Genomic DNA, 72089 nt, shown 5'->3' with positions numbered 1-72089 from the left:
GACTGGAGGTCACTGTTGGACTTTCGATCGTGGGGGTAGAGTCAGCCCCAAAGCCTCTCATCCCGCGGGTGATGGCCGGAACTGGCGCGGTGTTTTGGGGTGTTTTGGGGGGACTCATTCAGCTGTGTCCTCAGAGATGACAGATTTAGTAGCTCCGCCCCAAACTAGTGGCTCTGAGAGACGGGTTGCTGCGTTAGGCCAGTTTTAGCCGGGGGACTGGTGGTTTTGCGCGGAATTGTATGCAGCGTGAATCGTGTTTTGTTTCTGAACAGACCACCGGCCTTGTGGGATTGGCTGTATGTGAGAGTCCACACGAGGTACGTGCTGCTTCATTCCTGACATCGCAAGGACGACTAGACCGCTGTGACCTTGTTGGAAAGCCCGAGGGGATGTGGTATTTCAAGCCTGAAATTAAAACTCAGCCTGAGAGCTGTCTTGAGACAGAGCAGTATCCACTTCGTTGATCGGTGCCGTGTGTTTGTGTCGTGCGTGCCCCCCGACCTCGTCCTTCAGCCACTTTCCTTGCCGGTTTCTCCGTAGCCTTCTCGTGGCTTCACCTGTTACTTGTATGAGTGCTCTCCCGTACCTGGATCTCCATTTTCCACCTTTAACCCCTCCTCACATTTTCTGCCTCGGTGCCTCAGATTCCAGTACACTCTGGCTTACGGAATATATCGCTCTAGCAACTAGCCCCCTGTGTCATCAGTTTTCCCTTCTAGTGGGAATGCTTCCATCTAAAAAACTTCAAAAACCTCCTCCCGCGATCCCTTTCCTGCCTTCAGTAATCACACCATTTCTCTCCTCTCCTTTATAGATGATTGGAAAGAGTTATCTGTACTTAACTGTCTCCATTTTCTCTTACTCCCCTTTGAATCACTTCACTCAGATTTGGCTAGAACTGCCCTTTTCAGGATCACCGTGATTTCCGTGCTGCTAAGTCCAATGGTCACCTCACGTTTCTCATCTTAATTGACCCATTAATAGCACTTGCCACATTTGGCGCTGTCTCCATCAAGCATCTGGGGGCTTGGGGACACCTCAGTCTCCTGCTTTTTTGATTATTCACCCCCCCCCCCTTGCTTTCTTCTCCTTCTCCTATTGTGGTTATTTCTCATACCCCCACTTACAAATTTTGGAGTGCTAAAACTTAGTTCTTGGAACTTCTCTCTGCTTATATTTGTCTCCTTGTCTGGACCCAATCTAGTGGTTTTAAATACCATTTGTACACTGATAACTGTTAGATTTCTGTACCAAGCAGGGACCTCTCCTTATGAGAGTCTTCTCTATTTAATTGCTTAGTGGATATCTCCACTTGAATGTCAGGCAACCCAAATTAGTGTCCAAAATTGGGTTCCTGTTCTTCTGTGTAAAATCTGCTCTTCTCTCAGGCTTGCTTACCTCAATGAATGGCATTTCCATTCTTGTACTCACTCAGGTCAAAAACCTTGAAATCATGTTTAATTTCTCTCTCTTACTCACACCCCACATTTAGTACTTAATTACATCTTCTAGGTTTCTACTTTAACATATATCCAGATTTTGAGTATTTCTCACCATCTCCTCTGCTGCTACAATGTTTTCAGCTACCATCATCAAGCTGAAGCATTTGCTTCCTAACTGCCTCTCCTTTGTCACTGCTTCACTTTAGTCTTTTTTCAACCAAGCTAGAGTCAGCTTGACACATATGAGTCTGGTCATGTCTCTCAGCAGAACCCTCCACTGGCTTTTGACTTCACTCTTAATAGAAAAGTCCTATTAAAGGCCCTCCAGACCGCTATTTAGCATTCTGAATTCTAGTAATTTATCTTGCTCATTGACTTTATTAGAAGGTAGGTTTTCATGAAGGCAGGGATTTTTTATTATTTTATTCACGGCTAGAACTATGATGAACACATGGTATGTGCTCAGTAAATGTAAGGTTTGTTAAACGAATGTTGTGTCGTTCTTATGAGTTCATAATGACTCCTATTGCCTAAAACGGAACTCATGGTTTTCCCTTTCTAAGTCTGTATCTTTTACTGTGGACTCTATTTTTCCTGATGGTATCAGAGTCTTTTTACTCCCCAGATTGGCAGCTAAATATGACAGTTGATATTTCTTTTTCCCTTATATCTTCATGTTAATTCCAGTGACAAGTTCTGTTGATCCTTTTCTATAACAGCTCTCCAGTCTGACCTCTTTCCTTTCCTTCCTATTACATTTTTATCCCCTATTCTTGTTTAGAGAATTGCAGCAACTTTGTTACTGGCCTTTCTGCCTTTTTCACTTCCATCCAGTACTTTAAGTCACTACTACCTGGTTAATTTTCCTGAAATACAAATGTAATCATGCAATTTTCCTAAATCTTTTAATTGCCCATAAAATAATCCCAAATGCTCTACCTTGGCACATAAAACCACTAACAGTCTCACTCCCTTTTTCTCTAACCTTATCTCCCAAACATTTCCTGTGTATTCTATATTCTAGCCACATGCTATCCAATAAAAATATAATGTGGGTTATAAATATAAACTCTGTTCGTAATTTTAAATTTTCTAGGACTCACTTTTTTTAATACAGAAAAAGGTAAAAGCTAATAATTTTATTTAGTATATTTAAAACATGTTAATGTTTTATTTATTTGAAAAAATGTTACCATTCCACTATATAATCAATATAAAAATTAATATATTATACCCTTTTTTTATACTAGATCTTCAAAATCCACTGTGTATTTACATTTATAGAACTTTTTAGTTCAGACTAACCACTTTTCAAGTGTTTGATAGCCATATTTGGCCAGTGACTATTGGGCAGCAAAGTCAAAGGAAACTAGAACTATATACTGATTACTTTATATTCCTTTTTTTTTTGCCATTCTGTCCTATGTGTGTATTCCATGTGTAAGATTGTCTTTTCCTACATCTTTAAGTGTCCAAGTCCTATCATTCCTCCAGGTCTATCTCAGATACTTCTTTTTCTTGAACCTTTCTCTGATACCTGCTGAAGTGACTCCCTCCAATAGAACAGTAATGCTAACATTTATTGAAAGTTAATGTGTGCCAGATACTGTTCTAAGTTATACAACAACCTGTGAAGCAGATATTACTAACATCTCCATTTTAAAACCCAAGTCTGTTAACTTGACCTTTCAATTGCCATATCCTTTGCTAAAATTAAGAAGAAATGAGGCTGAAAAACCCATGTATAATTCAGATTATATGTTATCTGATAATTTCTACATTAGTATAGTTAAAAAATACCCTCTTATGGACCATCATATCAAATGTCTAAATAATGTCTAATTATGCAAGGTACTTTTTAAGAAAAGCAATTCTTAGAGGCACTGAAGGTTTGTTTATTCATAATATATATTGTGAATATATATGAATGAAACTAGGTATTAGCACCGTGGATTTTGTACAATTAAACTAAAACATTTCAAATTAAATACAAAGAAATAATAAAAAATTATTTATCATGTATGTATATTTATGATTATACTTACTACTTGTGAACATTTATGAGTTAGGATCTGCTATCACAGCTTCTTACATGTGACTTTATCCAGACTGCTGTATGTGAACTTGAAGTTCAGTGTGCTTCTATACAGGCTGTACAGTGATTCAGTTCTCTTGTTCCTGTTAACAGCCTGTTAAGCCTGTGGTGAAACCTTCATTCACATCATACCAACTCAGTTATCATAAGCTGAAGTGTAAGGACTACATTTAGTTAAATTTGATCATCCTGATAATCATTGTTTGTATGTTTTACTTCTACAGAAATTCAGAAAAGAAAAATTGAAAAAAAAAATCTGAATTTGTAGTGCTTAGGATCTCAATTTGAGAAATAATGATTTAGTAAATGAGTTGATTTTCAGATTAGATCATTAGTAATAAGTTAGAATGCAGTTTTATTTTTACTTATTATCATACCTTTGTCTTATATACAACTTTTGTTGTTCATGCAACGTGAAAAGTATCCGTATTTCTACATTTAACCCTTGAATAGCACAGGTTTGAATTGCTTGGGTCCACTTATATGCACATTTTTTTTTTCAGTAAGTACAGTACAGTTCTGTACGTGTATTTTCCTTAAGACTTTCTTTTTCTTTTTCTTTTTCTTTTTTTAAAGATTTTATTTCTTTCTTTGACAGAGAGAGAGATCACAAGTAGGCAGAGGAGGGAGTGGTGGGGTCAGGGGGTGGGAAGCAGGCTCCCTGCTGAGCAGAGAACCTGACTCAGGGCTCCATCCCAGGACCCTGAAATCATGACCTGAGCCCAAGGCAGAGGCCCAACCCACTGAGCCACTCAGGTGCCCCTCCTTAAGACTTTCTTAATAACATTTTCTTTTCCCTAACTTACTTTATTGTAAGAATATAATATGTGATGCATACAACATATAAAATATGTGTTAACCAACTGTTTGTGTTACTGGTGAGGCTTCTGGTCAATAGTAGGCTATTAGTAGTTAAGTTTTGGGAGAGTTGTTAAGTTATACGTGGATTTTCAACCATGCCAGGGACTGGCCCTCAACCCCAGTGTTGTCCACGAATCAACTGTACTCACATATTTCCTCAGTTACAAAGGTGATAGATAGGGCATAGACATGAAGAAATTGCAACAAGGAAGAGTTAAATGCTTTTTAAAAAAATAGATGTGAGGGGGTTTTGTTTTGTTTTGTTTTGCCTTTTTGTAATTTGTGAGACTTTCTGAAGTGTTCTGTTGAATCTTAAGATGATATTTTAAACTGAAAATGTATATGATTTATCTTTTCAGAGGCTAAGAATATTGTACACAAAGATTCTTGATGTTCTTGAGCAAATTCCTAAAAACGCAGCATATAGGAAGTACACAGAACAGATTACAAATGAGAAGCTGAGTATGGTTAAAGCGGTAAGTAGCTGACTTGATTTTGTTTTCTTGGATATATGGTTTCAATGCAACATTAACAAAAAAGTTCAGTTGTTTATTTTTTGCATATTCCACATATGGAACATACTTTGCTCTTTTCTGTTCTTTCTTCTCTGCTTTCCTTCCATCCTTTTTCCCTTCATTCAGCAAATTCCTTTTTACTAAATGCGTTCCATGTGCAAGCCCCTGTTAAATACCAGAGTGAAATAATAACATTAGGTCTCTTCTCTAAGTTCACATTGTTCTTTTTTTACCTCTCTTCCTGATCAAGTCCTTTGTTGATTATTGACTTATCTATAGATATAACAATCCTTACCTCTTTTCTCTAGTTTCAGAGTAGAGAAGAATGAAAGCAAAACAAAAAATGTCTGTTGTGTTTAAAAAAAAATTCTCAGAAATAACTATTTTAAAAAGTGCTTTGTTGCAGAGAGGACCAAGTCAGTATCTTAATTACCAAAAATTATATCAAACATTGTTATGGACTGACTCTGTCCCCTCCCTCCCCATTCATATGTTGAAGCCCTAACCCCTCTCCAGTGTGGGTGGAACATCTGTAGAAGTAATTAAGGTTAATGAGGTCCTAAGATTGGAGCCCTGATTCAGTAGAATCAGTGTCCTTATAAGAAGAGACAGCCATGTGAGGAGGACTCAATGAAAAAGTAACTATCTGCAAGCCAGAAAGAAAGCTCTCATCAGAAACTGACCTTATTGCACCTTGATCTTGGACTAACAGTCTCCAGAACTGTGAGAAGATAAATTTCTGTTGTTGAAGCCACAGACTCTGTGGTATTTTGTTGGCAGCCCTAGCAGACTAATAGAAGCATTTTATAGGTTTTAAATCAAAGGCCCTAGCCAGACACACTATAGACTGCTGCTAGTTCTTTTATACCAAACTATATTGCACTATTGTACAATTAAGTTTTTCAATTATTAAATTTTCACACTAGCAATTATTTCACGGACTTTTGTAATTTTCCAGAAGTGTTCATAAACTCTAAGAGTAATTTACATATAAATAATAAGTGGTCCTGATACATTTTTCTTATTATTATGTTACCATGCTCTGTAGTCCAAAGAGAATAATTATTTTTCCCTAGGTATGCAGCAAAACAATTTGATTTAGAACTTTTATTCTTAGCTTGGCAATTCTGAAAGTGGCTTATAGATTAAAGTCTATAAGGGGAAGTTCAACATTTCTTTTGATTTCATGTTTTCCTTAAGGTTAAACGGGCTTATGCATTTTTTTTTCCCATCACAGAGTAAGAAATTTCCCTTTCTCTTTTCATGAGGTAAAGCTCTTTGAGTCTTTCTCTGCTTTCCTTCTCTGTAACCTTATCCCACTTTAATCGTTTTTCTCTATTTCCCTTTTATCCACGTATTTAATTAACTTTCAGATAACCTCAAAATGTATTTTCTTAAAAAGAAAATTCTTACCTTTATATCTTCCTTTATTTTTGCCCTATTTTTCTTTTCTCTCTTATCCAGTGTCAACCAAAGAAGAGTTTACTGTCATTACTTTCACTTATTAGTTAAAATAGTTTTCTCTGACTTGGGCTCTTTTAATTGCCGTGGAACTTACTGGTCCATGTGTAGTTCCATCATACTTCATCATATGCCCCACACTGCCAATAGAGTGATTTTTTTTTTTTTTTCCAGTATATAAATCTGATCCAGGTTCTTCCTGTGGTTTCTTGGTTAGTGTTTCTCAGATGCGGAATTTAAGAATTTTTGCTGAGTTAGTTGTATGAAACTCTTCTAACTGCTTTTATCTGCAAGCCTTTCTTTGATGTACAGCCAGGTTTGAGAACCACTGACTTACATGTTAAAGTCCTTAGAGTGGTATGGAAGGTGCTCCAATGTCTGACTCTGGGTTATCTTCTGAATCTTACCTTGTCATTTCCAATTTTATACCCTAAACTTCAGCAATACCAAACAGCTAATTTCATGATTTACATGTAATTTTATTATTGTGTTTCTTTGTATTTTCTCTTCCCTCTTCCTGGAATACTCTTACCTTGTCTTTCTGGCTTATTCAAGGCCTCAAGATCCGCTACTTCCTCTGTGAAGCCTTTTCTTATCTCCCTAAGTAGAGATTAACAACTTCCTTGCTTTTCTTACATTGTACCTGTCACACTGTATTTTATTTATGTCTTCTCTACTAGTCCATAAGCTACTTATGATTGATGCTTGCATTCATCTTTGTGTCCCAAGAATTGAGCATAGTGCCTGGTGCTTATATAAAATCCTGTAGAAATTTTTGTCTATCCAAAGGCTGCATACAAATAGTTTTAATAATCCCAAGCACTGTATAATAGTTGTATCATCGATTCCTGTTTTTGGTAAAATTATTACAGATTTTTAACCCTCAATAGAGTCCTTTATGAAGTCTTCAGTAAATATTGTTATGATTATAAAATATCTATTTACTAAGCCTGAAATGGAAGTAAAAGTAAATATTTTTTCAGATTATACTAGGGAGATAGAATATTGGTGAAAAGTATTGGTTTGTGGTCTGTCCAAAATTTTCATCTCAGCTCTAATACTTATTTGCTGAGTGACTGTTGGCATATTGTCCATTTCTTTGTCTCAGTTTCCTCATCTAAAATTCGGGTATAATACCTACTTGAATACTTATTGTTAGGACTGAATGAGGTAATTTATGTGCAATGTTTAACACAGTTGCAAGCACATGGTGATCAATACATGGTAGCTTATTAAGCTTAAGGACGTTCTGTCACTCTTAAATAGAAGTCATATTATTAACTTACCTTCAATAAGACAAATTTTGAATTGTTTCCCTAACACAGGATTCTCTTGAGTTGGAAATATTGAACCTTCTTTGCCTTCTTTTCTTCACTCTCCTGGGTCTCTTAACAGTGACCACCTTCCCTGTTTTGCTTTTGGAGTTTGGCTTTAAAGCTCAGTTAATTCTGAGTTAAACAGTCTTTCTCAAACATGTTCATCTGCTTTCCTCCCCCTTCTTTTCTATTTTCATTTATTCAAGAAACATTGAATACCTTTTATATGCCATGTATGTTTGTAGGGATGGAAGCCAGGGCCTATATGACAATAAACAAAATAGATAAAAATCCCTGCCTTCTTGGAGATTACACATTAATGGTGGGAGGCAAAGAAGTAAGTAAGTTAATAAAGAAGTGCATTAAATAGCATGTTAGAAAGTAGTTAAATGCGGTGAAGGAAAATGAAAAGAGAATGATGTGTATATGGGTGATGAGGGATGTTACAATATATATTTGTTTCCTCTGCCTGTCCTAATAAACTTGGTGGCTTAAAACAATAGAAATTTAATCTTTTACATTTCTAGAAGCCAAAAATCCTAAAATTAGTACCAAGGGCCCAAATCAGGGTATTGACAAGACTGCATTCCTTTTAGAGGTTCTAGGGTAGAACCTGTTCCTTGACTCTTCCAACTCTGGTGGCTTTCAGCATCTTTTGGTTTATCATTCTAATCTCTGCCTTTGTGGTCACATTAGTTTCTCTTCTTCTGTGCATAATTTCACTCCGCCTCTGTCTTTAAAGGATTCCTGTCATTGTATTTAGGGCCTACTTGGATAATTTAGGATAATCTCTGTCTCAAGATTCTTAATTACATTTGCAAAGTATTTGCCCCACAAGGTAACATTCATAGGTTTTAGGGATTAGGTCATATACATTTTGTGGGGCATTATTTAACCTACCACAATATAAGTTATTATCAAGAGTGGTCCTCACTAAGAAGGTGATATATGAGCAAAAACTTGGATGGAAGTGAAGGAACAAGCCATGCAGATTAGCCAGCAGATGACCTGAAGCAGGAATGTGCCAATTCCTGTAGAAAATATCTTTTTTTTTCTCCTTCTTTTCTTTGCTTTTGTGTGTCAAAAAACCATCCTATTTACACCTTACATATGTGTGAGTATGTGTAGAACATGGTTTCTGGATCTCACAAAGCTCAGTTTACTAGCAATAAATACATGTCATTGTATTTTCTAGGTAACGTATTAGCATTTCTTTTCTAAAAGAACTTTTATTGAAGAATAATGTACATAAAGAAATACGCAGAAATCATGAGTGTAGAGCTTGATGAATTTTCACAAAGTAATCACACCCATGTTAACACCAAATCAGAGGACATTTTCAGAATGCCCAAACCCTCTCTTTTTACCCTCCAAGTTAGTACCCTCCTAAAGATAACTACTCTTCTGACCCCTACCACCATAGGTTCATGTCACCGGGTTTTTAACTTTTTATAAATGGAATCTAAGTCTGTGCTCTTCTGTGTGTGATTTCTTTCATTTAGTATTATGTTTGAGAGAATCATCCATGTTCTTGCATCTAGTTGCAGTTCATGTATTCTCTTTGCTAGGTAGTATTCTGTTATATCCGAATACTATATTAATTAATTCTGTATATGATTATTTGAATTATTTCTAGTTTGGGGTTATAATTTGTGCTGCTGTGAACATTCTTGAACATGCCATTTGGTTAATGTATTATACTTTTCTGTTTGGTATATACCTAGGAGTGGAATTCTGGGTTGTGGAGTAGCATTTATTTTGAATACTAATGCTCTCAGAGGAAATACAGGAAATACTAAGAAAATAAAGTGGTATTTTAAAATCTGTATTTTATTTATGTATTTTTTAAAAGATTTTATTTATTTATTTGACAGAGAGACAAAGTGAGAGAGAGAACACAAGCAGGAGATGTGGGAGAGGGAGAAGCAGGCTTCTTGCTGAGCAGGGGGCCCGATGTGGGGCTCAGTCCCAGGACCCTGGGATCATGACCTGAGCCAAAGGCAGACGCTTAACAACTGAGTCACCCAGGTGCCCTAAAATCTATATTTTAGAAAGACTGAGGTGGACATCATATTTCTTACTCTTGATGAGCAAGTTAATATTAAGACAGAAAAACAATAAAATAATAGATGAAATGGGTTTCCACCAGATATTTGGCAAACATTAGTAAGGGCTTAATGAAATAAAAATTAATTATGTTTGCTATAATAAGTGCTACTTTATATTTGGGTCTTTTTAATTAGGATATTGAAACATTTAGATATTGTACTTCTTTGTTTAAATCTTTTTTTCTTTTTTTCCCTTAAATTGTAGGAACCAGATGTTAAGAAATTAGAAGACAAACTTCAGTGTGGCCAACTAGAAGAGGTTATTCTTCAGGTAAATAAAAAGTTAAATATTTAGCTGTTTGGCTTTAAATGGTCAGAGGCACAATACTTAGAGACACGAAACTGACATTCTAGGAAAAAAAAACCCTAAATTTCTTTATTTAATCAACTCTCAAATATAAGAATAATTGCATATAGGAAATACTTCTGTCATGTATATATCAATTAAATATTTATCAGTAATTATAGTTTGAATTTATGAGGCTTCTTTTGGAGATTGGGAGTTGGATACACCTTAAATTTAATGTTAGCCTTTAGTTCAAACTAGTAACACAATATTACTATTATTTGAATAATTTTATCTTTTTAGATACATACTTTGTGTTTTAAAGGCTTAGTATATTTTTAATATGGAGAAATACAGATTTTTTGAATCACAAAATCATAAAATGTATTTTTATTTTTTACTTTGATTAACACATCTGTGCCTTTTTTTAAGTTGTGCATTTTTCCCCCCAATTATTTATAAGGTTAAACTTAAAATATGTTCTTGTATTTTGTGTTTTATATATTACATCATTCATGTTTTTACTCTATCATTTTTTTTAAGATTTTATTTATTTATTAGCGTTTATCTTCTATATTTCTTTGAATGTTTTTTAAAATAAAAGAGATACTAACCTTAAACTTTTGCTATATTACCTGCACATTTTTTTAGTCTCTTCTTTGCCTTTTGGACTTCAACTGAATATTTTCTCTCACATGTAAAGATGTTTTAAATTTTTATTCAGTCAAATCACATTCCCCGCTTTGCCCCACCACTTCGCCACCCACCTCCCTGCCGCAGTGTTAGAGGTTTAGACGTCTACCCTTAGAAGCCATCTGACACTCAATTCTGTTTCATTTAATTTTTTTTTTAATTTAAAGAAAATAAAACCATTTCTTCAGTTTTATTAAAGGACAAATAAAAGGATATATTGGGTGGTATTGGTGATTAGGGAGGTATATCACCAATAGACATGATATACAAATTCAAAAGAATTGTTAGATGGCTCTGTTAAAAAAGGAATAGGGCATTCATACAGCCTTTTATGAATGTAGACTATTTCAGTCATTCAGAGGCCTATTTCCTTGGCCTTCTATTCATTCACCAGCTGTTGCACAATATGGCAACTTGCTGCCTAACTTACTATTGTCCTTTTCCTGTTCCTCTTTCTTTTTTGTCAGATCTCACTTTGTTAGTTTAACTTATACATTAATTTATTATGCAGTTATAGTCTCAGGGTGCAATAGCTATTTTTAAGTCAGCTGTGCTATCTCCACACTTTCATAGGCAGTATTAAGGTTGAATTTTAGTAATGTTTTACTTAACCTAATATATTTAAAACATTAATTGAAACCTATAACCAATATAAAAGTATTGTTGTATTTTATATCCTCTTTTATACTAAGTCTTTAAAATCTTTTGTGTATTTTATACTTGCAGCATGTCTGAATTTGAACTAGCTGCATTTCAGATGCCTACTCAGTAGTCACATGTAGGTAGTAGCTACCATTTTTGACAGCCCATTTTTAGAGGGATGATAGAAGAAGCAGGAAAAGGTACTGTGTTAGAGGTAAGGGAGAGAGCAGGAATGGGCAACACGGCTCTCATGCAGCTGAGTCCAGCTGCCTGAAATGGGGTTGACCTCATGATGGTTTAGGGTTAGGCACCCTCCCCACACTACACGATGCCTTTGGGGCTTAAAGAAAGCATGAATGGTCAACAGACCCAGGCCAAAGGGCTGTCAGGGAAACAGCCATCGTTAGGGATATTTTTAATTAGTATTTGTGCTATTTTCTCATTTTAGCATTAGTAAATCCCTCTATCTTCAGACTTCTATTAATCTGCTTTTTAACTCACTGTTTGTATACATTGTAGACTTGATGCTAAACATAGATTGGCTGTTTTGCCCCACTGGCATAAATGAGGCATTACCTTTCTTAAAGAATTACAGTCTGTGATGGAATCTGGCACTTATTCTGTATTTGAATTCCTTTTCTGACATCCTGACAAGTGTTTAACAGTGTTCTTCTAAGTTAGCAGGAGTTGTCATAGGTCTTTTTGTTGTATAAAAATGTGAAATAAAAAGAACCTAAAATATTTGTTAAATAGTTATAAATTTGTTTGAAGGGAAAAAGTTAAATGTAACATAATCTGACTAAGGAAATTAATTCAATCAGTAAATTTTGTGCACCTGTGATATTCTACACTCCATAGATCATTGTTTTACAAACTGTGGGTCTCAAGTGATTATGGGTCAGGAAATCAGTTTGATGGGTTATGACTAGCATTTTAAAAAATAATAGAAAATAATGTATCATAGCTAGTAAAGGTAATGATATTTTTAGTTTTGTTTTATGTGCATATTATGGATCCTTTAGTAGAATTTGTTGTGTTTTACTCTGGGCCATCATAAAATAAAGCTTGAAAGCCATTGACATAAATAAGAGATATTCTTCTCATTCTCAAAGAATTTATAGTCTAATGGTGAAACAGACAATTAAGATTGAAAATATACCAAGTAAATTTTTGAACACTCTAATAGCAAATTTTAATCAAATAGAAAATATCAAAAGCCATTCTATCTTGCTCATGATTATGTAGCTATGAGAATTAAGATAATTTTATTAATAGTGTTCAACATTTGATGGTAGAATAGCTTATTAGGTATTAACATGAAAATGGTTTTAATAACTGTATTTCAGTCATTAGCTATGATAAATATCTATTAGTGTAATCAAATGATTTTTTAAAAATTTTTATTAACAGGCTGAAAATGAATTAAGTCTGGCAAGAAAAATGTTACAGTGGAAGCCATGGGAGCCTTTAGTGGAAGAGCCTCCTGCCAACCAATGGAAATGGCCAATATAATCATCATTAAATGATTAGTGTGTTGATGGGAAATGGATGTAATTAAATGTTCTGTTATATTAAAAATGTTTCTATATTATTGACATCTTATAATCAAGAAAACTAATACAGAACATATTTAGGACACTTCTTAAAATTGATGACTATGGTAATAGGGACTTGTGAATCCATTTTTGATATGTAAAGCATTCATTTAAATTATCTCAAAGATTTTTTTGTTAGTTGTTTTTGTCTTTTTTTTTCTTTACAGAAAGGTTGTAGAAAGATTTGAAAGTTAACTGGAAAAATTCCTGTAGATTTTCAGTACAGAAGCCATAACCAAAATGTTAAGTATTTATAGTGGTGTCTTCAACAGATCATTTAATGATTTTTATCCTGAAAAAAAAAAACAGGAAAGATACTTAATTATTATTATTGTTTAGACAAATTTATAGGTCACTAAAGTGAAGTAGTAAGAGTAAAAACCATCAATTATAGTTGTACAGTTGAGGAAATTGATTTGGTATTTGAAAGAAAAATTTTTCTTGAAAGAAAAAATTTTTTGCAGTAGTAGTTGGAAAAACTTTTCCATTTGTGTTATTTAAAGAAGTTAGCTTTCTGTTCCTTAGCCTTTAGTTTTTTTGATCAAGCAAAGCTTACAGGATAGAGATTGAGTATATGTAAAAGGAGAGATATCAAGCGTTTCTAAAGTTTATCTGACATACAGATAGGCTTATATTCAGAACATCTTAGTCATACATAGGTTGTAACTTCAAAGTGGAATCACGAGGTAGTTTTCACTAAGTTTCCGATATGTGTGCAGTTGAGTATCAAATCTAAGATAAATGCTAATTCAAGGAAAGAAACAGTTGGCATAAATTACTTTTCACGTGTCCTCAGTACTTAAATTTGGTATTTTTTAGCTTCAAAGATAGTACTTTTGTATGTGTGTACACATATGTTTTTGTGTCTTTTGCTATCCCTTGTGGCAAAGCAGAATCATTCAGAATTTTCAGAATGAGAAACTTTTTCTTTTCTGATATATTTCTCCCCTTATAGAGCTGTAAATTGAATGGTAAATAAACATTAATTGAGGTGGATTGAGTTACTTTTCAGCAGTCAGAATGCAAGAGAAGGCTTCTGTGGGGAAAGTGGAAAAGCTTTAGAGGGAGTCAGAGGTCCAGGGGTTCTCATCCCATGGTTCCAGTGCCATCAAGAGCTCAAGTGGAGGCAAGTTGTCAACCTCTCAGACTGACCTATTTCCTTCTTCATAAAAAAAAGTAGAACTTGTGATTTATAACTTCCTTTTCAGTCCTAAATATTTGCTTTAAATATAATACATTTATATAGGTGTAAATATAGGTATAAAATATAGGTGTAAAATATAGGTGTAAAAAAATACGTGATCTTAAAGCATATCTGTATAGATAATTCAAGCAGATTTCCTAATCAACATTTTTTTTTTTTCAGGTCCTTTGAGCACATGAACACAAAGATGGCTTGATGTCTGTATCAGACTTTTTAGCCTCACCTCCCACGATTCTTTGGCATCATATATTTTACCAACAGGGTTCCTGTAGCTGTTAATAAAAAGGGGACCATATTGATGTTTGCATTAGAAATGCTAGTGGTAGAATAGTAGTAGTATAGTAATAATATAATAATAATAACTAATATTTGTTAATGTTTGCCAGGTACTGGTCTAAGTACTTGACTAATTTCACTCTTAAATCTGCACTACAACTCCTAAAAGAGTGATCCTGTAAATTATCTCCATTTCTCCAGATAAGGAAACCAAAATTCAGTGTGAGTAGTGTTCTGCAATGGTAGGCCACTATAGGCAACACGGGGGCACCTTGGAAAAACAGATGAATAAGTGGTGTAATAATTAACTGAGGTCCCATAGCTAGCTAGTAAGATGGGGAGCTAAATTTTGAATCTGGGAGTCTTGCTACAGAACTCGTGTTCCTAACCGTAATAATTTTTTTTCAAATATTCTTGCATTGCTGTCACTCCTGCCTATACCATAGGGACTGTACTAAAATAACCTATTTCTTACTTTCTTGATTTGTTTTGTCAAAATGACTATAAAGAACAAATAGGCACAGAGGTAGTAAACTGGATTTTATTTTGTATAAAAATCTTCATGTGGATTATAGGTAGATAATGTAAATGGGATAGGTATTTAAAAGGCTTTTTTTTGTGGGGCATGTTTTTACATTTATTACTGCCATTCCAACTGCCCATACACCTTACATCTGATAGTTTTTACTCCTTCAGAAAATTTTCTGGTAGCTCTATAACGTCCAGATTAGGCTTTGCTGATCCCTTTACAAATGATTCTTCCATTTAAAGATATTCAGTGTTGCTGAGTGGCTTCTAGACTAATTTGAGTGATTTTCAGAATGGCCCATTTCAATTCCTCCTAGGCTTCTCATGTTTCATTCAGATTAATCCTACACCAGACACTTCAAAAGAAAAAGAAGCTAATCAGTTTGAGCTTTGCAAACAAGAAAGTGGCAGCAAAGGTGACTCTCCCTTTCTTCTATCTGTGAACTGAGTGCAGAATATTCAACTTTATCCCATTCTTTCCTTTGGGATAGAAATGATTTGTATCTAGGATGCTATATAATTTTTTGTTCAACCTGTAATGATTTTGAGAGATCAAAGAAGTATTAATAATGTCCTAAAGGTAACAGGTATAAACTATGACTATCATGGGCTAAGATATGTGGCACCCACTGGAGTAAGGCTCAGCGTTGAGGGCTACCATTATTTCCACACCAGAAGTTACAGAAGTGGTCTTATCTAAGGAGAAAGGCTATGATGTCAGCAGTGGCAGCCATTGTGAGCCACCAGGCCTCAGGTTTCATGTGTCCTTTTATTCTCCATTATTCTACTTCCTCCCCACACCCCAGCTTCTCAGAATTGGGGGATGGAAGAAAAGGAGCTTACCATTATCATTCCCTTTTCTTTTTTTTTTTAATCTTTTTTTTTTTTTTTTAAGATTTTTTATTTATTTATTTGACAGACAGATCACAAGTAGGCAGAGAGGCAGGCAGAGAGAGAGAGGAAGCAGGCTCCCTGCTGAGCAGAGAGCCCGATGCGGGGCTCGATCCCAGGACAGGACGCCGGAATCATGACCCTAGCCGAAGGCAGAGGCTTAAACCACTGAGCCACCCAGGTGCCCCATCATTCCCTTTTCTAATCTTAAAGTGCAGTTAGAGAAGTGAAGCTAATTGAGCTTTTTGCTGCTATTGTTTTAATGGAAAGCGGATTTATTTTCAAGCACAACAGTGAGGATTAGCATACTAGATAAAAGTAAGAGCAGTCTTTTGTAGCTGACTTTGGGACCTCCTACAATGGGGAGGCTTGCTGTGTTGCCTTCAGAAGTTAAGTCTTCACCTGATGCTTTAGCAGGCTTTTCAAACAGATTCCCAGTTGGAATTCCTTCTGACTTTCAAGATGGTATCCCAGAGTTTATGTTCTTCTGTATATCCAGGAACTCTTCCATGAAATCTAAGAGATCAGTTTCACTGTTTTCCGAAGCCAAGATTGTCAGGTCTTAAAGGACCTTGCTTCACATGTACTCCAACCGCAGAGCAGACTGTTTCAGAGTTGCCACTTCCCTGTTACCTACCTCAGGCCTCAATCGCTGGAAGTCCTGTGCTGCACCTTCATGTTTTCTCTGTCAAAGGGAGGAAATCAATAATATTCTGTATGAGAAATACCCATATCTTGGCTAATACCCACTTTTTCTTTTTCCTCCCAGGCCCCATGGTTATATAAACAAATAGAAGTTAGAGAAACATCTGTGTGAGTGTGTTCTGGTGTCTAGGGTAAAGCAGCAAATTGAGGAACATACTATGAGTATTTTCCATCTGAGGGTAGAATTTCCTTTAGAACTCAGTACTTAATGGGATTATAGCCTATGCTATAGTAATAGTAACACTAATGTTTTGAGAAAGCAGTAAATGAGAAGATAGAAGTTTGGCTTATAGGGGGATGAAGAAGTTTATTTTCTTTTTTAAAAAGATTTTATTTGAGAGAGAGTAGAGAGAGAGCACAAGTAGGGGTGAAGGGTAGAGGCAGAAGGAGACTGCTGAGCAGGAGGCCGGATGCGGGGCTTGATCACAGGACCCTAAGATCATGACCTGAGCGGAAGGCAGATGCTTAACTGACTGCACCACCCAAGCACCCCTGAAGATGTTTATTTTTAATAGAATTCACAAGAAATCAAAGTGGGAATGTGATAACATGATTTGAATTTATGATAGGGACTGGAGAAATTTATTTGAAACTCAGTATTTAGAGAGGAAATAAACCAAAACTCTACTTAGTGAAAGAAAATAGTGAGAAAAACAATGAATTAGAATAGGTTACCCCTAAATCCTAATGTCTTAACAGAAGTTTGTTTCTTATTCATAGTGCACAGCTAATGAGGGTTGACAGTTCTCAAAAGAGTTACATAAGGGATCCGGGCTGAGGATGATGCCATTTCAACTCATGCTTCCATAACCATAGGGCAGGGGAAAGGGAACATACCAGTCACACACACCCAAGACACAAATTTTTGAATGTGCTATAAAATTCAAATTTACCTTGCCATGTGTTGCTAATAATGAGTTTGTGATCTCTGTCTGCCAAACGAAGAAATAAAATCTAAAATAAAATTGGATTTTTTTAGATTTGATTTATTTATTTGACAGAGATCACAAGTAGGCAGAGAGGCGGAAGCAGGCTCACTGCCAAGCAGAGAGCCAGATGCGGGGCCAGATCCCAGGACTCTGGGATCATGACCTGAGCCGAAGGCAGAGGCTTTAACCCACTGAGCCACCCAGACGGCTCTAATAGTGAGTTTTCAAAGTGATCTTTTGGTTTATATTAGTAGCTAAGTTTTTGTAGTGTGCTTAGATGGAATTTATGATGAATTAACCTCTTTCTGTATATGACTCTGTAAATGAAAAGCACTGCAGAGATTCTTTTTTGGGATTTCTCATGATCTTCAAATATGTTTTTTTCAGATGACCATTTTAGGCATTTCTAAATGCCTCTCATACTCATACTATTGTACGGCAGAATGTTTCACGTCATTCTCTTTTTCTGTACTTGGGTAAAACCAAACTTTTTCATAACTCACTTGGAAGCAAAATCTGACCTGAATTGACATAAAGCTATTTGTGGTCTTTATCTCACTTTAATGTGTGAATATGAATATATTTTTGCCACAGAATTCTTAATGTATTTGATTCTGGACTACTTCCCCAGATGTACTGACAGTGTTACAGAATATACAGTATATGCCCATATTACCTTTAAAAAATCTGAATTAATTTAAACATATCTGTCCCTTAAATTTTCAGAAAAGGGACTATGGATCTGTATTTATATAGTCTCTTTAACAAGCTCATGGAGGTATGATCCAAATTTAATCCAAAGGCATAATTTTCAGGTTTTCTAAATTCTAATATTTTCTCTAACTCATTTATTTGTAACAATGGGAAATACTTTGAGATGCTTGATTTCATAAAGCCACTAGGTGGCATCTTTGTAGAAATAAAAGCACATTAAAAGAAATATGTATTGTATAAATAAATACAGAGATAAATAAAGTAGATGTGTCATGAGAAAGATAAGTCATTTTGGGCAATAAATCCTGAGAAAATGCACAAGTTTATTATGAAAAGTAAAATATAAAATGAAATTTAAAAATTACTTTTCCACTTTCAGAATTGAGAGCCTTTTTCCTACTGGTTGTTTTCAGTTTGCTTTCACATTTATTTTGTATAACCAAACAATTATATATTTGTGTGTATATAATATATATGTGTGTGTGTGTGTGTGTGTGTGTGTGATTTTGGTAAGTAATAACCATTTCCACCTGCAGACACTACCTCAGAAGCCTACCAATTTAGGCCCATATTGTAAGACTGAGTTGTATAAGATCATCTCCACAGCCACCGTAAATAAAATAGGAACATACAGTGGTTATCAAGTCACACTTAACACTGTGAAGTACTTAAAGTTCTCTACCACCAGGTTTTCTTCCCTCCATCTCCTGCCTGTATGCTTAAACCCAGTTTTTTCATACTGTCCCTAATATTGAGGACAACAAATGATACATTTTAAAGAGACCAAGAAAGCTGAGTCTTTAAAACCAGGGGAATTCTCATTACTAATAAAATATAGGATACATTATGATTTACCTGGTTTACCCATGAAGAACTAACCCAAGCAGTTATATGAATGCTTCCCCATCTTTGCTCTTTATGCATGTTGGATTCATGAAGTGATTTAAACACATTTGCTTTTATTTAAAACCATTATTAAAGCCTGTTATATTTGAGAATGTAATGCATATTTTATATTGTTCTGGTAAGAAATCTGTCATAAAATGGAATGAAGACATTGGGGAAAAATGAAATTGGACATTAGGAAGTTATTGAGGAGATGAGAATGCAGTTTCAGCAGAATGCTATAAGGGAATGAAGGCACTGAACATTATGAAGGAAGAATGGATTTGTACTACAGACACCAAAAACCTTAATCACTTAATCTTACATGCTTCTTAAATATCAAAGGGTGTTAAAGCAAACAGCATAAAATAGTGGTTTAGGATGGAGGCTCTGGAATCAGACTGCTTGGGTTTAATCCTGGCTCCCCCCCCACAAAACCTCTCTGAGCCTTAGTTTCCTCATTGGTAAAGTGAGGTTAATCAATAAAATCCTTGCAAGAGTTAAATTAGAAATATATGTGAAGTGCTTAGTAACAAATAATATTAGCTATTATTATGAAGCCACATGATAGTTATCAGTACATTTGCAATAGGAACATAATTGATCCTTTTCCCCAATAACATGTTCTTTAAAAACTTTAAAGAATTTATAGTGATAGAAAAAACCTTTATAATTAGGTGATTAACAAAAGTTTTGCTTCTCTTGACTTAAAAGAAGGAATAGCTCCTGTCTCCGTTTTTTTCTTTGGCTGCTGAAAAACTAAGAACCAAGTTCTAATTTTAATAAATGCAAGTAGGCACCTACTGTGTACAACTGTGTTCTTTTCTGTCAAGATCTTCACTCTCATTTGATATTTACATTTTCGCCAAGCCCGATTTTTTGTATCTATGAGCCAAATTGCCGTCAGCCTTTGGTTCGGAGAACTGCGCCCTTTCACAGGTGTAAGAGGAAGTTTGGAAAGTAGCGTCCCATTCACTTCGGGATCTAAGGAACCGGCACGCGGCAGCCCTCCCCGCCGCCTTCCTCCTCCCGCCCCTCCCTCTGCCTCACGGCTCCGCCCGCCGCCAGACCCCGGCTCCGCCCTCGCCTCCCGAGCGTTTCTTCCCAACGCGAGCACCGCCTCTTCTCGCGGGATCGGTGTCCGGCGGGAGGAGGCGGTGGCAGGGCGGTTGCTAGGATATGGCAGGCAACAGAGAATGCCGCGGGTGTGGACGCTGCTTCCTCGGAGCCGTTCTTGAGAAACCTCTGCGACCCGAGTAGCTGCGTTTCTCAGTCAGGTAGGAGGACAGGTTTGGGCTGCCCTCTCCCGGCCCCACCCTCAGACCGGCCTTGGACTGGTGACGACGGCACGGGACTCCCAGAACTTTGTGCGGGGCGCTGGTCCCGCCTTGGCTCTGCGGACTGCGTGGCCGCTGGACAATGTTCCACCTCTACTTCAAAAATCGTGCAAAACATCCCATTTTTCTTGGTTCCTTTCCTGGCTCTGTATCTCATATTTGGGGTTCGGAAGCATCTCCCACCCGGAGTTCTGTTCTTAAGTGACAGTAAAGCAAGACGTGTGTGTAACCCAGATCTGACATTAGAAGACGTGTAGGCATCCATGGCGACACTTCCAGTCGAGCTAATAGAGGGCTTTCACGCTTTCTTCCTTGGCACTCTCCATCTCTCCTCCCATGGTCTTTACCGTGCCTCCTAAAAAGTTAAAAATTCAACAGGTGTATTTGGTAGAAGGCAAAACTGGATCCTTGCCTTACCAGTTACACTAACATTCTAGATACATCAGTGAAGTCATGCGTTGTCGGTGAAAGAGGGACTTTTTTTTTTCTCGCCACAGCACATACCCTCCGCAATGTCCAACCCCCAGCCACCCCGTCCCTCCCACCTCCTCTCCCCTCCAGCAACCCTCAGTTTCTTTCCGGAGATTGAGAGTCTCCTATGGTTTGTCTCTTTTGGTTTCATCTCGTTTCATTTTTCCCTCCCTTCCCCTATGATCAAGAGGGACATTTTTGTATGCAATCATAATAGGGACTTCTTTTTTCTTTTTGAACAGTTTTATAAGATTAAAACATTTACATTTGAATAGGCAAATGTAAAAGAAAGTTCAAACAGTACAAAGAATGAACAGTGAAAATCTGTTTTACACCCATGTCCTCCCCTCTGCCCTTTATCTTCCACAGTTATTCTGTCCCTATATAAATATGTAGTTGTACCTGTAACGTGGTAGGTACTGGCATGTGTTTTCATTGGAGGCAGTGATGGAGGTGTGATTGCTGGTTGACCAGTGAACTGAACTGGGGCAATCACAGGCTCCTCCCCTGTCCTTGGAATTGGCCTCCCACGCAAGGTCCCCTAGCTAGGGGCTGCTTCAAGGACCCAGCCTTGAGAGAGTAATGTGTAATTGAGACCATCTGGACTGGATACCTGACTGAACCCAATAAAGGCCTCTATATATAAACTCTTTAAGATTATGGCTAGTGGATCCAGAGATCTACTGTCTTGCAGCTGCCAAGGATAAGCCTAGTGTGTAAGTTCCCCCGCTTATTAAATTTGCCACCTACAAATCTGGAGTGCTGCCTCTTTCTTTGATTTCTCCTTGGAGTCTATGTTTGGGGCTAGGTATCAGCTTTTACCCCCCCCAGGGAACTCGAGAGGTTGTGAACCATAAGCTTTGCTTTTTCACTTAATTGAATTATAAAGTATGTAGCTTTTAGAATTGGCGTAGCATAATCCATTTGAGATTCATCCATGTTGTATCAATAGTTTATTCCTTTTTATTGATGAGTAGTAGTCCATTTTGTGACTGTCTCATAGTATGTGGATCCATGCCTCAACTGAGGAACACTTGTGTTGTTTCCAGTGTTCGGTGATTAAGAATAAAGGCTTCATGACGCCTGGGTGGTTCAGTTGGTTAAGTGTCTGCCTTCAGCTCAGGTTATGATCTCAGGGTCCTGGGATCAAGTGTCGCATTGAGCTCCCTGCTCAACGGGGAGCCTGCTTCTCCCTCTGCCTGACATTCCTCCTGCTTGTGCTCACTCTCTGGCATATAAATACATAATATCTTAAAAAGAATAAAGGCTTTATAAACTTGTGTCTGCAAATTTGGTATGAGTGTAGTTTTTCATTCTATCTGGGTAAAGAACATAGATTGCTGGGTCATATGATACCTGTATGTTTAATTTTATAAGAAAAATAACAGTTATTTCAAATGTTGTACCAATTTTTGTTTCCACCATCAAGCTGTAAGTTCTACTTGTCTTCATACTCACCAGCACTTGATATTGTTGGGCTAAAAAAAAAATATATATATATATATATATATGTGTGTGTGTGTGTGTGTGTGTGTGTGTGTGTATGTATTTGAAGTTGCATTTCTTTAATAACTAATGATATTGACCATCTTTTCACGTGCTTATTCTCGGGACCAGGGCTAGACTGAGGCAACTGAGACAGCTAGGCCCCAAATTTGAGGAGGGATTTATCTTTAGGTGCACCTGCAAGTGTGGCTCAGTGCAGGTGCGACATCACACTTGTGCCACTCCAGTCCTGGCCCCGCCTCTTTGCTTTCTGTATATACTCTTGTTGACTTACCTGTTGAACTATTTTACTCACTTTTAAACTGTTAGTCTTTTCTTACTGAGTTGTGAGAGTTCTCTATATATTCTGGTTACAAGTCCTTGACCAGATAGAAGCTTTGCAAAAAATTGTCTCCCAGGCTATGGTTTGTCCCTTTAGTTTTCTAGTTACGTTTTTTTGAAGAGCTGACATTCTTGATTTTGTTACTGTTTTAGAAGGTGACATCTTGGCTATTTTGCTGGAAGGATGACCCACCAGATAGAAACAAAAGCATGACCTCAGCCCCTCCAAAGGGGTGGGAGGAGTATGTTGCCAGGTGTCAGGGCTTCTTTATGATAGTCTTTCTCTAATCAGGACTTTAAGTCCTATTATAGGAGAAAATAGCCAAATATAGAGAAATAGTCTTTCTTTCGTCAGGCCATTTCTCCTGTTATAGGAGAAAATAGCCAAAAGGAAAATTTTTTTGTGGTGAGACCCTAAAGAGGTTTCTTGAAATTTTTAAAATTTGAGTTTTTATTTGTTTTTTTCTCATTTCACTTTTTTCTTTATTATTTTGGAAATGTAAAGCTTTCATTTTTTTTTTTGTTGTTGTTGTAGTACTTGAAATTCAGGTATGTCTATTTAATCTAACAAAGTCTGGGGTCAAGAATATCATATCCCTCAATTTTGTAAACAGTGTAAGAATTTGAGAACAGTTCACTCTCATTTTTCCCTTCCCAATTATATATATATTTTTCCAATTATATATTCTTATTGTCTAATATTTCTATTTTCTACTGTTATTTTGTGTTGACAGTATTTGTGTTTACCCTTATTTGTTCACCTTTCCTTTTGTGCTTTGAACTTCTTTTGAGCCCATTTTCCTCTTTAATTGTGTCCCTTAGAACTTTCTTTAGAGCAGGTATCGTGGTGTAACTTATTTGTAAATATTTCTATTTTCTTTCTGAAAGAGACATTTGCTAGGTGTACAATTCTAGGTTGATAGTTATCTTCTTTTAATTAGTCCATTGTTACGTTGGCTTCTGTATTTTTGATGAGAAATCTGCAGTGATTTTACTTTTCTTTCCTTTGTATTAACATTAGCAAATTAATATTATTCAAAGCAGTAGATGATATGTCCTTTATCACTATATGCTTTCCATATCTTCTTTTTGTTACTCTGTAATGTAATTACAATGTATATGGCTTTGAATTATTTTTACTTAGCCCATTGGGTATATATTTATGTTATGCCTCTTGGCTGTTTGGATCCATATTTCTCATCAGTTTTGTAAAATTCTCAGCCATCACCTTTAAAAATATTTTCTCTTTTCTTTTTGTTTTCTCTGGGATTCCAATTTGGCATATATTAGATCAGGGGCTGACAGACTTTTTCTGGAAAGGCCTTCTCAGGCCATATATAGTCTCGGTTGTTATTTTTTATTTCGAAAGTACAAAAGCATTCTCAGCTTAAGTGAAGATACACTTAGCAGTAAAATATGCTAGACTTTTTCTCTTTTGCATGGCAAAAGGCAGGGCTCCATCCCAGGACTCCGGGATCATGACCTGAGCTGAAGGCAGACGCCCAACCGACTGAGCCTCTCAGGTGCCCCTGTTTTTCAGTATATTCTTGACAGTAGATTTTTCTCAAATTGATTGTGTTTTGAGGTTCTCTTTTGGTTTAATTTTTACTTTCTGTGGTGTTTTTACTAAAAATTCACCAATGCTTTTACTTGATGCCGTTACTAAAATAATCAGTATTTTAAAAAAAATAACAAGGAGCATTACAGTGTATTATAAACACTGCTGTATACCACCAATGAATTTGGTATCTGGTGTAGAAATTTTTATGTGTAGTAAATATATTTTTCTTGGTTCAGGAAAATGTCTGATCAGGAAGAAGAATTTGATGCTGAGAATGTTGTGAATGCATCAGAAGAAAATAAAGATGCTTCTGGGATTATCAGTATTCCAGTTCCCTCTGAAGAGTTTCCAGAGTCAGATCAAGCAGAAGATAATGAATCTGAAGTTGAACCATCCAGTGAGGGTTATACAACACATGCTAAGGAGGAAAGTCACCAGGGCTTATCAAACGTGGAACCAGAAGATGAAGAACAACTCATGGAAGAAGCTTTGTTGCCCAGACAAGTTTCATATTCTCCAGAAAGTTCTACAGAGCACTATCTAACTAAATATGATAATGTAATGCAGCCAGCCAAACAGTATTCGAAGTCTGAATCTCTGGCTTTTCTGGATAAGATAAAGGCTATAAAGGAATCTCTGAAAGCATCAGTGAAAAATCCTTTAGCAACAGGTATTACATAGGGAAGATAGGAATTTATTTTCCTCATTTTGAAGAATGGCTGCTTTTTCAAATTTGTTTTGCTTGAAGATTTGTTTTATATTTGCTATTACATTACTTTCCCTTTCCTTTATCTACCAAACTTCTGTAGCTACTACCACTTGATCTCTTTTTAAAAATTTTTTATTTTTATTTTTATTTTTTTAAAAGATTTTATTTATTTATTTGACAGACAGAGATCACAAGTAGGCAGAGAGGCAGGCAGAGAGAGAGGGGGAAGCAGGCTCCCCGCTAAGCAGAGAGCCCAATGCGGGGCTCCATCCCAGGAGCCTGGGATCATGACCCAAGCGGAAGGCAGAGGCTTTAACCCACTGAGCCACTCAGGTGCTCCTGATCTCTTAATTAAGTGCGAAGATACTCTGTTCTATCTATTTTCCCTAAGTAGATGAACACCATTTAATTTTAAGTTGATATTGATCCATTTTTTTCCTAAGTAAGGTACGTTTTTAAAATGTTTAGGAACTTTGGAAAATAGATTCTTGAGTATAATTGTAGTTCTTTTGCATGCCTCTTTGGAATTAATTGTTCATAGCTAGCAAGAAAGAGTTGGAATGGAACTTGACTCCAGATTCCTCATTTCATATCCAGGGCTCATTCTTCATATCTTGTTACTTTTACATATTTCCATACTTCTGCTTAGGGTTAACTTTATATTTAGCTTTGGAAAAATTGTTGTTCTCTTGCATTACTGGTTAGCTTTAAAGGCACAATGTTCATGGCATGTAGGAGTTATTACTGCATTGTTGGTAACAAAGCCAAAGTGGAGCAGCAAGAAGGTGGTTTATACCTAGAACCAGCCTACTTGGCTGATTAACTGGTTGCTCCTTTTCCCTCTTGTTTATTTATTTGTTTCAAAAGCTATTTTTTTTTATTAAGTTCAGTTAGCCATGATATAGTACATCATTAGTTTTTGATGTAGTGTTCAGTGACTCATTAGTTGTGTATAACAGTGCTCATTATGTCACATGACCTCCTTAATACTCATCACCCAGTTACCCAATCCCTCCACCCCCTTCCCTTCTGCAACCCTCCATTTGTTTTCCCACCTCCAGAGTCTCTCATGGTTTGTCTTCCTCTCTCTTTTCTTCCTATTCAGTTTTCCCTCCCTTCTGCTATGGTCCTCTGTGCTTTTCCTTATATACCACATAGGAGTGAAACCATGTGATAATTTTCTTTCTCTGCTTGACTTATTTCACTTAGCATAATACTCTCCAGTTTCATCCATGTCAACGCAAATGGTAGGCATTCATCCCTTCTGAGGGCTGAGTAATATCCCATTGTATATATGAACCGCACCTTCTTTATCCATTCATGTGTTGAAGGACGTCTCAGCTCCTTCCACAGTTTGGCTATTGCTGCTATGAACATTGGGGTGCAGGTACCCCTTCTTTTCACTCCATCTGTATCTTTGAGGTGAATACCCAGTAGTGCAATTGCTGGGTCATAGGGTAGCTCTAGTTTTAAAGTCTTGAGGAGCCTCCATACTGTTTTCCAGAGTGGCTGTACCAGCTTGCATTCCCACCAACAGTGTTAGAGGCTTCCCCTTGGTATCCAAGATCTATAAAGAACTTATCAACTCAGCACCCAAAAAACAAATAATCCAGTCAAGAAGACCTGTTCGTTTGTTTGTTTCTTTAAGTAATCTCTGTGCCCAATGTGCGGCTTGAACTTGCAGCCCTGAGATCAAGATTACATGTTCTTCTGACTGAGCCAGCCAGGCAGTCCCTGGGCTCCATTTTTTGATATCTCTGTGATTGCCTGATACTGTAGTTTTTAGCAAGCACATGAAAATTAGAATAAAGTTGTCTTGGTCCTGTGCTTTCTGTAGTTCGTGAATTCCTTCACATACCTCCCCTTCTCAAAGCTCAGGAAATCACTGCCATGAAAATGTTAAAATATGTTAACCATAGAATTTTGACTCTATAAAACAACTAAAATAGCTTTCTGATAATTTAACATCTGTGAGAGTGTTCTCTTTGTTGATAACTTTGAAAATAAGTTTTATTCTCAAAGAACCTCAGCATTATCAATGCCTAGTTAAATTTTATTCTAGGATTATTGATAAATGTGTCACTTAGCTTTATGAAAATTGTCATATGTCAGGAATTTAGAAATGTACAAAACTTTCTTGGTCCACAGTGTACACTCTGCCCTCTTACTTGTCACTCACTTCTTACATCTTAACTCATTACATCTTCTCCATTAAAATTTAAAAATCTATAGATATAAAAGAAGAAAGTTTACCCCATTATAAGAAGCTTTTTTAAAGTTTTTCTTTATTATCAACATGTAAGTGTCTTGATTTCCTATTTTATAGAATGGGTAGTGAGCCACGTAATGTCTATTTTTGTGAAAAGTAGATTTGTATTAGTTATTCTAGATATTTGTAATGAACAGTGATTTTTCTGTTTTACACTTTGGCAGCCATAGTCATAAATCAATTATGGGAAGAAGAATGGACTTAGATATCTTTTTCTTTGAAAATTTCTCTATTGGATTTTCTTAACTTCATGAATATGCACTGACTTATGGATGCACGTTATCATATATAATCAAAGCCTGCACATGCACATCACAGCTTCAAGGACACCCCCTAGGTCTCCGGGTCTCCTGTTCTGCTATTCAGTACATTTCTGAGATGTTCCTCTATTTATATCTGAGTAATATAATACCAGATACCAATACTAGATTAGTACCAATTAATACCAGTTTTATATCAAATATTGGGACTCTTTAAAAGCAGTTTAGTTTTATTTCCTATTTCTTGTGGAATTCTGAGTGAAGAGGTAATCCTGAATGTGCATGGATCCTCATAGCAGAGAATGGAAAAAAGATTGGAACTTGGAGCTGGGGTTGGGGGAACAGGTACTGACCACTGATAATTCTTGAGAGTCTGGATTCATCTGCAAAACAAAACTTGAATGTCACTTCTCATAGAAATTAAAACGTCTTTTACCATGGAAGTGCAGTGGGGGAACATGGCAGAGGCAGTCTGCATTCTATGTGGCTAAATATTGCTCCATCATTCTCTCTCTGCTTGTGGACTGTAGGTTGCTGACCCTTGCTTTTGACCATGGTTCTTTCTTTTCTCTTTTCATCTACAGTAAAAGTTGTACTTTTTCCTGTGGGCCAGGAAATTATAATGCCTTTTAAAATAGATATCACTGTAAAATACCTCAAGGATCATTTTTCATATCTACTAAAGATCCCATCTAATGTACTACAGATAAGATATTCAGGTAAGTTTGAAAGCTAATAAAACTTACCAAGACTTCTTTAGTTTTATCATGTGCATAATCAAGATCTTTGATTTGTTAAATTGATATCTACTCTTTGAACATTATAATTATGCATTCATTCACATTTTTATTGAGGACATACTTGTTCTAAATACTTAGCTAAGAACTGAAGATGTAAAGAAACATGAAACAAAATCTTCATTCTGAAATTGTTTACAGACTAGTCAGAAAGATGAAGCAATAGTTACACATAATGTGTAAATGTCTTAATGGAGATATGCACAAAAAACTGTGAGAACAGAGAGGAAAGAAACTGGAAGTCTAGAAAGCTTCATTTAATAAAAGTGGTAATATTTGTGCTAAGTCCCAAAGAAGTTAGAAAATCTTGGACTCCGGAGGAAGTTGTAAGAAGTTTAGAGTGGCTAGAAGTAAGTTCTGTGGGGGGAGTGGGAGACAATGAGGTTGAGAGAAGTTGATGAGGAATGAGTATGTATAAAATAAGAAAAGGACTAAAAATGGTTTCTCTGTCAGTCTTGATAAATTAAGGTCAACTCCCTTTCCCATGGTGTTCAAGTTGATTTCTTTTTTATGGGCCGTATTGAGCAGCCCACTTTATAGTAGCCTCGTGTCATGAGAGGACAGTCTTTGTAACTGTGAAAGAAAGAGCGAGAGCAGCCTAGCTAAATAAATGTTTCTGTAGAATATGTCTGCACAGATGCTAATATTTTAGTTTTGAAGTTTTTGTATTAACTTATAAAGATGCCACAAAAAAACTTTCCAGGGAAATAAAAACATTTTTCTGCATGTGGGAAAATCCTAAACACTAAAAATGAGTAAACCATACCTGTTAAATTTCTCCTCATCAAATCAGAGAAAACAATCAGTTCAATTTCAAAATTATTTTTAGAAAACTATTATAATGAATGTGTTGTAATACTAAGATGCTCATGTATTCAAACAACTGACTATTAAAGCTCGGGTAGAGAAACAACGCTAAAATTTAAATAGTTATTAGTAGTAATAATCATGATGGTTAATTTATTGAGGTGTACTGTGTGCTAGTCCATCTACAGAATGTTTTACCTACATTATCACATTATCATTCAGTCCATACAACAACCCTTTGAGGTAGGTATTGTTATTAACTTTTTTTGAAGGAAGGAAACTAAAGCTTGGGAAACTTACACAAATTCACACAGCAAATGAGTGGTAGAATCTGAACTTAAATATAGGTATGACTCCAAAAACGGAATTTGAAACTGCTTGCTTGGCATTCTCTATAAGATGAAGTTCAAAATTGGAGGAGAGAGCACTTTGAGACTGGAGTAGCTAGCCAGTGGTATTTGAGACTCTCTGTTCTTTGTATTTCATGACCAACCTTTATGTGTGGGTGCCAGTCGTCACCACTGAGTAACAGGCTTATGTCAGCCATGATAATAAAAGAGCTTGATTCTATGTCAACTGCTCTCTAACATAGGTGCTTTTTTTCTAGTACTAGAATTGGAGTTCAAATTTGGTGGGGTTAAGCCTCCTACACAAACTAGAGGAATGACAGGGACTCTGGGAATCTATATTGGTTTCCTATGGGTGTTGTAATGATTAACCACAAGCTTAATAACTTAACACATGATTTCTCTTATAGTCCTGGATGTCAGAAATCGTAGGTCAGTTTCAGTCAGATGAAACCAACATGTGGGCAGGGCTGTTCTCCCTCTGTAAGTTCTGGGGAGAATCTGCTCCCTTGTCTTTTCCAGCTTGTAGAGTTGTACACCGTATTCATAGGCTCATGGCCCTTTCCTCCCTCTTTAAAGCACGCAGTAGAGCATCTTCAAATCTCTCTCTACTTTTGTTTTATCATCTTCTCCTCTGTAGTCAAATCTCCCTTTCTTCCTCTCTAAGGGCATTTGTGATTACATTTAGGACCCACATAGATATTCCAGGATAATCTCTCATCTCAAACTTTTTAACTTAATAAAATTTACAGACATCTTTGCTATATAAGTTAGCATTCATAGGTTCTGGGGATTAGAACATGGATATATTCTGGGGCAACCTATCACATAGTCCATATAATATTCATGTTACTTTTTTAAGTTAAGAATTTGGGGTGTGAAATTGAAACTCATGGGTCTTTGTGCTTTCTTAAACATAGCTAAAATGGACTGGTGGTATCTGATATATTTCTAAGAATGAGTGTCACAAAATCTTTGGTATGTTCGAGTTCCCACCTCTAATTTAGGAAGACCATGCATTGGAAGAATGATAGAGATTCTATCAAAACAGCAGCCAATAACATTATATATAGTTTTTTATTCCTTGAAATAGAGAAGTAAAATTTGAGTAAATTTACAGGATATACCAATGAAGGGAGATAGAACTAAAAAAGGTATAAAATAACATAAAAATAAAGTGATGCACACTTTTTCCCAGCACAAACCTAAGCCTTAACTCCATTTTTTCATGAATTTATTTACATGAGTTCCTTATTATAGAAACTGAAAGGGAAGGATGGAACTCTGAGTATATGCTTTTCTACACTGGAGAGAGGAATGGGTATGAAAATAATCAAATTTTCCCTGATCTAATTATGTCCATGTTCACAAATAACACATTGTGATTTTTTAGCAACTCAATGTTTAGAATATGATTGTGCTCATGGAATATGTTATTTTTAAATAGTCATAGAGTTGCATGGTTATTATATATTTGTATTTCTGATGAGAAATCCCGTGAGAGTTTTAGCTTTACTTATAATGCTGAATTCTTGCATCTTAACTTTTCCCATTGTGGCATTTTCTGTACTAACATTACAGCAAGGGGTAGACATCATCAATATTCTATTCAGTAATTGAACTATATGTGTTCATACAATCATCTTTGATGTTTTCCATCCCCTTACAATGAGTATATATGGTTATTTCTTTGTCATAGCACTTCTAATTTCATGTCATTTTTAGGAATGATTCTTAAAAATAATGAGACTCTACTGCAACATGGAGTTAAGCCACAGGATGTTGTACAAGTGGAAATTTTTTCTACAGATCCAGATCTATTTCCAGTCAAAAGAATACAAGGTTTAAATGATGCCTCTCAAATCATAACTGTCAGAGTACAAACTGGTTAGTTATTTCATGTCTTTTAGATAAAGTATTTTAGAGCCCCTTTGTAGGTGAACTTTCATTCAATCTTCGTTTTACCCCCTTAGGCATTACTGAGTACCAGGAGGTAGCTGTTGAGATTATAAAATCTGACTTTCACAAACCGTTTCTTGGTGGATTCAGACATAAAATAACAGGAATAGAATATCACAATGCTGGAACGCAAACTGTACCTAAAAAGATTCCCAAAAAAGACAATGTATTTTGTAGGGATACCCAGGTAATATTTTTATTTTTCTGTGTAGATTTTTGAAACTTCAGAATGAACAGATGTTCTGTGTACCTCTCTAAAATTAAAAATTGCCTCATTTGCCATGATGTGGATGGAGCTAAAGAGTATTATGCTAAGCGAAATAAGTCAGTCAGAGAAAGACAAATACTGTGATTTCATTCATATGTGAAATTTAAGAAACAAAACAAACAAGCAAAGGGGAAGAAAGAGAGATAGAGAGGCAAACCAAAAAAAAAAAAAAAAGACTCTAAACTATGGAGAACAAACTGATGGTTACCAGAGGGGAGGAGGTAAGGGGATGGGTAAATAGGTGATGGAGATTAGTGAGTGCGCTTGTTGCGATGCATGAAGTGTTCAGTCACTCTGTTGTACATCTGAAGCTAATATTACACTGTATGTTAACTAACTGGAATTTAAATGAAAACTTTAAAACATTAAGTTAAAATCTTCCAAGGAATTATACAGTAATTCAAATAATAACAGAAAATTAACTGAACACAGAAAAATGTCCTCTTTACTCACTTAGATGTGTACATAGTGGATATTTAAATTTTTATGTTTTGATTTTAGACAGTTCTTCAGAGAAAAAAGCTCCAACAGACTACAAATACAACATCCACACAGATGACTAAAATTGGTGTGTATGTATCAAACATGACTGATAAACTGGTAACACCAGGAAATTATTTTTCGGCAGCAGAATACCATGCTCAAAGATTACAGTCGGTAAGATAACTTTTATTAGGAGTGAATACTATTACTAAGAATGAAAGAAATGAGCCAGTTGCTCTGTGTGCATCTTCGTGTGTTTCCTTAAGCCACACTAGCTTACAAAACAACCCACATGGGTGCTGTTAAAGAAAAAATTACTCATAACGCATACTGAAGATGGTAAGGCAGACTTTTAGGAAGGGCTACTACAATGGGGTTTTTTGGTTGGGAAAAGAGTCTGGGCTCAACTCTAAGTACAAGGAAAAGTGAAAATTTATAGTCAAGGAGTAGGGTAGAGGTCAGTGGATGGAAAATTACTAAGAAAACATCAGAGGTAAGGGGAGATTCTGGCTAAACCACTCTAAACAGGATTTTTTATTGAAGGCAGACCAGAGTTGATTGGTCTGGAGCCATATATTATAAGTATATTATAAGATCAAATTTTCTTATATATTATAAGAGCCTCATTAAATATTGAGGATGGGATCCTGGTTAAACTGGCTGAGCAGGCTTTTGCTAAAATTGAACAATTCAGACATGATCACAGAAGCCCAAAAGTTGAGGCCTAATTAAAAAACTGCTCAGAGGGGCCTGATTAGAGTTTGGTCAAGGAGAGAATCTTTATTAGTGTGAGTTCTGTTTCACTGGTATTAAAAGCAGTTTTTATCTCCAGTCTCCCCCCAGTAGAAGGAACCATAATCCTAAATGCCCCTAATCCTTCCTTCCCTTTCTCTTAGGGATTCCTAAGGATTTGTGTGTTACCTTTGGGCATTGTTAGCTTTGTCTTCTCTATACCTTGGCTTTAATCATTGGGACAGTAGAATCACCTAGAGGACTTTCCAGAGTAACTGAAACCAAAAGGACTCCAAAGTCTGTTTTCTCTGATATTAATATAGCCACTCCAACTCTTTTATGTTATTGTTTGCATGGTCTATCTTTTTCTGTCCTTTTACTTTAAATCAACCTATTTGAGTCTTAATCTAGAATATTTCTCTATAGACAGAACATAATTTGATTTTGTCTTTTTATCTAGTCTGATAATCTCTACCTTGTGATTGAAGTATTTAATTCATTAAAAGTATTTAATACATTTATATTTAATGTAATTATTGTTAAGGTTGGATTATATCAACCATTTGCTATTTGTTTTCTGTATGTCAGATGTCTCTCTTGTCTTCTCTTCTTCCTTTGCTGTCTTTTATGTTAAATTTTTTCAATATAATATATACTTTTTTAAAAAGTATACAATTCAATGATTTTTACTACATACAGAGTTATACAATATTTAGAATGTTCTCATCATCCCAGAAAAAAAATCCTGACCCAATAGCGGTCAGTCCCTATTTCCCTCCAATGTTTTCTGCCTTAGGAAACCACTAATCTACTTTTTGCCTCTGTTGGTTTACCTATTCTGGATATTTCATGTACATGGAATCATACAATATGTAATCTTTTGTGATTGGCTTTTTAAAAACATAGCATAATGTTTTCAAGGCTCTTCCATGTTGTGACATGTACCAATACTTCATTCTTTTATATTACAGAATAATATCCCATTGTATATACTCAACTGGATATACCTATTGTATCCATGCCAATGTATATACTGAATTTTGTTTATTTATTGGTTGATGGACATTTGAGCTGTTTCCACTTATTGGCTGTTAGGAATAAAGCTGCCATAAACATTTGTGTACAAATTTTTATGTGGACATATATTTTCATTGCTCTTGGGTATATGTCCAGGAGTGTAATTGCTGGATCGTTTGGTAAGTATATGTCTAACCTTTTTGAGGAACTGCCAGACTGTTTTTCAAAGCAGCTGCAACATTTTATATCCCATCAGCAGTGGACAGGATTCCAATATCTTCACATATCTTCACATCCTCATCGATACTTGTTACTGTCTATATTTTTCATTATAGATGTCCTAGTAAGTGTGAAGCAATATCTCATTGTGGTTTTGATTTGCATACCCTGATGGCTAATGATATTGAATATCTTTTCATGTGCATATTAGCAACATTTTACATTGTCAGAGACATTTTTGATATGATGACTTGCGGGGGGTGTTACCATGCTTTAATGGGTAGAAAACAAGGATGCTGCCAGCCATCCTATAAGCATAGGAACACTAGCCCCACTGCAACAGATAATTATCTGGTCCAAAGTATCAACAGTGCCATTGCTAAAACCTGCTTTAGGGTCTGTCTCTATCACAGTAGGTAGTCATTGATGTCTCTGGTCAATTTGTTGTTGTTGTTTTTCTATTTTTAAGTTTGCCTTCCTGAGGACCCCTGGTTTAGCATTGCCTAATGGTTAGGTAATGATTGACCAGAGGTTGTGCTCAAATTCCTTGATCTAGTAAAGCTTCCACTTTAAAACAAAACAAAAATAAAAACTTCCACTTTAGCTAATGGACCCATGTGTATATTGGAAGATGCATTCAAAGTCCAGACAAGTTCAGTTTCTGAATATCCTGGCTTTTACTTTCTGCTGGGTTTTCTTCTTGCATTTCTTCTGCACAAGACCTCACAGCCTGGGATATGGAAATAGGGAACACCTTTTCCACTCTCTGAATATGTGTTTATCCTTGTACATGTGTTCAGCCTTTATGCTACTAGGGATATTTGGGAGGTTATCATGGATGACTATGGCTATCTCTTCCTGATCTCCCTGATTAATTTCTGGCTAGTCTGCCTGTCTATTGCTTGCTCCAGAAGACAATCTCAGCTGAGTTGCTGGCTGGTTTGTTTTTGTTTTTGTTTTTGTTTTTTTGTGGGTTTTTTTGCACTGAGATTACTGTTGTTTGTGACATTGCTTGTGACATTGCAACCCATGCCTGAGTTGCCATTCTTTTGTCTTTTTCTCCCTTTCTGCTGGTTGGAAGATGATGAGAAATGGGCCAGCCACCTAGGGCATAAAAGTAGGAAGCCATTTGTTGAATATAATAGAGCTTTCTACCAGCTCTAAACTGCTTGCTAATCCCTGGTTTATGATATAAGAAGGGAAAAACTTGTATTTATTGTTTAAACAACTGTGTTTTAGTGTCACTATTTAATAAGTGTAGTAGCACCCAAGTTAAATGCATTCTATTGATTTTTATTTAAATTAAGAAAAAATAAAAATTTTGTAAAATCTTTTTGTTGGTTTTTTAATATTGATTCAATAGCCCCCCCCCCCCTTTTTTCTCTGAAAATGTTAACTCTTTCTAGTCTGGTCTTGATTTTTGTTTTGTTTTGTTTTACTGTAGTACAGTGGTTCTAAAAGTTTAGCAGGCATCAGGAACACCAAGAGAACTTACAAGATACAGAATCTGTGCCCTACCCAGGATTTCTCATTCAGTAGCTCTGGCGTGGGGCCTGATAATTTGCATTTCTAATAGTTTTCCAGATGAAACTGTTGGTCTGACCATTACTCTTTGAGAACCACTGTTCTAGTAATTCTGTTTCACATAAAAGTAAACTTTTCTTTGTTGAATGAGGAGCCTTATATTTTGGGGGCTCTTCCCAAATATTTGGTTATTCTTGGGTGTGTAGGCAGGGTATTTGAAGTCCCCAATGTCCAGTGTGCTAAGCATATTTGTTTACTACAGCCTTATGGGGTAGTTTTAGGGGATGGCCAAGCCTTGATTGTGGAAGAGAGGTAGTGTTCTGAAAAGGGAGCTTCTGTTCATCCGGGGTGTCACCAGCCTCTGGGACACTAACTGTTCTTGCCTGGAGGCAAATACTTCTGTTGCTGTTTACCTGAATTGTTTTAGAGAAGCCTGTCCCTCTTGCATTTCTCAATCAGTTACCTTATCAATTGCCGGAACATCCCTCCTGCTCATAGGATCCATCATTGGTTAAGGGCTAGAGCAGTCTTTCACTCTTCTGTATTTTCTAACTTGCCTTTCCACCTTCCCCGTGCAGGATTAGGCATAGATTCTTTAATTTATTTTATCTGTCTCCTTTCTTGAGGGGATTCTTTAGAGTTTCTGTTCCTTTGGAGGACTCCTTTAGTATGACCCAATGTCCTTATTGATTTCTGCTTATATGATTTTCTGTAATTACCAAGAATTAGGATATAGTAAAGGAATGAGTCAGCATATTCTCTGTCCTCAATTTTGATCTAGCCTCTCCACATTTTATTTACGCATTTAGTAAATACAAATATTAGCTGCATTGCAAGTTTCTTGAGGATTTAGTACTGTACTATAACCTCAGACATACTTATATTTCTCACGGTTTAACAAACGCGTGTTTGCTTAAGTCTTTCCTTTATCTAACCTGCCTTTGGTGGCTTCTACACATAACCTACCTGCCTTGTGTTTAGTTAATGAAATTTTGTTTTAAATATGAGCCTAAGCTAATGATAGTTAAGATAAACTAGAGACAATTAATATTCATAGCAATAATGGTATTTATTGAGGACTTGTGATATATCAGGGTTAAGCTGAGGGCTTTATATGCAAAATCAAAATTTACAAAAACTAGTGAGTAGCGGAGGGCAGATTTAGACTGAATTTTACTCCAGAGCCTATGCTCTTAAGCATTGTACTAACTGCCTCCTAGGAAGGCGTATTTGCTAGATTTCAAAGCCAAATTGCTGATGTGCATTACCCACAGCTTATATGTTCTAATGTGTGTGAGAACACCTGGCATAGGGCAAACCTAGACTCTCGGTACTTCCTAGTAATTACTACACTGAAATAGAAATAATCACCATTGCCTTTTGTTATTGTCTGATATAGTTGATAATGAATACTTTTTATTTCCTTTTAATTTAACTATAGGTAATAGTGCTACAGACTTACTATAGACAATGGCATGCTAAAGTTGTGGTAGAGAATTTAAAAAGACAGAAAATGTTAAGATTCAAGTGGGAAGCAGAGGAAGAAATAAGGAAAATACAAGAAAAAGAGGAATGGATCAAATTGGACTATTACCGGAGGCATAATCCTCAAACAAAAGAAGATTTTGAACTTCTTTATAATGCACTGGAACGTGAGTTTGAAATAGCCTTCACATAAAATATTAGTTTTATAAGTTTTCACCAGTAGGAAAAACAGGTTTACTAAAGACAGAAAGAAGACCTTATTATTTGAGGATGATGTCTTGGGAATCTTTGACTAGAGATTTTAAAGAGATAAATAATGTTTTACATTTGGGACAAGAATTAAAGCAGGAATAAAATTGGGAATGCTTTTATATTAGCAATGGGTAAATAAAATGTGTATACTGCTCTGTAAATTACGTGGTTTTGGTGTATTATCTCATTTGATCATCCCTGTGAGGTAGAAAGAGAAGTATTGCCCAATCTGATTCTCTGATGGTCTTGGCAATTTGTGAACTCAGAGCTGAACCATTTGGAATCCCTCAGTTTAACAGCCTGTCTCTGACTCCGCTCTTTAGAGGGGATATGGGCAATACCTTTTAATTCCCACCCATTAATGATCAGTATAAATGTATAGTCTCAACACAAGTGACTTTTGTGCCTTATTTCTTCCACAATATGTGTGCTAGTCATTGACACAATTAAAAGCTTCAGTTACTTGACTGGCCAAGCACTGCCTACTCAGGGGAGTAGCTACACTGTTCTTGAAGCCTTTCCCATTGCCTCCTTCCAATCTCAGCTTAAAGTTTGTCAGAGGCTTCTATGACTGACAGTAGAACCTGGATATCCTTGTCGTCATCACGGTTCCCACTGTACCCAAAACTTTTCATTTTTGTCACCACCACAATTTGTAATAATACATCTTTTTGTTTAACATTAATTTTCACCACCACCGGATGGTAATCTCCATGAGAGAATAACTTAGGTTTTTGGGGGGATGATTTATTTTTCTGTGCTCAGTTCACATGCCCAACAAATATTAATAGAATGAATGAATGGGTCCCTGAGGGGGAAACCCAAAGATGTTGAAGTGCAGCCATCTCTAGCTTGAGTAACAGAACATATAATTGAATACAATTTTAGGTGTCAGATATTGGGTCTATTTAAATAGCTATATGGTAACATGATATTTACCAAATGATGAAACAAACACTTGGTCTAACAAGCAATACTAATACATTGTTCTCTTTGGTAACATGCAAAATTGAGTGGCATTAGGAATGTGGCAGTGTTTGAGGTAACAGCCTTCTCCAGCTTTACGCCTGCCTCCCCTTTCTCCTAATTGTTGACCTCTGCAAATATTTTCTGTTTTACTTTAAACTTCGCTTCCATTTTCATTTTCTCTCAGATGAAAACAAAGTTTGTTTCTAAGTGTTAAGAGTTAAAAGGCAGTACTTTTGGCAAGTTGTCTGTGAAAGCTCTTATTAACAAGCATGAAACTAAAGTTGTGTTATAACAGAACTCTATTCAAATAATTTTCCAAATTCACATATAAAAAAAATCAAAGGATATTATTGTTATTTTGCTCAGTTGACAGACAGTTGTGCAAAACAACAGAAAATATGTTGAAAGAGGTTCTACTTTTTCTACTTAACGGCTATTAACTTGGACAGGTCACTCACTTCTAAGCCTTAGATTCTTCATCTATAAAAGGAATGAATGATCTTTGGCATATTTACTGCACAGGGCTTTATAAAGTGAAAATAAATATTGCATTTATGAAAGTACTTTAAAAGTGCAAAGACATACATACATAAGTTACCGTTATATGGTAAATAATTTTATACCATTTTCTATATTAAAGTAGAACACACATACTTTGTATGTCTACACATGATTTTTATGGGAGAAAATGAAATTTCTTACATAAAAAGCATTTCTTAGTTTTCTTCCAGCCCTGAAATTCTAAATTAAAACTCAATAATTTAGAAGTTTTGTTGTTGTCTTTGAAACTGCTGCCCTCTTGTGGCTCCTAGTGGCAATTGCACAGTTTGAATTACAGCCCCTAATTATTTTTTCTTTGGGTAATATGTCCCTCAGTAATAAAAGCAAAATATATCATTTTAAGAAAATGAACTTAAGTATGTAAGATAATGTAATGGTTCAAAGTCAAGACCATTTCCAGCAACACTATTTTATTTTTATGTTTTTTTTTTCAATTTCTTAAAGCAGTATGTTGAAGGTGACTCCTTTCATTGATCTGAATTGTCACTCTTACTTCAGCATAGGGATCATTATCTTTAAGAAACTTCTCTTGACATCACGAATTAGGCTCAGAGCCTGTTTTCCTTGTCCATGATTCTCTGTAAACACCACTTTCTTAACTGTCTACATTTGTACCCAGGGTACCTGATAAGACCCTTGTTCATTTTATGTAGTAAATATTTGTTGAATTGAATCTGCTAACCCTTTGCCTTGTTTGAACTTGCGCTGATGGCATTTTCTGACTCTTCTCTAATTATTATTTCTTGATCTTGATCTATCTTGATTTCTAGCTTCTGGAGTCCACTGACGTAATCTGGCTCTGGGCGTTCACTGAATCTTTCTTGGTTCTCTCCATTTAGGCTTTCAGTCTGTGAATGAGGATTTTAAAAAGCAGATTATGAACTGCTAGTGGTGGACAAAATCTTGTATGTTCTGCTATTTCTTATTTGGAAATCACAAGTTTAGATCTCAGAAATTTTGGAATGTATACAGACATTAGGACTAGTCCTGTCCTTTCATTTTATAGTTGAACTTCAGACCCTGGAAATTGGATGATTTGTCCAAGAAGATAAATTAAGGAGATAAAAATAAATATATTCCTTCAAATGAACTAGTTCCTTTAACATCTTTTTCTTTAAAAATATTGGTGACTATTGACATCTGTTATGTACTGAATTGTGTTCCTCCAAAATTCGTATGTTGAAGTCCTAACCCCTAGTACCTCAAAATATAGCTGAATTTGGAGACAGGACCTTTGAAAAAGTAATTTGGAAAAAAATGAGGTCATCTGGATGAGCCCTAACCAGTATGACTGATGTCCTTATAAGGAGAGGAGATTAGGAGACACACACACACACACACACACACACACACACCACACACGATTATGTAGAGACTTTGGAGGATGGTGTCCCTTTAGACCAGGAGAGAGGCCCTCAGAAGAAACTAACCCTTCCATCACCTTGATTTTGAACCTCTGTCTTCCAGAACTGTGAGGACATAAATAAATTTCTGTTTTTTAAGCCACCCAATGTTTGATACTTTGTTATGGCAGTCCTAGAAAACTAATTCAGTATTCCAGTTTTGTTTTTATTATCATCATCCCCATGGAACATATGTTTTATGAAAGGGGGCAGAATCTCTTTTGTTTTCGTCAATGTTTTTTCTGTATAGGTCTGGAAACTGTGAATTCAGAAAGAAAGTAAGTTTTGTCCATCTACTCCTGGTTCCTGTGTGTTTCTATTCCTTATCGGTAGCTGGGACATGCTATTTCTCTGATGTCATGTTCCATTCCTTACTATAAATTTACAGGAGATTGTTCATCTAATGGAGAATTTTGTTGGAATTAAAGTCCGTTATTTTAATTTCTAATTAGCTTCACTGGATTGTTCCCTTTAAAAAAATCATACTAATAATTTGAGCAAAATGTGAAGTTTGAATATATATGAATATAAATGAATTTGAGTGCATATATATGTGCACCAGGACTTAAGTATTAATCTTAGGAGAGCAGTATATTGCTATTTGAGGTTGGTGGGATAGCTTAAGTAATATCCTAGTGGCCTAAATTTATTATTGGTCCCAAAGGTTTCTAATGTAAAACTGGAAGTAAAATAGGCTTACTTATATCATTCAATTTTTATTTGCTTTCTGGGAACATCTATATAATCCCATGAGATAAATATTCTCAGTTATTATTTCCACAAGCAAGCAATTTTTCTCTTCATTCATATACTATCTTTGGATATATAGATTTTGTCAAATTTTTAAAAGTTCTTTTGGTTGGTAGAACTGCTCTTAAAGGATAAACTCATTAATCATAGATTTTCTAGACTTTCATAACATAATTTAGGCCTTAAATTTGCAACCCTTTTGCTGAAGACAATTTAGCTTTTAAATTTAAAAATCTTCTTTTTTGACAGACAAAGCTGTACAGTGTCTGAATAATGTATTCCTGGTGAGGGACAGAGTGGATTCTTGTAAAGAATATCAGTGGCATGTCCCTGGCCTGATCAGGATGATTTCAAATGGAAAGTTGAGAGGAAGAAGAAATAGTTTGATGAAACTTTAAAACTAGATATTATCAAAGGCAGTGGTTATAACAGAAAAGGGCCAGAAACAACAATTTATTTTAGAGAGAGAGGGAGAGAACATGAGTGGGGGTAGGGGCAGAGGGAGAGAGGGAATCTTAAGGTGATTCCTGGCTGAGCGCAGAGCCCCTTGTGGGCTTGATCCCAGGACCCTCAGATCATGACCTGAGCCTAAATCAAGAGTCAGCTGCTCAACCAACTGAGTCACCCAGGTGCCCCTAAAATAAATACATAAATCTTAAAAAAAAAAAATCATTAGTTTTAAGAGTAAGAAATTTGAGTCATCTTATGGAGGAATTTAGCTGGAAAGGTAAAAAACAATTCAGTGATAGGTATTTTCACATATATCAGAATACTAAACATATTTATATATATGTACACATACATATATGGGAAATGTATATATATTAAAATATTAACCACATTTATATATTTATATACATATATATGGGAAGGAAATAACATGTTACCCTCTGTGTATCTTCTTTTGGAAGGTTATCTTCCTGAGGGAAATTATTCTTTTTTTTTTATCATTTTATTTTATTTTTTCTTTTTCTTTTTTTTTTCCTGAGTAAGCTCTATACCCAAGGGGGTGCTCAATCTCACAACTCCAAGATCAAGAGTTACAGGCTCCACCGAATGAGTCCACAGGGCACCCGAAAAAGTGTATGCTTTAATCCCCATCACCTGTTTCCCCTCCTCCCACCCACCTCCTCTTTTGTAGCCATCAGTTTGTTCTCTAGAGTTATGAGTCTGTTTCTTGGTTTGCCCCTCTCTCTTTTTTTACCCCCTTTGTTCGTTTGTTTTCTTTCTTAAATTCCACATATGAGTGAGATCGTATGGTATTTGTCTTTCTGACTGCCTTATTTGGCTTAGTTGGCAAAAACACGTATTCTTTTTTATTTTTTAAATTTTTTTAATTTTAAAGATTTTATTTATTTATTTGATAGACAGAGATCTCAAGTAGGCAGAGAGAGAGAGGAGGAAGCAGGCTCCCCGCTGAGCAGAGAGCCCAATGCGGGGCTCGATCCCACTACCCTGAGATCATGACCTGAGCTGAAGGCAGAGACTTTAACCCACTGAGCCACCCAGGTGCCCCCAAAACACATATTCTTGAAGGGGGGTCTGAGTAGTACATGTTCATGGCTGCTACAAACCCAAACCCTGTATTTTTCAATACTGGGGAGAGCATGTGGTTACTTGGAGGCATAATGTAACATTATCTGCGCTGATTTCCTTCGTCTTCTCTTTATTTGACTCTAATTTTATTGCTTTAAGTTTCTCAGCTTCCATTTTATCCTATTTTTTCATATGTCAGGTGTACAATATGGATGCTTATATTCATGTATAATTTTATTTAAATTGACATACAAATAAAATACTGTTTGTCAGGATATGAGGTAAAAAAATTTTCTGAAAAGATGTGGGATTTTAAAAACTCAAGAGTTTTTCATGTTATTCTTCTAGTCTGGAAGCAAGAAGAATTTGTACGCATTAACCAGTCTTTCACTGGAGCTGAAAGGAAAGCTGCTCTGTGTGAACTTCTGGAGAAAGAGACGCAGATAATTGCTTCCATTGGGAGGCATAGATACATCGCATATATGGCAAACCGGGAAGCATCGATACAAGCTTTTTTGGATAAGGTTAGTAAAGTAACAATTATTTAAATAAGAATGTATCCTGAGTTTAAAAATGTAGAATAATAAACTAAAGAAGAGACTTACATTGTACAAATTTGCACGTTTAAAATTTGCTTGTGTGTTTTTCTTTTTTCTGATACAGCTTTAGACTTTTAACTGTGGCCTAGACTAATAGTTGACAATTAACATGAAATCAATATGTTCGTGACTAAAAGGTTTTGGCCATGAAGGAAAAAATAAAGATACCTTCCTTGTGACTGTTCATTTAGCTTTAGGCTGGCTCTGGAAGTTAGATGAATTGCACACCCTGATGAAATGGAGAGTTATTGAAGTCACAAAATGTCCGGGTTTGGGATGTCTCATAGAAAGCAACCTGGGGAAAAGAGATTTATGTTTTTGCTTTTGCTCACCAAGTCATTAACTGACTAGAACTTTCTGATCAAAAGCATATATGATTATTGAAAACCATGAAAACGTACACTTAAGGGAAAAACTAATTATCTTTTCGTGTTGAAATGGCCTATTTGATATTGATTGCATAGAGTGTTTCCATAGTGACCCGATCTCCTTTTGTAAATCCGATCTTTCCCAACAATTAAAAGCCATTCCAGACAAAAGAAGAAAAGAGAGTTCTTCAAGATCTTTGCCTATAGTGACTCTAGTTGTATGCTTCTTGTTATTTGAGAACATTCATTCTTAAAAAAACTTGTTTTTTTGATACTATAAATGCCCTCTCATTTTACTAATATACTCTCCTGTTTGATCTCAGTATTTCTTGTGGTTTTAACTACTACCTACAGGCTGGAACTCCCTGCAGGTCCAAACCAGACCTCTCTTAGGAGCTTCCAAATCACATATCCAATTGCCTATTGTTATTGCTCTCTGGGTGTCCCAAGAATACACCTTAAGTTGACATGTCAGCACTGAAATTAAACCATCTCACTGGTTCCTCATCTCCAATCTGATCCTGTTTTGTAGCACTCACATAATCTATCTTCATGGGTGTTTGATCATCTATGCATTTGCTTCAGGCAGACACCTGGGCATTACTCTTGACATCCCATCCAACCACCAACCAGTTTGTTTTATTACTTTAATGATCTTCTCAGTCCTTTATTTCTATCTTTTCAAAGCCACTACTACTACATATAGGGAAGTGGCTCTGCCATAGCACCCTGATGACCTTGCCTGTACCCGAACAGGGCAGGCAGGTGAAGACTTGAACCACAGCTAATCTGAATCTTGGTGGAATGCCTTGTGATCCTGCTGGAAAATGAAAGGATGGGAGGCTTCTGAAGAAATGCTATGGAGCAGTTCCTTTCTTTTGTTCCCCTGTGTCCCCTCAGAGGCGGTCATGAGAGGTCTTGTCATGTGTGTGTGAGCTTGACAGTGATTCAGTTGAATGTGGATTTCCTTCTCATTTGGATCACTTTCTGTCTCCAGATGAGGTTCAGCCTCCAGTCTCACCTCTGTCATCCAGACTGCTGCCCTAGTGACCTCACTACACACAGCTCTGCTCCTGCCTCTCCTTACTGTTCTCAGGGAGCAAGGATTTTCGTCATCGATCCACAGCACATCTCACCTGTCCTGCTGTTGTCTCACTGTCATCTCTCCTCGCACACTATAGCTACACTCCTCTAGCTGTGCGCATTCACCTGCACAGCCTCAGAAAGACCACTTGCTTTCTTTCATGCTTTTTCCTCTAATGTTGCCTCCACACAGAACATACTTTCCCTCCTTCCTTCGTAGCTAGCTAGCTACGTACCCTTCAAAACAAGCTCAGATGCCCCTTCTCCCAGAAGGGATCTGCTGATCGTCCTACTCTAGCCTGTACTATACGCTTTCATGAGACCCTGTTTCACTTTTGTTTTAGTACATAGTGGTCAGTTTTTGTTATATCTACTTACATATCTGTATTTACATCTGTGAATCATTCTTAGATACTGAGTTTCTTAACCAAGAGCAGTCTTTATCTCTGTATCCTTGTATCCTAGCAGGGTGCTTATCATTGAGCTTTACTAAATGCTTGTGGAGAAGGCAGGGAGGAAAACAAAGGGACAGAAATATGGTTGTGTAATTTCGTATTTCAGGTATTATCAAGAAATTAGGCACTGGAGATACTGTCGTTTCAGATTCTTGAACCTCTTCATTCTAGAAAAGATGGAAGCATAATATTCATATTTTTCCAGTCATATTTCAAACTAAACTTATTCCTTTAGCAAGTTTCTTTATCTTGAATCCGGCTTCACCACCAGGAGCTGTGTTCCTTACCTGTCTGATTGTTAACCTTACCAACAAGGATAGCATGGACCTAGGGCAGCAGAGACCCAGAATAATTGAAGGAGCTGGGGGCCTCTGAGGTATGGTGGACAGGGAGGATGAGTGGCACCTGCCCTTCCTCATTTGAGGCTAGAACTTCTACAGGAGTTCCTAGTTAGGCTTTCTCTGATGCTTTGTTTGCTATAAACTACTTTAAATCCTTCTTATTAATACTTATACAGTATCTATCCTACTTATGTCTTTATACCCCCTCCCATCCTGCCCCACCACCCCAGGCTTCAGGTCTAACATTGTATCTAAACCTTTATTGAATTATAAAGAGGTCAAGTCCCCACATACAATATTGACTCTGGAGCCGGTTGATGCCCATTGCTCTTTCTCATGAAGGGTAGCACTCTACAAAGGTCTTGAACTCTCACCAGAAAAAAATGAGGTGGAGAAATGTTGTTCACAAGAATTTTCATGAGGAAGAAGGATGTGGTCTTTGTCTTTTTTTTTTTTTTTTTGTAAAAACTGTTAAGTTTTTGGGGTAGGAACTAAAACCCTGAAGGATCCTAAGTGTAGAAAGAATTGCCAAGAAGATGGAAGTCTTTTGAGTGTTGCCAGAAGAGAAAAAGAGAAAGTCGAGTGAGGAGACAGTTGGAAGGCAATGGGCACAATGTGACTTTTTACTAAATAAATGATTAAGGGCAAGATTTTTTCTTTTTCTTTTTTTTTTTTTTCTTCTTTTTTTTGTTAGTAAGAGAAACAGAACAAGAGCAATGATTGGGGCTTAGTGTCCACACTGATTCAGGACAACACAAAAGGATGCAAGCGAGACCAGAAGACTGAAGGAAAAAGGGAAAAATTAGCCACAAAAACTTGTAGAAATCAAGGGAAAGGTTTTTTGTGAGTCATAGGTTTTAGAATTTGAATTCTAAATTCACAGTTACCTCAGCTGATAAATCAGTTAATCTCACCAATCGTCAGGCTAAGATTTAAAGGAAATGGACATTTTAGCTAATACAAGGGAATCTTACCTTAGTTTTGACCAAAATGTTCAGGGCAAGGAAAACACATCCACAGGTTGGCACTGCTACGCTTGAAGTTGATCCTAATCCATTACATAGCTTAATTAGTCTAGTCCTTAAAAATATTGACTAACAGTGACTTTGGCCTACTTTTAATCTGTTATGGTAAATTACAAAATCTTTGTTATTCTATTTAAATTCATTTAAATCACTTTTTTGTATAGGATGCCATACTAAACATTATAGAAAACAATAGAGTTAGGGGTGCCTGGGTGGCTCAGTCTTAAGTGTGTTAAGTGTCTGCCTTCAGCTCAGGTCATTAACCCTGGGATCCTGGGCTGAACCCCAACTTGGGCTTCCTGCTGGGTGGGGAGTTGGCTTCTCCCTCTCCTACTCCCCCCGCCCCTGCTTGTGTTCCCTGTCTCGCTGTATCTCTCTTTGTCAAATAAATAAATAAATAAATAAATAAATGACCAATAGAGATAGATTTTATAGTCTTTCCTTGGAAATACTTCTACAATATCTACTCCTCTTTAGGCCTGTCTACCTCTTCCCTCTCCCACACCTAGCACTGTCTCTAATAGTCAGGTGGAGATAGTGCTGATTTCATAAAACTTGAAGTAACTCATTATCCAGCAGTTTGGTATTTTTTTTTAATTACTAAGAAAAAGTAGCTTATAATGAATTAATCCCTGAAACTAATCAATGTCAGAGTTTTTCAAATGTCAAAACTAATGATCAGAGCTATAATGCAGACTTTAAAATCCGCATTTAGCCCTGTAACGTATAGATATATAACGAAAATATTTATTTTCCTATAATTTGGAAATAACTTTGGAGAATAAAATTTTATGTTTGGTTTTAGTTGAACTTCATTGTATTTAAATATTACATGGCTTACTGAACTAATATTTTATTTTTAATCCTCTTTCCTGCACATAGAATTTCTGAGTAATGAATGCTGTTATTTCCAATAGTCCAATCAAGGCATTAAACTAATCAGCTATTACGGATTCATACTAAACCTTCATTCTCCATAAAAGGCTTAATCTAAAGATTTTTTGGAAATATTAGTTAAATAATCTGTAATTTTAACACAACAAACATTGACCTTGGCAGCAGATTATCAAATGTTAGAAACTCACAAGCCAATAGAGCTGAAAAAAAGCAGGCCAAGAAATTCGAATAAAAAAGCATCAGCCAGTTTCTAGTGTATCTTGGGTTCTCTTCACCCAAACTGTGTTCAAGAGACAATTTGAATTTCTGCAGGACATTTTCTCTAGAGTCAAGGCCATTTATTTCTTTGATTCATATACCACTTCTCACAGTCACTAGCTAAAAAAACTGCAGTTCTTGTGAGCTCTGTCATTTAAATGTTTTTTTTCTCCCCCATACTCTGGTGGCCAACAGCTAATAGGATAGAAAAATGCAACCGATTTTTGCTTCTCTCTGAGCACCGTAGTTCACAGGGGTGTCCTCTGCGTATGAACAAAACCCCTTTGCTGTTGTAAAAGAAAACTTGATCACTGCGCAGTAGCTTTTGGGGGGTTAGGGTTATTCTTAATTTGTGCCCTTGTGGACCTGAGTATTAATTTAGGAGGAAGAAAGCCCTCCTCTCCCAGTGCAGTCATTTCTCCTCTTCTGTGGAAGCCTGCTGCTCTCAAGGTTTTTGTTATCTCTCCACCTTCCCTTCCTTGAAATGTGTCTTCCTGCTGTTCTTCTGTTTCTCTCCTCTGGAGTCTGCCCTGTCTCAATTGTTGGCAGCTTAATGGAATTTATTACGCTCCTGTTTTCCAAAGCAATTTAAGAACATGATTGTTGTACATCTCTCATTACAGCCAAAGCATTCAAAGAAAAAAGAAAATAGGAAAGAGAAACAAGCAAGGTTGACGCATTTTCCTGTGTCAGAGTTAAAAAAAAAAAAAAAAAAAAACCTTAAGGCCTGAAATCAAAGAAGCTTAAACTTGAATGAAGACCAAGTTATCAGTGTTGGCAGAAATATATCCAAGTGTAAAAACAGCTTTGTCAAACAGAATTTTTTTCTCTCTTTTACTGCTAACTAGAGAAACTCAAACTTCAAATCCAGGATTCTTTGATTATGTCGCTCAGTTCCCTTTACTCTGGCTAATTCCTGGTTATGCTTCAGGTTTCATCTTGGATACAATTTTCTTTTCACCCAATAATTGCTTCGTAGCAACCTGTGGTTAATTTCCTATTTACCTGCAATCATCAAGCATAATCACCCTTTATTTTAATTACTTATTTTCTTATCTTTACATATTATTAGATCTGAGAGTTCTTGAAGTCAGTATATTATTTTATTTACTCTGCCTAATACACTGACTAATATATAGTAAACAAAACAAATATTTGTTGAATGAATGAATGAATGAATGAGTATGGTAGGCCCTCTCAGATATACAGAACTATGTGAGAGATTTATTTCTTATAATCTTTCAGGAGAAATAAAATTAACAAACAAGATAACTGTAGAACAATTTGGATTTAAATTTCACTGCCCCAAGTGATTGAAATAGAGACACTGCATACTTGTGTGTGTACATGTGTGTGTTCACAAGTAGCAAATGTGTTCACGGTAGCCCTTCAGATACCAGCAATGTCATTGATTCAAAACATAGTTAAGAATTTTTATGGAAAAGGTAGGGTTTGAATTAAAACTTGGAGAGCGGGAAGGATTTGGACATTGAATGTATTTGGAAGAAATCCAAGATATTACCATATCATACCATATTATATAGGGCTAAAAACTTGGAGGGGAGATGGAGTTAAATCAATCTTACTAGCTAAAATACAATTTAGTAGATGAACTAGGCATTTCATTAAAAGGTAGTTATGCTTGGATTATTACAAATGAAGTAAGTTACTGCCTGCAGAGCAAAAGGTATTGTCCACATTACTGAAAGGAAGGAAATTGCATTTAATAGAACCACCCTGAAGAAAATTGCATGGAAAGATAAAGATATTAGTTAGACTTTAAAATATCACAATATGAAACTTAGCCTAAGGTTGCTTATACCTTAAAACTTTTAAAAAAGGAGCCTTGAAACAAACATTAAACTTTAGTAACACTCTGAGGCCTCCCCCAAACAAGGATATATCTATTTAAAACAATATATATATTTATTTGTGTCTAAGTACTAATAATTAAATGACTAAATATTCTCTTTTTTAAGGTTTTGTTTTGTTTTGTTTTTTGTTTTTTGTTTTTTTTTTTCAGTTGGAAAGAGCAGAGAGAGAGAGAGAGAGAGAGAGAGAGAGAGAGCACATGAGCAGGGGGAGGGGCAGAGGGAAAGGAAGAAGCAGACTCCTTGCTGATGAGAGAGGAGCTTGATCCAAGGACCCCAGAATCACGAGCTGAGCTGAAGGCAGACTCTCAACCGACTCAGCCACCCAGGCGCCCCTATAAGATATTTTCTTACTGAGCTGTTTCCCTTTTATAATCCTTTATAAATTTGAGTTAATTCTATCAGTCTGCTAAATTGTAGTACATTATTTAATATTAGGTTTATGCCCTAAGAATATAGATTTATTATAGGCTTATAGCCTCTCATTTGCTGAATTAAAACTAGAACTGGAATCTAAAGTTTCTGATGAAAATTCCTAGCTCTGATCAGCACTTATTTTGGCTTTGTTCAGAAAATGCTGCCATTCCTTTGAAAATATATCAAATAAAGTTGTTTTTAGATGGTTCTTTTCAGTTTTCAATGCAATTTAGCTAATATGAAATGCAAAAAATATATATATAAAAGTAATTTAAGTCTGCAACTAAAAATTCCTCATAATACTGTCATTCTAAATACCACCTTATATTATTTCTCTATTTGGCTAGTCTGCATTCCTGATGATTTGTTCCTATACGTGGGCTTCTGTTTAAACTTTAAATTGTATCAAATCTAAGATTTAAATGGCTTCAAGTATGGCATAAATTGGACTGCAGGTCTCCAAAGCAATTACCATTCAGCATATAAAAAATCCAGCATTTGGACAATTAATAGTCGTCATCAAAATAGCCTTGTTTCTGATAGATTAACATCAGGGAAAGAAATTGATCAGCTTTATCCCACAAAGGAGAGGAGAAATAGTGAGTTTTCACTGTGAAATTTCTAGGTGAATGCATCTTTTCTTAAAGTCTCAGTAAGAAGGAACAGGAGCAGTGTCAAACACAGACTTAATCTTTATTAAAGATTGCAGTGGTGTCACTGGTGTCTTATTCCACACTCTATCTCCTGAATTCTTAGCCCAAGAGTCCGCAGATGAGTTTTAGGGCAAAGAAAGGCCATTTTGAACCCTCAGTTCCTGGCGTGGGCTAGGTTGGGAGGCACCAATCCAGATTTGGAAATAGGGAGTGAGAATCTTGGCCATCAGCTGGGACCACAGTACTGCTAAGATAGCTAAATATAGCTGTTTGACCAGGACATCTGCTTTGTAAGGAACTGTGAACTTGTTACAGGTTTATGTTACGGAAAACAAAACCTTAACTCACAGAGTCCTCTTTTGTAGTATCTGTAGGTCTAATGCTTTGAGGATTATAACCATTGCTCCTCAAAAATTGTTTTCAATTGGCAAAGCATGATCAAGACACATTTCTATAAATCAGTATAACCAAGCAGATTATATTTTTACACATTCCAAATAGCATGCCTTTTCCCAAAGGTAATGAGTTATTCCGTATACCCATTAAGCCATTCGACATACTGATTAGTACAAACTAGTAGCAAATTCTGAACCCTGTAGAAATGTTTGCACTTCGGCAGACTGAATAGCTCTTTTATATATATATATTTTTCCCTGAAATGTTTTACTTTCCCATGGTCTACAAATTCCTCAATTAATTTCCTCAAGTTTTAGTGATACTTTTATTCATAAAGCATATGATACTAAATTAGCTTTTAGCAGAAGTAACAAAATTATTTTTTAACCTTTCATTAACTGATAATTATAAACATAATATTATTTTTAAGTGTTCAGCTCCAAAGGTATGGAGAACATTGAGTGGCAAAATAATTGAGATGGATACGCAGTTTACCATCAGAGCCAGAGAGCTGCAGAACATCTATAAGTGCATTCTGCTGAAAAATATCTCTCAAGATGAAAGGCTGGATGTACTCCTAACGCTTAAACATACTGTGAAGGTACATTAACTTTCTCTTAGTTTTGAGGTATTACTATCAATTTTTAAAAAATGAATACTACAATAAACTTTTGTATCAATTATGAAGATGATAAATCAATGTTTATATATATGAATTTATTTTGTCAACAGCTATATTGTTTTGGTGTGCTTTGGGGAGGATGTGGTTTATGCATTAATATTTATCTAAAAGTTCTCAAACTATATATTATGATATGTAATAAATATAAATGTAGCAAAATGAATATTCTAAACATAAATATACCCATATCTATGCAGCGGATGCAAATACATGGGGATTAATACTCAACTCAGTTCAATAAAACAGCAATTGTCTATATATTTTGACCCTTTTCGGTGAAAAAAATTTTTTAGCAGTTTTAAAGCAGCATTAGAATATTTTAAATTTTTTCTCTTTATTGATTTAAGACACTTTAAGTGGTTGAGTAGATGGTTCTTGTTGGAAAGTAAGTCTCCATAGATCTCTTGTATTTCTCCCCATCCTTTTTTTTTTTTTTTTTTTAACAATTTTATTTATTTATTTTGGAGAGAGAGCAGGAGTGGAGGGAAGCAGCAGAGGGAGAGGGAGAAGCAGACTTCCCAACGTCGGGCTCTATCCCAGGACTCTGAGGTCATGACCTGAGCCACATTTAACCAGCGGAGCCACCCAGGTGCCCCCATTTCTTCTCATCTTGAGAACAAAGGCATTGACTCAATTAGGCATTGACTGCCTTTGTTCTGGATTACCTTTTTAAAGATGTTTGTGTAGTGACTAACATTGGAAGATAGAAATAGTTGGGAAGAAAGTGAGAAGCAGTAGGTCCAGAGTTTGGAAATGAGCACGATATCCATGGTGGGCAGTAAAAAAGCCAGATTGGAAAAAAGAGTGCAGGTAGGGAAGAATACAGTTAGAAATCCTCCTAACTGACATACTTAGGAACATAAACTGGCTGACAATAATAATAAAAAGAAAACAAAAAAAAAGGGTAGGCTTATAAAAAAATTGTGCATATTTTAAATAATATGTTTAACCTAGTATATCTACATGTATATTTATTTAATAATATTTTGATAGAGGATTAAGGCCTTTAAGCATGACTCAAATTCTGGATCTATTCATTATAGCTATATAATATTAGATAAGTTATTTAATATTTCTGAAAATCAGTTTCATCATTTATAGAATTAGTTGCTTGGATATAAATATATGTGTGTATATATATGTATATATATATTTATAAAATATAAATAACTATAATCTATATATCTCAGTGCTTACAAATAGGGAGTCCTCAATGAATTATAGGTATTACTTTGATGATGATTACTAAGAGAGATCAGTGTATCTTAAACCTGAGGACACATTAGAATCATCTGGAAAGCTTGAAAGAGAGAGCAAGATTCACAGAGACAGGAGAGAGATTGAAAGAGAGAGAATATGAGAATCAATGAATAAGGGATAATATCTAGGCCCCATTTCAGAGAAGTTAAATTAGATCCTCAAGTGGGAGGGCAATGTTAAAACCTTTAAAAATCTCCCCTAGGTCATTGTAATATGCCTTTATGGTCAAGGACCCCTGATATAGACTCTTGAGTTAGCTTTACCAAGAATGTATTAAAAGGTACAGAAGAACATTATTTTACAGTTACACTGACTTCACGTTCTGACTCCTTATTCAAACTGTGTTTTTTTTAATCCTCTCTTGAGCAGTTGGAGCAACATACTTCTATTTTAGTACTCATAGATCCTACCTTAATCACCTGACTCCTACTTGGGGCTTTCCTTTTCAACCATTCTCATTTCTGTGACTTTATCAAAAAATTATTGTAAATTATACAAATTTTCAGAAAAAATATGTAAAACATACATATATATACAATTTAACAAATATGAAGTCATCAACCATGTAACCTGTCTCTGACCCCAGAACAGGACATTGCCAACATTACGAGTATCCCTCTTTCTCTTTGAAATCCCAGTTCACCTTCTCATCCCCTAGAATGTTGACTTTCACAGCAGTCATTACCTTGATTCTCTTTATATTTTTACCACCTATGTATGATGTATGTATGTATATATATATCTATATATCTACATATATCTTTAAATAATATAGTTTAGTGTTGCTTACTTTTGGGTTTTATTTAAATGGAATGATACAGAAAAAACAAAACAGCCTTGCTGTTTTGCTCAACAACATTAATTTGTAAGATTGATTTGTTATTGTATATAGCTGTAGTGTATTCACTTTCATACATGTGATATTCTATCAGTATATGTATTCTATGAATAAGCCATCACTTATTTATGTCATCAATTTATTTGTGGATATTTGGTCGTTTCTAATTTTGAATTATTATGAACAATGATTCTATATGCACATTTCTCTAAAGCACCTAAAGAGTGGAATTGGTAGATTGCAAATTACACATATCTGAAGCTCTACTAGATAATGTCAAGTTTTTTTCCAAGTTAGTTGAACCAATTTATACTCCTACCAGTTTCTTTTGGAATTTCTTTATTTTAGAATATAGTTTTCAGTTTGGTGGTAATTTCGAAAACTAACTTAGTGACTTTAAAAATTCTGTACTGAATATGTTTGTGTTTTATATAGGAACATGAATGTAAACTGACTCAGGAAATTCTAGAATTGATTGACAGAGAGGTGGACCTTATAATGAGAGGAATCAAACATCATAATCTTGAAGGACTCAGAAAAAGAATTGCAACACTCTTTTTTCATTACATCAAAACACCTCTATTTAATCCAGAAGTTGCAAGACATCTTAAGGTACTCTACTTTTTTTCCTTTATTCCTTTCTCAGAATTCTGAGATATGCCATAGTAAATTGAAGTAATTCAAATTTTGTTTTAATGCTTTAACTTGGGGTCCATGTGGAAGACCATCTTGTTGGTGAAATCTCTTTTGAATGATTGTTTTTTATGTCAATAAATTAAATGTAGTCATTTAATTTCTTCTGTGTTTGTATTTTTAAGTTTGAATTCTTTTCCACTCTCTGAACCAAAGTGAATATCACACTGAGCAATCCTGTTTTCTCACACTATCATGCTTTTGAACATACTGCTATTTCCACCTGGAATGCTGTCCCCTACTTCACTCAGCTAACTCTTGTTCATTTTCTGACATTTAATTCATGGGTCCCTTCCTTCATGAGGTCTCAGAGAGAGTTAAACTCTTCATTTCTGAGATTCTACATGTCCCTTGTTTGTGTTTCCTTATGAGACTTATTGCTTAGTCATAGTTACGACTGAACAGATCTGTGTAGATATCCTGAGAGAACTTCCAATGTAACATGTATTTGAATTAAACTACCATTTCCAGCTCCATATGCTTAGGCCTCTATGAAGATTTTGCTGTCTAGGGCCAAGGAAAGTATCTTACTGCCTTCTTACTGTCCAAAACTATTTAAAACACTTTTAAGTTTGGAAGGGAGTGGTTTACTAAAGAATTCTAAATAGTGTTTTATTCTAATGATTGTATTTAGAGTTGTAATTTATTAAGAACCCGGCTAAACATGTATTTCGCTCTTTTTTTGATGTAAAATCTCAATATTTAGGTAAAACTTTTATTTTTTATTTTTTAAAAGATTTTATTCATTTATTTGAGAGAGAAAGAGAGAATGAAAGAGAGAGAGAAAGAGAGCATGAGAAGGGGGAGGGTCAGAGGGAGAATCAGACTCCCTGCCGGACTCGATCATGGGACTCCAGGATCATGACCTGAGCCGAAGACAGTCACTTGACCAACTGAGACACCCAGGCACCCTAGTTAAAACTTTTAGAAAAATAAAATTAATTTTATATTTTATTTTAAATGGATTTTTATTTTTTATTTTATTTTTTATTATTTCTTAAAGATTTATTTATTTTTAGAGAGAACAAAAGAAAGAGAGAGCACATGCAAATGGGGAGAAGCAGAGGGAGAGGGAGAAAGAGAATCTTAAGCACGCTCCCCACTGAGCCCAGAGCTTGATGCGGGGCTCGATCTTACAACCCTGAGATCAGACCCGAGCAGAAACCAAGAATTGAATGCTCTACTGATGGAGCCACCCAGCTACCACTTTAATGGATTTTTAAAACTTAATTGTATCGCAAGAGAATAAACAAAAAGTCAGTGGTGCCTGGCTGCCTCAGTCTGTAGAACATGCAACTCTTGATCTCAGGGTTATAAGTTTGAGCTCCACGTTGGGTAGAAAGATTAGTTAAAATAAAATCTTAAAAAATATATATATAATTATAACAAAACTCCAAGAGAAAAATTGCCCATTATATTATTTCTTATTCAAATTAATATTCTACTAGCCCAAGCTACCTTCTAGTCCTCTGTATACTTAACTCAGCTTTTATATGTTTGCAGTAATAAATTTTAATATTCTACACATTAACATAACAAATTTGACTATTTGGGGTCAGTTTTGACAAATGCGGTCATGTAATCAATAGCACAATCAAGATAAGAAATAGTCTTGCCTCCTCCCCCCGAGTTCCCTCATGCTGCCACTTTGTAGTCAGCCCTTCCCCCAGCAACCTGACCCTTGACGGACATGGGTCTGCATTGTATATCTATGGTTATACCCAAGCCAGTGTGTCATATAAATGGAATCCCACTATATGTAACTTTTTGAGAATAGGCTTCCTTCCTTTAGCATATTACATTTGATACTCACCCATGTTTTTGAGTGAATCGTTAATATGTTGTTAGAGTTGAGTAATATTTTTGTTGTCTGGGTATACTAGAGCTTTTTTAGCCATTCACAGTTATAGAACATTGGACTGTTTGTTAGTGTTGGGCTTTTGTGAGTAAAATCACTACAAACACTTGATTGTGAGTTTTTGTGTAAATTGATTGTTTTGGATTAAATACATAGGAAGTGGGATTTTTGAGTCATCTGGTAAATGCATATTTACCTTTATAAGAGATGGCCAAACTTTGTTTCCACACTGGCTGAACCATGTTTCATCCCTATCTCTAATGTGAGAGTTCTAATAGTTCTGCATCCTTGTTAGCAGCTGGGATTGCCAGTCTCTTTTAATTTTGGAATTCTAATAAATGTATAGTAGTATCCCATTATATTTTAATCTGTGATTTCCTAATGCATACAATACTAAGCATCTTTTCGTGCATCTTTTTTTACCATCCATGTAACTTTTTGGTGAAGTATCTGCACATACCTCTTCCCACTACCCCTCTTCTTAAAATTGAGTTGTTTGTTTTCTCATTACTGAGTTTTGAGAATTCCTTGTGTATTTTATATGTAAGTCCTTTGTAAGATACATGATTCGTAAATATTTTTCCTCAGTCTGTAGCTTGTCTTCGCATTCTCTTAACATTATCTTTAACAGAGCAATTTTTTTTAAATTTCAATGAAGTTGAATTTACCCCTTTTTAAAATGGATCATGCTGTTGGCATTTATTTTGTACTAAAGAAATCTTTTTCAAAGAATTAATATTGTTAAAATATTCATACTACCCAAAGTGATCTGTACATTGCACCCAATCCCTATCAAAATTTCAGTGGCATTTCCCACAGAAATGAAAAAAAAAAAACCAACCCTAAAATTTATATGGAACCACAAAAGAGCCTGTATAGCCAAAGCAATCTCTAGAAAGAAGAACAAAGCTGGAGGCATCATGCTTCCTGATTTTAAAGTATATTCCAAAGCTATATAGTTCGAACAGTGTTATACTGGCACAAAAACAGATACATAGATCAGTGCCACAAAACAGAAAGCCCAAAAACAAACCCACAAAGGAGTTAAGAACATACTGTCGAGAAAGGATAGTTTCCTTACTAAATGATGTTGAAAAAACTGAATAGCCACATGCAAAAAAAATCAACCTTTATCTCACACCACGTACAAAAATCAACTCAAAATAGGTTAGATTTAAATATAAGACCTGAAACTATAATACTATTAAAAGGAAATACATGGAAAATCTTGTTGACCTTGACCTTAGCAGTGATTTTTTGGTCATGGTAACAAAAGCAAAGGTGACAGAAGCAAAAATAGATGTGATTTATCAAATTGAAAACCTTTTGCACAGAGAGGAAACAGTCAACAAAATGAAAGGTGACCTACAGGATGGGAAAAAATATTTGCAAACCATGTATCTGATGAGTTAATATTTAAAAAAAAAGTCACTTATAACAACAGCAAAATAACTTTAACCCAACTTTAAAATGGGCAAAAGAGGGGCACTTGGGTGGCTCAGTGGGTTAAGCTTCTGCCTTCGGCTCAGGTCATGATCTCAGGGTCCTGGGATCGAGCCCTGTGTCGGGCTCTCTGCTTGGTGGGGAGCCTGCTTCCCCCCCACCCCCTGCTGCTCTGCCTACCTTGTGATCTCTCTCTCTGTCAAATAAATAAAAAATCTTAATGAGCAAAAGACCTCAATAGACATTTTCTCGAAGAATATATAATGGCCAACACGAACATGAAAAAGTGCTTCACACCACTAATCTTTGGGAAATGCAAATCCAAACCACAATGAGATATCCTCTTATACCTATAAGAATGGCTAGTATCAAAAAGACAAGAAATAACAAGTGTTGGCAAAGATATGGAGAAAAGGGAGCCCTTGTATTCTGTTCTCTGAAATTTAAATTGGTACAGCCATTACAGAAAACAGTATGGAAGTTCCTCAAAAAAATAACAATAGAACCACTATATGATATAGAGTTTCAAGTTTTGAATATGGATCATTAAACCAATCCAAATTTAGTGTTAAGATAAATGAAATGAGAAAAACACTTAGTTTAGCAGGCTTTTATTTATATGTGAATCTAGCCTATAAGATTAATGTAGCATGACACCAAAAATCTAAATTCTTTTAAAAAATAATATAGATTTCTTAATATTTTGGCAGGATAAATGAATACTGCTTGAAATTTAAATTTTGTGTAGAATGGGAAGTTAAGGAAAATAAGAATTAACCAACTTTTTAATCTCATTCTAAGATAAGTTAGCCCTTAGTGCTTCTGTTGAATAATGTTTGGCCTGACTTTCGTAACTTTCTTTCTTTTCTTTTCCTTTTTTTTTTTTTTTTTTACTACTTAGGTCCCTCAAGACCCATTGAAGTTTTATAAAAAGATTTACTTTTGCCACGGTTGCCAGCTCTATTTGCCTTCCACAGAGTTTGCCGTCTCATCCACCTTACACCGCATATACCGGTGTCGTCACTGTATTAACCTTGACAATGAGACTCGAAAACGAGAATCATTTTTGAAGTACAAAGGTTTACTTCAGCGGCTCTACTATTCAGAAGCTGATTATGAGGATGATTCCAAAATTGCTTTCCTAATCCAGGTATGATCAGTGCGGGTTGCCAGTCATGGATGAAATTTGTTCACTGATTTTACAGAAAAGATTCCTGCTTTCCTACAGAAACCTTTTAAAATTATGGTTTGGGGCGCCTGGGTGGCTCAGTGGGTTAAAGCCTCTGTCTTCGGCTCAGGTCATGACCTCAGGGTCCTGGGATCGAGCCCCGCATCAGGCTGTCTGCTCAGCAGGGAGCCTGCTTCTCTCTCTCTCTCTCTGCCTGCCTCTCTGCCTACTTGTGATCTCTGTCTGTCAAATAAATAAAGAAAAATCTTTAAAATAATGCTTCTTTTCTTTATGCTTATACTTTGCGAAGCTTGCCCCTCTGGCAATTCTAAGTCTGAAGACCTCGGGATAAAAAACCATTTCAAGAATTTTAGCTACTATAGTTTAGATTAAAAAAAAAAAAAAGGGTTTTTAAACAGTTACTTCATTTCCCCCCATTTTCCTTCTTTTTTCATTAAGACAACAAAGTCTTTTTAATAACACTAAGGAAATTGCTTAATCCTTATCAAATCTCAATTTCTTCATTTGTAAAGTGGAAAAAAAAATGGCCTACAATAACCCTGAGGATAAGGGTTAGGATAAGGATAGTGGTGAATAATACATTTTGAGAAGCCCTGAATACCATATACACATAAGGTAAAATTAGCATACTAGAGGAAATACATGCATCTTTCTCTGGGTTAAAGATGCAGTCTCTCTGACTGTGAAACTGATAATGTAGCTTGGGCAGAGTGAGCAGAGATTTGGTGAAAAATTAGAAGATACGGGGCGCCTGGGTGGCTCAGTAGGTTAAAGCCTCTGTCTTCGACTCAGGTCATGATCTCAGGGTCCTGGGATCGAGCCCTGCATCGGGCTCTCTGCTCAGCAGGGAGCCTGCTTCCCCCTCCTCTCTGCCTGCCTCTCTGCCTACTTATGATCTCTATCTGTCAAATAAATAAATAAACTCTTAAAAAAAATTAGAAGATATAAGAAGCACTAAAAACTTTATGAATAAAGTTTCTCTTTTAAAAATATGCTCAATATGATTATTTCCTCAAGTAATAGAATAATCTTAAAGAATTGTTATGTTGAGAAGAAAACATTGTTTTTCAAACTTGTGTTGACATGCAGCTACAAGATATTCAGTACCTGGTAGAGAACATCTGGGCATCACAGTCAGTGCTCAGTGCCTGGAAGGATCTCAATGATCTGGTCATGGTCAGGTGGGATAAGTCCTTGGAATGGTCCCCCTGGAACTGCATTCTTCTTACCAAAGATGAAGGCGTTGCTCATCTCAAGCTAACAAGTATCGAAGAGGTAAGAAAGTGGAAATTTGTTTGAGGAATTAATTTGATCAGTGAGAATATTAGAGTATAACCTTTTACTACATTCCATGCATAATTTACATATTTCCATTGGATGAAGAAACAGAGAACGAATAACAGTAACAAAATGTGTGGATGGTATTTATGGCTGCAATTAAAATTAAAAGGATGCTAAGGACAAGATAAGAGATCTGAACATCTTGCAAGTATCTAAACTTGGTTCCCCTGTCTGCTAATAATAACAAGTTCAAGCGTGTTATTCCATGGTAAATTCCATGAGTACAGGGAATTTTATTTGGCTTATTCATGTCTGACTCTCTAATAAACTACACCAGTGCCTGTCACACATTAGGAGTTTTAGTTAGTATTTGCTGAATGAATACATGAAATACCAGATAGATATTATATAACCTAGAATCTGCCCTTCTTTGATTAACCATCATGAGTCTGTCTAAAAAGCACACTAAATTCTCAAATTTTGCTCATAATCTTGTGCTCTAAATGGGAATCATAGTGAGGGGTATGGTTCTGAGACTCCATTTTTTATTTTCTCCCAACTAACTTGGAGTGAGGAAAGCATTGTAAAAATTCAATACCATTTAATTTTAGTTAGTTACAAGATGCAATCCATAAAACCTTTTGATGAGCAGAATTGAGTTCATCAGCAATTCACTTACACCAAGCAAACATAGGATCCCAACAGCTGATACTGATTCTCCACCTTCTGTTGATTAAATTTCTATACTATTAATTTCATGCAAAATATCAGTTAAGAGAAAATAAAGAAATGACTTCAAATTTAATAGTCATTTTGAATGGCACTATTCTCTGCTTCTGTTTTTACTGGGGAGGCAGAAGGTATAAAGAGGAGAAACTAGTTAAATTTTTAGCTTTTTTGAATAGTTTTCTAGGAGAAGCCAGGCTCAGAAAAAGGGATTGAAAGAAAAAACAGCATGAAACTGAAACTGTGTTAAATATTATATTTATTAAACTAAACTGCTTCATAAATATTTAATCACAGAAAGCATAGCCAACACTACAATATTATTTCATCTAGGACCCGTAGTGGGATTGAAGTTCATTACCAAAGCTGATATTACTGTTTCAATTAATTCACATACTCCTTTTGTGTATTTAATCAAATTACTGCAGTACCAAATTAAATGTTCTATTCACATGCATTTCTGATTTCAGGATGGCAATCTTACTGAATTTCTATAAATAGAGCTAAGGTTCTCAACCAGACAAACTAAAAAAAAAAAAACAATAACAACACCTTTTTGTGGTTTCGGCCTAGTGTAATCGGTTAAGTATTAATATTCAGCCTCATTAAAGAATAGTTTATGTCTTGCCACAAGTTAAAGCATTTCTAGGATTTCCTTAATGCACAGAGATATTTGTTTTCTCAGTAAGAAAATGCTCAAAATTTAAAATAATCTTGGCTCCCTGAAATCATGACACAAGTTATAGGAAAAGCCTGGAAAAAGGCTCTGTTCTCTGAATGTAAATGATGCAGAGCGGTTTCTTGCGTGCACTTTGGTCAAAGTAAGAACAATAGTGGATTTAAAGTCAGGAGACCTGACCCAGTATTTCCCCATTTCTGTCACTCGTAATCTATAGGACATTAAGACCTATTTCTTTGCATCATAAATTTTTGTGAAGGTGAGCTAAACACATGCAATCAATACAGAGGATCAGAGCAGCCCTGGTTGAATTCTGGCTCTGTCACTTAGGAGCTGGGAGAAGTCAAGCAGATTTGCTCATGTCTCGGTGCCCTAGTTCCCTCATCTGTCAAAAGGGGATAATGTGAAAAGGGGATAATATATACTGGATATCTTTCCATATTATATTACTCTTTAAAAGTTGCTTATTGTTCCTTTGCTTGTATGTACCATAATATGCTTATCTTAAGTTTAATGATTACATTTTTGTTCTGTGAAGGTGCTTTGAAAACCTTTTAAGTTCTGTACACATGTAATTTAGTGTTGCATATCAGAAATGTGTTAGTTTTCTTAATGAAGTAAGGACTAAGAAGTGGTAGAACACAGATTAGTGCAAGGGATGAGTATTTTGCCCGACTATATGTGTCTGTAGAGAGGAAAGTTAACAATAGGCCCAGGGTATTCCTACATAATAATCTCTGCCAGAATATTGTATGCTTTGGCTTCTTTTCTCCAGGCTTTTTTTTTACCTTTGTTTTGACACAATAGAGGGATCTTTAGTTAGGGATGTCTTACTATTAGAAAACAAATTTTAGGAGGAGGTACAAGTTGTATTTGCGACTTGATTGAAAAGAAGTGTTGATTAAGATTAATAAAGGAAATAGTGGTATTTATTAATTCAATTAGAATTTTCTTTTGAATGTGCCTGCCCCGTACTGTGCTAGGTGCTTGGAGTAAAACAAGGACGTGTATGGATACAAGTCTTCATTGTTTCAGCTGTATCCAAGTTTGGTTGCAAAGAACAGACTAAGCAATTGATAATGACTTAATCAAATGTGAAGTTAGTTTCCACCAAGCAAGAAGTCCAGAGGTTGGCAGTCTGGGGTCCAGATGGTGGCTCCACAGTGCTTTCAGAAACCCAGGCCCTCTAACCTTTTCTTAAGCTCTGTTTAACATTTGACTTTCATTCTCATGATTGTGGACTCTCAGGGATGAAATGATTAAATCATCTCCTGCATTATCTTAAAAAAACTTTCTTGTACGCTTTGTCCAATGGCTTCTGCTATATATATGTATGTATGTATGTATGTATGTATAATGGCCAGAAACTTGTCACATGCCTACCCCTAGCTGGAATAAAGGCTAGGAAAGCTGAGCACATCACACAATACAAGATCAGGCCTCTAAATACCAGGGGAAGAGAGAGTGGATGTTGGGTTGGCAGCAAGCAGTCTGCGGCTCTCATTAGAAAACAGATAGATGGTCATATACAGTGGCAATGCTACATAACAAAAAAGGTTCAAAGTACTGTTCTAGCTGTGAAGAGACAAGAAGCATAAACATTAATAAAGAATTAAAGTGGAAAGGCACAGAGGCTTGATAAAGGCGGGAAGGTTATTTTCTGTTTAGAAGACAGAAAATGGACTCATGAAGTAGGAATCCAAGGTGGTAAAGAGGGGTACAAAGAGAAGTTTATACTGTCAGGATACCATCATAATCTTTGTTTTGGACCCTGAAGATTGGGAGATAAGTACCAATTTTAGAAAAAATAACTTGGGCAAAAGTTGGTAATTTAACCAGTGTTGAAGTAGAGTTAGAGAACCAAGGTGACAAAATCGTTCATTCAAATATATTGATTTTGGATGGTGTTGAGAGACACTTATATAAAAAAGACCCAGTTTGAACCTTCAAGGAGTATTCCTTATAGTGGAGAGACTCTCAAGCAGATAGTGAAATTGAAGGCAGAATGAACTAAATATTACAATTAAAATACATTAAAGTACTTGCAAGTAAGAAGAAGGAGGGATTAGTTTGGACTCAGAGGTCAGAGGGAGAGTCAGAAAAGGCTTCAGGGTTAGAGCAGCATAGCAGCTAGCCCTGAAAGGTGGTAGACAAAGTAGGAAGCAGTGTTCTCTGGGCTGAGAGGACAGATGAGCAAGGGCACCGAGATATGAAAGTGTTTTTATTTTTTTGTTTGGCAAAATATATCTGTGACATTTAATAGAATTTGATTTTCTTTTCTTTTCAGGGATATGAACCCTTGTTTATTCACAAGATCAAACACAAACATATCCTGGCTAAGAACTATTTTTCTCAAATTCCAGTGCTGGCTTCATATTTACTTGGTGATGGTGAGATAGATGAGATCAGAAAGAAATATCACTCAGAAACAACTCCTAAGATTATAGTGTCCCAGAGGCCTAGTCCCTAGAAGATCCAGGAGTATTTGATGATCAGCATTTTGGTCCACTGCTAATAGAGGAATACAGAGGCTGTACAATATGGAAATATACAGAGGCTGTACAATATGGAAATAGAATTTTATCTTTTTATTGATTTTAGTTGTTTTTTGTTTCTCATAGTATTATAAATTTATGAAGACAAAACATTCTTATATAAATGTTTTATTATTAGATGTTTAGTGAAAATTGAAATACAATTTAGTTCCTGAAAGTAATATTTTAAGGTAAAGAGAACATTTTATTTTTCATATTTTCACAATTAAAATTTTTAGAAATTTCAGTGCACTATAAAACCAACAAACAAAAGCTAGGTTAACTTTTGACTCAAGTAATTTAAGTTAAATGTAGTTGTGGAATAGTCAGTATATGGATGGGAGGAAACATAAAATTCTCTTTCTTAAAAATCTTTGCAGGTGGGATAAAAGATGCTACATTTTAATACAACAATTTGAATCTTCACTTTTTATTTTCTACTTTTACCTTCCATCCTTCCTAAAATCCTAGTAAAACAAATGGAATTATTTCTCCCATCCAAGTACTAACCAGGCCCGACCCTGCTTAGCTTCTGAGATCAGACGAGATCGGGCGCGTTCAGGGTGGTATGGCCGTAGACACAAATGGAATTATTTCTAAATAAACAAACAAATGCATTCCATGCTGGAAAGCAGGGTAACAGTAGAACTATCTTTTACCGTATTGGCAGAAAACTCCCAATGGGGCAATGATGACATTCTAGAGGAAAGATAAACTTGGTTAAGTTAACTGTAACAGCCTCATTCCTCAGTAAGACAAAGAAATAACCTTGACTACATGCATGTCAGAGACCTACAGTGATGAACAGTGTGTGTGTGTGTGTGTTTGTGTGTGTATGTCAGTCTTAATAAGAAATTGATGGCACACTCAAAATAGGAAAATTCAAGGAGGTTGTATTTACAAAGGGACTTATTATAAAGTGTGGGCAATAAAGGAATAGTGCAGGAACTCAGGGCCAGTATGAGATACAGGCTATCTCGACCCCTAGTCTTAAATGAACATGCAGAGGAAGAGGTATGAGAATGCTCAGTGTAAAGAAGGTAGCTGAGAGGATCAGAAACCAACTGTTATGGGATAGTCAACCCTAGGTGGTCTCATGAGCTGGAGAAATAAATACTCCGATTTCATACTTCTCCCTTTCTCTAGTCTCCTGCTTGCTTTCCCCATTAGTAGAACCCAGAAGGAAAGCAGGAGAAATAGACTTCTGTTGGCATAATTCATGCAGTTTCAGGGAAAAGAGTGGAGTAGATAATGGGGATAGTGGATCTGGATGACTAAATAGAAGATACCTTCTTAGAGAGTATGAATTTAGAGTGAAGCTCTATAACTCAGGTAGCAGTATTTCACACACACAACACACACACACACATGCATGTGTGTGCCTGTGCATGCGCACATGGCGTAATTTGAGAGAGAGGGGTGAGGGGAGAATTTTTCTCCTGATTCCCATCAGTAGTTAATGAGCTGTTCTCTTCAGTTTAGTGCTCAAGGAATTCAATATAAATATTAATATTTGTTCTACATAAATTTTTGCCAATATTTCAGCAATATATTTTCTAGGACATCTACAATTATTATTTATTTTTTTTTAGCAAAAGCATGTCACATGGTGATTGTTCTTAAGGAAATAAACATCAAGGAGGGAAGTGCTATATTATGAGTTATTTTCAGGTTTCCATGGACAATTCAGACATTCTGGAACTTTCGAAGTGGTAAATTACAGATAGGGTTAGACTGGAGACCATTCTGATCACTAATAAACAGGTAACAATTTAATACAGAGAACAGTGGGTTTACACAGGAATGCAAATGACCAGATTTTCATTAGACAGTGTACAAGAACATGCTATCTTAGAAAAAAAGGCTGGGGGGGCAAGCATCAGGGGAGAAATATTCAGTTAGGGGCAAAAAAGCATTTTTGGGAATTCCACTGTTTACCCTAGGGATGAAGCAACTGACCAGATAGCATTTGCTGTTAGTATGGAAGATTTGCGGAATGCAACCGAGAGGGGTAGACCAGCTAGAGCAATTGAATGTAGGGAAAGGGGCAGTACCCATAGAACTGGGAGAATAACCACTAAGGGGGAAAACAGCTAAGAACAGACAGGCTTTCCCCAGCATTCTGGTAAGCACTTTTCAGTCCTTCTAGAATGACAGTTCTCAATTTAGACAGCTATCTGAAAATCCAAAGCAGAAGGGGCTAGAAAACGTATCTGGTTAGAGAGCGTATCTGGTTAGAGAGCTGTCAGTGGGAGGAAAAAGTCGGGTTGCTACCCACTAAAATCCTAACTCTAGCATACTGGAAAGCAATAGCTCATTTAGCAGTCGGTTCTCTTGCCTTCACAGTATCTGAATTCCTCTAGTTTATGACCTGTTGATGATACTTCCCTTGGCTACTAATAAATGAAACTATAGCAGGTGTATCCTTCTTTCTCCTTCATGAGGACTGTATTATATAGATAGATGCCTAAATAACATAATAGGACAGAATTATACCTGCAAATTTTAAAAACAAACTGATGAAGAACAGTCACTAGATAGCAAAAATCAAACAGGGACCCTCTGAGGAATGAAAACAAATATTTGTTTATCAAATCTCTTGATTTGTGATAAGGATATTTGATAGCACTTTTTATCCTTTGGGAAAAAAATGGTACTGGGAAAAATAGCTATTACACAAGATAAACAATTGCTAAATTACCAAAAACAACACAGAGATGGCAATGAACAGCAGATTTGATACTTTAAAGATGAATCTAAAATAGAGATTTGATGGATTAGCTCAAGATACTTCCTAGAATTTAGAGGAAAAGGACAAAGTAATGAAGTAGATGAGCAAAAATAGTAAGTTTAATAATCTTGCTGTATTTGCACTAAAGATAACATGAGCCTAAAATGGAGTAAAAAAGGAGGAACAATTAGCAAATTGAGATTTAAGGCCAATTTTCCTAAGTGAAAAGACATATAACTTTAGCTGTGTAAAGAATCTACCAAGTACTGGGAAAATTAATATAGAGACACATAAAAACACAATCTCATGGTATTTCTGAATTTCAAGAATATTGGACAAATTCTATAAGCATTCAAGTTAGAGGGGGAAAGTTAGCCACAAGAAAATAAAATTAATAGCATCGTAGATTTTTCTTCTCCAACACTAAATGCCAGAAGGGAGGAACATCTCTATTGAAGGATTTTGAATTTTGAGGGTTTAAAAAAATGACCCAAGAATTTTACTTCATGTTTATGAAGGCAGAAGAAAGACATTGTCAAGTAGGAAGCATAGCATGAATCTCTGCCTTCCCATTCTGTACTCCAGCTCACCTTAAAACTGTGGCAGTAAGGTATGGGCATGATATTGTAAATAAGAAATGACAGTGAGCCCTACAACCTCAAGATCCTTTCTAAATGATCATTTTTGTGATTATGAAACAACGTGATGAACAAAAGTAATTCCTTAAGTAAAAATCTATACTGCCAAAAAAAAAATCAATCTATAAAAATAATACCCTATTCCAACAAAATATCTACTACCAGAGAGTTCAGAGGGATGAAATTATTCCAAGTCTTTTTAATTGGAGAAGTGTCAACAGATAGGTAGGAAAGTAGATATTCAGATATTTAGTTTAAAAATTTACAGGCAACTGGTAGCAGAATGAGGATGGAATTATAAACACATTTCTAGAGAGAAAAAGGAAACAACAAATTTGAGAACGATTGTGAAATAAAGGGTTTTGGTTTTTGTTTTCTAAAGTTAGCAGGAAGTACATATTAGAGAAAAACTGGGTTAGAAATATCACAGTGCATAAATTCAGATAGGTTAAAAGTTCTCCATTAAAGGATAGTTATTATAATATTGTATCAAAAGAGTGAGCTAAATGCTGTGTACCAGATATATATCCCGAATGAAATGACATATAAAGGTTAAAAGTATGATATTTAGTAAAATTGTAATAGTCACATGCAAGCAGACACCAAAGTTTTGGTAATGTTAATTTCAAGGATGAACTGAGAAGAAAAAGAGAGAAAAGGGAGTTACTTTATACTGATTAATTATTATTCACAATATAAATGACTAATCTCTGTTAAATACAGAAGTAAGTTTTTAAAAAGTCACTTAAAAAACCATTCTCCATAGGCTTCTTGCACTTTTGCATGTCTTTGGGGGCGGAGATAGTAGTTCTCCTTTTCTGGTTTATTTTGAAGGTTGTTTGTATAGTAATCAATCTTGGAAGATAGGGATAGTTATTTACCGTTCACTATAGAAGAGTCAGAGTTTCTAAGCCCAGGATTTCTACCCTGTAATGTGTGTGCATGTGTCATCCAGACTTTGTATCACCCTGGGGGAATTAGGGCAAAATGCTGATATTCTGGCTGCTGCTATTTCTGTGAACAATAAATTGTGCTTCATCTCTGACCCAGGAGTCTTGTGTCGTCCCCTGTCATCTATGACATTCTGGCAGCCAAACTTGTTAGCTTGTGTTTGGGTAGCGTCTCAGACCCTTAGCAGTTCTTGACCCAGATAACCTTAGAAATGAAAAAAAAAGAAGTGACTCAAGAGGTAGAAAATGTGTCTTTGCTCTTTCCAGGAGCACTGAGTGACTGATTGCAATTCTCCACCCTCTCGAAATGAGGCAGGATTATATAATATGCTTTGCCCAAAGTGTAATGTGAGTAAAATTGTCCTGTGTCACAATTGAGCATCGAAAGATCAAAAAATTCAAATTCTACAGATACTCTTCTTCTAAGGAATAGAAAAAATGAATACTCCCCAACTCACGCGACCACTACATCGTTGATAGCAAACTTTGACAAGGCTAGCACAAGAAAGAAATTGATAGGCCAACTTCAGGGTGAGGATAGATGCAAAAATCCTAAACAAAGTTTTAGCAAATTAAATTTAAAAACATGAAAAGATGAAATAACATGGCTTTTGCTGGACATTCTTCATTTGCTTCTCCAGATCTACCTCCTACCCTTCTCCTCTCTGCTCTGTACCCAGAGAGGCTGCTCTTTGTGCATTGTGTCAATGAGTATGTGACATCTTCCAGTTGCTTTTGGCCAATGGGAAGCATCAGCAGGACATTTGAGGTCTGAAAGACAGACAGAGGTTGGGTGTTTATTCCCCTGGCTTCTCCTATCTTTTTGATCTGTTGTTGTCAGTGACTGCATTTATGTGCCTAAGACCATATCTCTGGTTGGGTGGTCAGCCCTTGTGCGCTGTAGCTCTCTTTGAATTCTGAGCTTCGTTCCTTCTTTTTACTCCTTCAGCTTATGGGTATTGCTTTCTTTTGTAGTAAGGTTTAAGGTGCTTCTGTTTTTCATTTTGATTTCTTTAAACAGTGCCCTTGACTTCATAAACAACCTTTTTCTAAATACTTCTCAAATTAATCAGTTTAAGTGTACCTGCTGGACCCTGACAAAAACAGTAATTGGTACCAGGAATGATCCCCGCAAACAGACTTTAAAATGGAATCCGGGCTTTGGCGGCTCACATATTTGAAGAACATATGGATAACCTCCTTGCCAGGGGAAATAGGACACTGGTGATAGGCAGCATGTGGTAGCATCATGATTACTCAAAATACCACAAGTGGTGGCATAGAATGGGGTGCGAAGGGAGGATAAGCACAGCGAGATCAAATGGCTGAGCCAAGTAGTCACTTTGATGACAAAGATTGTGCCATAGGATGGCATTTCTTACACCAGAAAGGGTTCATGAGGAAAACGATAAACTGAAAGCCTTGAAGGTCTAACACAAGGCCCAGAGAGAAATTCAGAAAGCCTTTATGACAACTCTACAGAAATTACTTATCTCCTGTGTATACATGGCAGGATGTGGCTAAGGATTAAGTCTAGAGCCAGGTGTAAGACTTATAGAGTTGTATTGTCAATTAAGTGTGCACCCCAGCTAGATCTCATGCTAAGGTAAGGATAGTAGTGAGGAAGAACGAACAAGGTACGGTCTGGTATGAGTCAGTCTATATACTGAAGGAGTTGTAGGATTGTGTCAGTTTTTAATCAAGAGTCAGGGGTGCATGTGTAAGAGATTATTCTAAGGCTATTAGACCAAAAAAGACAAGACAAAAGATTGTATCAAGCCAAATTCATGTGCTTGCCTAGAATTCAGGATTTTATGTGTTGGTTTAAGGCCCTGTGAATTGCTAGATGTGTTAACTGAAGCCTGGACTCAAAAGTAGCATATATCAATGAGCTCCAAATTCAAGAACTTCCCTGGAAAACATTACTCAGGAAAATGGGTTGTTGGGGTGGCTCCATTATATGTGAGTTTCTCAGACACCTCTTACAGGTGTCAATACTCCACAAGAGGATCTTCACCAAGGCATTAAGGAATGCAGTCATGAGTGGATTACCAGCATCCTTGAAAAGCTCTGTGGTAGCTGTTCCCTCTAGGCTGGAGATGACAGCGGGCATGCTGTACTAGAATATGATAACCCAATTTGATGGGAACAATGGGATCCCTAGTGCTAAAAGCCAACTCGTAAAGTTTAATCATCAGAGAAAAAGAGAACAGAGTTATAATAAAAAGCCCTAGGAGCCAAGTGATTTGACCCTGTGGGGATTTATAACAATGATTAAATGATAATCAGATCCGTGGGAATGAAATGGACAGCTGTATTTGTTTCCTAGGGCTCCTATAACAAATTACAACAAATTAGATGGCTTAATACAACAAGAATTTATTCTCTTGCATTTCTGGAGGCCAGAAGTCTGAAACCAAGGTGTTGGCAGTGCCACACTCCCTCTGGATGCTATGTGAGAGAATCTTTTCTCGCTTTTCCCAGCTTCTGGTGGCTCCAGGAATTTCTTGGCTTCTTTGACTGTATTATTCCAGTCTCTGCCCTAATGGTCACACCTGGCCTCCTTATTTTTATGTGTCTGTCTTCTACTCTTCCTTCTCTTATGAGGACACTTATCACTGAGTGATTCACTAAGTGACTATATTACTAGAAAAATGCCCATAATAAATTGTGTGTTATCAGATTCACCCAGTCATAAAGTCAAATGTACACAGCATCATTTCATTGTAAAGTGGGAATTGTATATCCAAGAATGCCCTTGCAGGTTTGGAAGTTACAAGTAAACCACGGGAAGCAGACACTTCAGTCTCCTGTGGTCTGTGCTGCTACTGCTCTTCCACTTACACCTCAACAAACAACTGTGGCTCATGGAGAGTTCCCTCTGGTCACTTAAATGGGAGAAAAGAAAAGAACTGGTTTGCAGAGGATCTGCACACCCTAGTGTCAGCTGATGGTCTGGTTTAGGGAAAGTTCTGCACATACGCTTCCGCTGGATCACAGCTGCACTTTGGAAGGCCAAGGAAGACACGGATAAAGAATTCTCTCCGAGGGAAGACTTGCAAGCGGAGCCATCTCATTATCCGCTTTTTGTGCAGTGGGATGTAGCTGGTGGTATAGATCTACAGATATCCATGGACAGTGCCTAAATGGTTAATCAACTAGGAAGAGAGAATAATATTTAAATATTGGTGATAAGGCATTTGGGGGAGATGTGTGTAAATAAACCTGTCCTATGTAAGAGCACTCCAGATGGCATCCACCGCAGAGGACACTGTCAGTAATCAAGTCTTCATCCTCTTGTGTATCTCAATCAGCTTCTTTTACTAGATTTCTGGTGTTTGCTTGATAGGTTCATTTACAAACTAACCTTGACAGTATGGATGGAACTCATCTCTGGGTTTAGCAACAGGGGTTTTGCTTCACCAAGGCTCATTTAGCTACCCTCATAGCTGCATGTCTAATTCCCCAACAGCAGAGGACACTAATAAGTTACAAGCTGATAATATTCCCCAGGGAAAGCAGCTGACATTCTGAT

General features: G+C 36.1%; 2 protein-coding genes across 3 annotated transcripts in view; both read left to right on the top strand.

Moving 5' to 3' along the window:
- Nucleotides 1-15024, top strand: part of NDUFA5 (NADH:ubiquinone oxidoreductase subunit A5) — a 15260-nt gene extending 236 nt beyond the window's left edge. Inside the window, exons 2-6 of one of the 2 annotated variants that reach the window (XM_080818206.1) lie at nt 273-317; nt 4758-4874; nt 10004-10069; nt 12830-12969; nt 14381-15024. In XM_080818206.1, coding sequence (XP_080674332.1) covers nt 273-317; nt 4758-4874; nt 10004-10069; nt 12830-12931 — 330 coding nt within the window. In that variant the 3' untranslated portion in view covers nt 12932-12969; nt 14381-15024. Of the gene's footprint in view, nt 1-272; nt 318-4757; nt 4875-10003; nt 10070-12829; nt 14303-14380 lie in introns of those variants that run through there. The other variant, XM_080818205.1, reaches the window with a different exon arrangement.
- Nucleotides 15025-24582: 9558 nt separating this feature from the next.
- IQUB (IQ motif and ubiquitin domain containing) lies at nt 24583-71700 on the top strand (the record flags this gene model as incomplete). Its single annotated transcript, XM_080818732.1, has 13 exons — nt 24583-25012; nt 28165-28299; nt 31257-31418; nt 31505-31677; nt 32260-32415; nt 37175-37385; nt 43038-43213; nt 51483-51653; nt 54268-54444; nt 58728-58976; nt 60105-60290; nt 63989-64091; nt 71519-71700. The coding sequence occupies 13 exons, from the start codon at nt 24583-24585 to the stop codon at nt 71698-71700; spliced, it is 2511 nt and encodes an 836-aa protein (XP_080674858.1).
- Nucleotides 71701-72089: the final 389 nt, after the last annotated feature.

This window comes from Martes martes, assembly GCF_963455335.1.
Source record: "Martes martes genome assembly, chromosome: 11".
NCBI lineage: Eukaryota > Metazoa > Chordata > Mammalia > Carnivora > Mustelidae > Martes > Martes martes.
Note: the sequence above shows the minus strand (reverse complement) of the source record. Positions and strands in the feature narration are given on the sequence as shown.